The sequence below is a fragment of the Nannobrachium achirus genome (assembly GCF_963921795.1).
Source record: "Nannobrachium achirus genome assembly, chromosome: 18".
NCBI lineage: Eukaryota > Metazoa > Chordata > Actinopteri > Myctophiformes > Myctophidae > Nannobrachium > Nannobrachium achirus.
Genome location: NC_137825.1, coordinates 46571193 through 46643281, shown reverse-complemented (window position 1 = coordinate 46643281; position 72089 = coordinate 46571193). Strand labels below are relative to the sequence as shown.

Genomic DNA, 72089 nt, shown 5'->3' with positions numbered 1-72089 from the left:
TATTAACCTAACACAGCCTAGCTGGCAATAATATGCGACGACACATCACATTGTTAAAGACGCATTATCACGCATCGCGACCATTTCTCGTCTAATGCAAGCAGTTGGAGCCTTACATCGTGGATTTTAATGTGTTGCTGTTGTCCTCTCCAATTGAACAGCCAAAGGTAGAAGATCTTTAAATTATTAATCCAGTGGGAGCAATGGTTTCCAAGAGGTTTTAGCAACTTTTTTCAAGCAGCGAGCGGCAGTGTGTGGAGAGGAGAGGAGAGAGGAGGGGAGGGGAGGGGAGGGGAGGGGAGGGGAGGGGGAGCAGCATGGAGAGCAGACTGCGTAGGAGGAAAAGAAAACCTTTGATCTACAAGCCCACAGCACGTTGCATCCGCGACGCTTTGTGGGCTTGCAAATTAGCGGAGGGGTGTGTCTTGTGAGCCTGTGTATGTGTTTGACCCACGCACACACACAAACACACATCACACAATCAGTCCGATACAACTGTGCGGAGATTTCTCAGAAATGTGCCGCGGTCCGGACATGGACCGCGGTCCGCCTATTGAGGACCCCTGCTGTAACCAAATGAGATCATGATTAGACTCACCTGCTGCCTGCCACAGGGGTTGAAAGAGAACGCACACACTTGTCTACATAAGTCATAAATGCTTAATTCTTATCCAGTTTGAAGTTTTATCTTCTTGTGTTTAATCCCAGTCTGTCTGACAGTGTCTGTTTTGTGTCAAATGGCTACAAAGTACTCGGACTTTGCGCTTCCTACAGTACAACTGGGAGGCTTTCAAAATAACAGAAGGGATCCCATGAGTATTCAATAATAGCCTAATTCACACAGGGCCCAGCAGGCTGCAGGACCGACAGTGTTTATAGCATATCGTACATGAGCAACAAATTATGTGAATTGTTGAGGGGAAAATAATAATAAAATATATATATATATATATTTTTTTTAAATATAATTTTCGCAGGGCCCTGCAGACGGCGGGCCCTGGCGCTTAAGCTCCAGGTAGTTCCATTGTTAGTCCGGGCGTGGCAATGTAGGAGTTGAGGCATTACATTTAGTTATGAAAATAGCAGATCTACAAGATCATGGATGGATAGATAATCTATTAATTTTTATGCTGCAGATGGATGGATGGATGGATAACAGACAGACAGACAGTCAGACAGACAGACAGACAGACAGACAGACAGACAGACAGACAGTCAGTCAGTCAGTCAGTCAGTCATTATCTTAACCAGTGGTGTGATATGGATTTTTTAAGTGGTGGCCCTCTAAATTCATGACGTCACATGCACGTCATGTCACGTGCAATGTGTGCACGCATGCCTGCCGCTCGGTGCTAATACTGTATAACACAACATTTTTAATCTAATTATATTTCTTATTATTTAGTTACATTGTTAATTTGTTGTTTTTATTAACACTTATGTTGCAATGATTTTTTCTCTTCAATGTCTCGCGTTGCCATGGTTACCATAGACTTCCATGTAATCAGGGTTGTTAGGGTTACTTTTAAAAAGGAATCCCCTACAGTTACAAGTTACTTGCAAAGAAAATGTAGTCAGTAACGTAATCTGATTATCACAATTTAAAAAGTAACTACTAGTTACTTTCAGTTACTTTTGGATTACTGTTTAGCAAAACTCTCTAATTAAATAAAACAAGTTTTACCATTGATAACTAGACAAGAATATTGAGCCAATGAAATTAGGAAAAGGACAACAGAATCTTACTTAACCCTTGGATGCATGACCAACCAATACCTACACTCTTCCATGAGTGGGGTCAAAAATGACCCCAATTAAAATCAATGTGTTTTTGCAATAAACTACTTTGCTCTCACACATAACTCTGCCATACTTTTGCCTAGCAACGTGATTTCAACTTTAAAACGCTCACACAACTTGGGCCTTTTTTCCGCCAATAGGGACGAGCTGTAATTGTTGAAGCCCCACCCCCTCTGTCCACTAAACGCGTGCAGCAGCTGTCACACTTTGCTGTCACACTTTGCTCTCACAGCTAACTCTGGCATACTTTTGCGTAGCAACGTGATTTCAACTTTAAAACGCTCACACAACTTGGCACTTTTTCCGGCCAATAGGGAAGAGCTGTAATTGTTGAAGCCCCGCCCCCCTGTCTTCCTATTGGCTGCGCTTTAAACATCCATAACTCCAGTTTGCAGCATGGTACCATCTCAAAACTTGGTGTCTGGACTTAGACCACCATAGAGATAAGCTGCAATTGTTGAAGCCCCGCCCCCTCTTTCCTCCTATTGGCTGGGCTTTAAACATCCATAACTCCAGTTTGCAGCATGGTACCGTCTCGAAAATTGGTGTCTGGACTAATTTTAGACTAGCGTTTAGACCTATATTAGACGTCTAATAGCCCGAAAACTGCTCAGTGGGTGATGAGACACTGAACCCCTAAATGTCCCTGATGAGACTATGAAGCCCTAAATGTTGCTGATGAGAGTCATACTGCACCATGGCATGGTTGTCTCCATCATTCACCACAAATGGGCGAAACATGTAAGACCCACGCACGCACGCACGCACGCACGCACGCACGCGCGCGCACACACACACACACATTCATAATATATTTTTTGGTCAACAAGCAGTTAGTCACTGAAGGTCAACGCAGTGGTTTGCATTTGAGGCAGAGGTAGTGACCATGACAGTCACCCCGCTACAGGGGACGGCATCCCAACACTCCAGGAAGTTCAGGAGCCCAGAGACAACGTGCAGACACTCCCTATGCTGGTGTCATAGGTGGGACCTCTGGAGGCATTTGTAAAACAAATGATTACAACACGTGCCTAGCAGAGAAATGGGAAACTGTTAGATAACCACCACATGCTTCGAAGACACGAAAAGAAGAAGACCAGAGATACTTAATTCGTTTTTATAGCTCTGAGCTCACATGCATCAATATCATCTTTCCTTCCGGCTTGCATCAACATTGCTATCGTCTTGTAAGTCACATTTTGGGGCCTCCCATCTAGCGTCTTAATATTCTCACCCTCTTTGTTCATAGAGCCACTATTTTCTTCCCTTCTTACATTTCAAGTGCGTATTATTTAATTGTTGCAAGACAATAACCTACCTGACCTGGCAGAGACCTGTTCTCGGAAGAGCACATGCTTCTAGTTTCATTCAGCCCAGAGACAACGTGCGGACACTCCTCTGTTGACATTTTGTAAAACAAATGAGTAAACAACACGTGCTTAGCGGAGAAATGGGAAACTGTTATATAACCACATGCTTTGTAGGAGATCAAAGATACTTAATTACATCCTTCTTCACGTTTCCATGGCTCTCGGCTAATAAAATCATTGTCATCTTTCCTTCCAGCTTGCATCAGCATTGGTATCGTCTTGGAAGTCACATTTTGGGCCACTATCGTTTTTCCATCTAGCGTGTTAGTTATAATATTCTCTCCCCTCCCGCTTTTATGCGGTGGCAAAACATATTCTGGGAACTCAGATTAGGCACCATGGTGCACAATGAGACATTGAAGTCTCTTTGTTCATACAGCCACAGGCCACTATCGTTTTTCCTTCTTACGTTTCAAGAGCGTATTATGTCATTGTTGCAGGACGTTTTTGGTTGTTGTTTCATCTATCACTCTCAGTCACAACGAGGTACAAGCAGAATAGTACATCTGCTTTGCATAGTTGCATCTATATGGATTATGAACATACTTCATGGTACTTCAAGTGTAGCAGTACTGTAGTATCTAACATTTCAAATGACCATAACTAGGTGACCGTTGCTCTGATCAGCGCAATATAGGACTGGATTATTTTTTTTTAAGATTTGTTTTTGGGCTTTTATGCCTTTATTCGATAGGACAGTAGACTGACAGGAAATGGGGGAGAGAGATGAGGAGTGACATGCGGCAAGGGTTGTCCGGATTGCTAATCGAACCGGCGACACCTCCAGGCAACCATGCCTATGTGGCAATGCCTAAGTGGTATGCGCCTGAACCAGTAGGCCAGCGGACAGGATTTAAAGGCTGAATAGTATGTTTACTGGTTCATCCAAGGGCTCATATGTGCCACATACCCATTGTTCCCTATTGAGCTTGGCACATTTCCTGGGGCAAGCTGCCCCCGGAGTTGTGAGCTTGTAGATCGGCTATTTTCAGAATGTTTGACTCTTTCATATGACAATTAGGCTAATTTGTTATAAAAAACGGTCTTAAAGGTCCTTAAATTGTAATTGAGTGCAGAGGAACACTAGTGTGTAGTGAGAAAAATACATGCACCTTCGGATGTTGAATCAACTACAACTTATTGTTGCAATACACATATCTACACTAGAATCATACAACAGAATACTGTTACCATATTCCCTTGCCAGTCAAGGTGTGTACAGTATATGCCGGGTGGGATGCATTCCACAATGTGTGTATGGGTCGGGGCCACCTGATGCATTACACAATGCCAGGAGTGGACAGGCCTATAAACCTTTTTCCAGAGCGTTGCCATGTAGCTGCGGTGTCACAGCGAGCTGTAATTGTTGAAGCCCCGCCCCCTCTTACAAGTCTGTTGTTTCCGCCTGTCCTGACGGTTGCTTCTCGCCCTTAGTGCGTCTTACTGGTAATAGTAGTAATGGTAGTAGTAATATAGTAATAGTAGTAATAATAGTAATAATAGTTGCGACCGTAGGTCGCAAGTTTAGTATGTGAACGGTCACAGCTTGTCCGTATGTATGTGTGTATCTCTGTCACGCCTGACACTGTGGTTCTATGGGTTTGTTGCTCTGACATCGTGCTCTGATGTCACTGTGATGTCAGGGGAACCATTCTAACAAAATCGGTTTGCCGCTCTGACATCACGCTCTGGCTTCACTGTGATGTCACACTAACAGAGATCCCTGTCTGTAGAACCTTGTCTGTAGAACCAGCCACACAGATATGGGCTGTCTTGGCCATATATGGATTCTGTTAGTGTGGTATGTGGCCAATGTGGTCTCCATATATACCGGTATGGCTATTCCCATATGAAGACCTGTTAGATATGGGCTTAATATTAATGACAGGGAACTCCATGTATGGGCATAAAACAGAGTGTGTTGTCAGAGCGGCAAACCCATTCAGTTAGAGTGGTTCCCAGGGACGTGCTGGCCATTGGGAAAAGTGGGACAACTACCGAACGGCCGGTTCATTCCCGGCCGGTCCAGGCCGACCATCATGGAAAAAATAAAAAATAAAATGCCGGCCTTCGTTACATTTTGGGGGCTGGGCGGCCAACAAAGTAAATCGTCACTGTCGGGCAGAAACCTCGTATCTCCAAGTTTCAAATGTATACATTTTTTCGCAAAGCAAAGCCCTGCTTCATCATACAAGGCTGTTGCACAAAAGTAGTGAAAACAGCAGATCTACAAGCACACAACGCCTCGCGGTGCGAGGCGTTGTGTGCTTGTAGATCGGCTGTTTTCACTAGTTTAAATCACTTTTAAAATGGTTTTGGACATACAAGGTTTCCACCCGACAATGACGAAATATAACTCATGTAATTGGCCCACTGGCTTGTCACTTCTTTGAGTAGCAGCAGCGCCATAGAGAGAGATCTCTCTCTATAGCGCGCAATGAGGGCCTCTCCAACTCTTTTTCCCGGGCTGAATCAGGGGCCCAGCACGTCCCTGGTGGTTCCCCTGACATCACAGTGACATCAGAGCATGATGTCAGAGCAACAAACCCATAGAACCACAGTCTCAGGCGTGACAGAGATACATACATACATACGGACACGCTGTGACCGTTCACATATATACTTGTGACCTACGGTCGCAACTATTATTCCTACTATTCCTACTATTCCTACTATTACTACTACTAATACTACTAATACTACCACTATTACTACTATTACTACTATTACTAATATTACTATTACTACTATTACTACTACTATAACTAATATTACTATTACTACTATTACCAGTAAGACACCCTAAGGGCAAGAAGTGACTGTCAGGGCAGGCGAAAACAACAGACTTGTAAGAGAGGGCGGGGCTTCAACAATTGCAGCTCATCCCTATGGTGGTCTAAGTCCAGACATAAAGATTTTAGACGGTACCATGCTGCGATTGGAGTTATGGCTGTTTAAAGCCCAGCCAATAGGAAGACAGGGGGGCGGGGCTTCAACAATTACAGCTCGTCCCTATTGGCCGGAAAAACTGCTAAGTCGTGTGAGCGTTTTAAAGTTGAAATCACGTTGCTACGCAAAAGTATGCCAGTGTTACGTGTGAGAACAAAGTGTGACAGCAAAGTGTGACAGCTGCTGCATGCGTTTAGTAGACAGAGGGGGCGGGGCTTCAACAATTACAGCTCGTCCCTATTGGCGGAAAAAAGGCTCACGTCGTGTGAACGTTTTAAAGTTTAAATCATGTTGCTAGGCAAAAGTATGGCAGAGTTATGTGTGAGAGCAAAGTAGTTTATTGCAAAAATGCATTGATTTTAATTGGGGTCATTTTTGACCCCACTCATGGAAGAGTGGGGTAGTGATAAAAAAACTGAATTTTCTCAAAATTAATGAAAGAATAAATAAAAATGCAAATGGCCTCATGTCACAAACATGTTTTATGAGGAATACCTGGAATATGAAAATATTAACACTTTTACTTTTAAAGATATTGAAGAATAACAACCCCTGGGGTCATTTTTGACCCCACTCATGCATCTAAGGGTTAAAAAAATCGGCCTGAAGGTGGCGCTATATGGGACAGATCCATGTTGAAGACATGAGTGTAGAGATACCGTGTACCGATTTGCGTGGTTTTAGGGCACAAATTGTAGGATCTGTGTCCGTAAATGTGTTTTGCAAGAACCGGAGATCCATGTTGATGAGATTTGTGTAGACATCTCTATGTCTGTGGCAGAGCAACGCGGTGAGCAGCCGATTTGGGGGTGTCATTTGGTCGTTTTATAACTTTTTGGCGGGGGTCCCTGGGGGTCCCTGGAGCTGCGGGGGTCCCTGGAAGGGTGGAGGTTGTGGATTGGCAGACACGGATTGTGTGTGGAAAATAAAGAGCCTAAATGCAACAATAGTAGGCTTGTCATTCATGATGGAAAATACATTTTGGGGAGAAGTGGAACTTAAAAGTCATTTTAGCACGAGGGGGAAATGATTACTTGATAACTGTCTGGGCTACAGATACTTCATTCAGTTGACACGCAGCACAAGCCAGATTGTGCCGATTGCCTATGTCAAATCCCGTTCAAATCAGGGTAAACGAGCCTCGTTAACCTATGTTACACAGCCTAGGATTGCTGGCAAATATGCGCAGTGTTGAAGACAAATGATCACGCATTCATCGCGACCATTTCTCTGGATCTAATGCAAGCAGTTGGAGCCTAAATTTGTGGATTTTAATGTGTTGCTGTTGTCCTCTCCAATTGAACAGCCAAAGTTAGTTGTAGATCTCTATTTATGTATTGATGATCAGTTATTAATCCAGTGGCAGCGATGTTTCCAAGAGGTTTAACAACTTTTTTTCTGCTAGCGTCTCCCCCTCTGGAAGAGGAAGCGGCTCTGATTTGGTTCCCTCCGTTTGTTTCCCCAATCACTTTTAAAATGCTCGAGTAGCCTAGTGTAGTCTTTGCAGTCGCTACGAGTTGGACTAAAAAAAGATGCATATACCGAACACATTTTTCAAAAGCAAAACTACTCCGCATCAAGGAGTTTATTAGGTAGGCCCTAAAAGTATGTCCTTGAGCGCAGGGGAACTATTTTGGGTTAAAACTGTTTCCGGTGGATAGTTCCGGCCAAATTGTAGTCCTTTGAGTACTACAACATGACGTTTTGTGGTTTCTGCTCCAGACCTGTTACAAGCCCGAAAAGTGAAGTGATCCCAGACTACGGCTGCAGTGAATTGGCCGGTTATGCTGCGCATGCGTTAATTGCGTTAAATATTTTAACACAATTAATCCCAAAAATGTATTACCGCCGTTAACGTGATAATTTTGACAGCTATAATATATATACATATATATATTATATATTAGGCCTGGGACAAAATATCGATATTTCGATATACCGCGGTATTATCTCCCGCGATAATTATCGATATGTTGCCGGCAAATATCGAGTTTTCATAACACCAGGGATTTCCCATTTAACCTACTGTATGGTGTAGTACTATGGTGCAATACCGTCAGCCGCCACCACTGTTTGTAGTGGGGGCGCTAGCGAGATAAAGGACCGGCCGGTCGGCCGGATTATGCAACAGTGAGGAAGAGAAGAACGTTATGCTGTGGTTCTCTCACTCTGAGTTTGACGGTCAGAGAGAGAGGGAGAGATGAGGAATGGAGAGCTGTCTTCAGTTTACAACAAGGTGAAGTTAATTTGAGCAACACATACAGCTCTGTCTGTGTTTAGTGGACACACACATAGGCTACTGTACACATGCAGCCACCATTACAATATACAAACACACAATTAATTACACACACACACACACACCCACGTTAATATGAATGGAAGTCACACACACACACACACAGACACACACACACACACACACACACACACACACACACACACACACACACACACACACACACACACACACACACACAACCATGTTCCCCCTTTGCCTCGATCTCCCTCATGTTTTTGTATTTATTCATACATCCTCACCACTGATATGGATTTAATTTAATTTAATTGTATTATTATCAAAGCAATAAGAACATGAAACAAATTGGTTAAACTTATACTTGCAAAGCACTGTCACTATCTATACTATAATTTTGCGAATGTCTGTCTGAGTGAGTGTCTGTCTGTCTGTCTGTATGAAACAGCGTTTCTCCTCGGTGGCTGGAGCAATTGATCTGAAATCGCATCACCATCAGCATATGAACACACCTGACATAACTGTGAAGCCCGTTTGTCACTTTCACAAATCGTATGCTGTATAATAGCATTTTTATGGTGTATCTATATCTATTTAGCCTACAGTACCTTTTGTGACCACACATGTTAAGGGAGGGGCGCTGTTGTTCAGGCCATGCACAATCACACACAAACCCACACACACACACACACACACACACGGGGGGGGGGGGGGGGGGAATGTGTGTGTGTGCAGGCGGGCAGGCGGGCGGGCTGGCGGGGGGGGGGGGGGGGGGGGATTCTGGCCCTGTTACAGATGTTGTCCAAAATCATGCAGATCGGTACACAGTATCTCTGTAGCCGTTAAATGGAACGGGTATTTCTTACATTGATGCCTCATATACTGTGTGCACAGTGCACATCCCATAATCCACACACTGCACATCATTTCGGAGCTCATATCTTTGAACGGGTAAGGGCTAGTTAAGAAATAATTTTCCTCCATGTAATTGGCACAATATAGCCTGTTTTAGAGGCTATATCACAGTTTTGTGGGGCCGTTTTTCGCGATGTTTCCGCCAGAGCAGGCTGACACAGAAATAACAACGGACGGACGGACGGACGGACGGACGGACGCACGGACGGACGGACGGACGGACGGACGGACGGACGGACGCACTGCACACACACACTGCACACACACACACACACACACACACACACGGACGGTAGGGCTGTGAAAATTTGCCAAAAATAGCATTCGAATATTCGCCCGAAAATCCACCGTTGATTCGAATAAATTAGAATATTCGAAAATATCGAATAATTCGAAGCATTCGCAATTCGAAGCTGTTTATTCTAATCTTTTTATTTTTATTTTTTTATTTTTTAAGAAACCTTTTTCTTTAATTATTTATTTCATTTGCATTGTTATATTGCTGTTGGTGTACTGACATATTAACTTGTTTATTATTGTGATATTTATATTATATATTGTGTTATCTGCTTATTGTAAGTCGCTTTGGATTAAAAGCATCTGCTAAATGCCTAAACCGTAAACTGTAGACAGTCGCGGTCGTGCAGCCAGGTCCGCGTTGGTCAGGGACGTGCAAAGAATGCTAAGAGAGGCAGGGGCTGACATTTCTAAAAGGGCATTTTGGTGGACAATTCTCTCTTAAAAGGGCAGGGGCTCAAGCCCCGTTTGATGTCTGTGTGCCTGGCAGCATCGCATCGTCGTTGCGAAGCGTCACAGCAGCAGCCTGTGATGGAGTTGGAACAGCCAACTCCATCACAGGCATGAAACGAGCAATTATAATCACACCAATGGAGTATGTTTTGGTTTGAACCAAATTAGGTAGTCTACAAGAGTGTGACAGAGTTTTACCGTTACCGTGGCTGCGTGCGGGGAGAATGACTCGTGAGAGAAGAAATCCATGCTTTGTGTTTTTCGGTGGAGAAGTCTCGTTGTCCGGCTTCCCGTCACTACCAAATGAGTCTACCGAATCTCGCGAGAAGTGCGGTAGATTTGTTTTAATTAAATATAAATTAATTCGAAGCTCAATGTTTTACTTTCGAATATTCTTTTATTGTTAACATTCGAACGAATATTCGAATAAAGAATATTCTTTCACACCCCTAACGGACGGACGGACGGACGGACGGACAGGGGCGAAAACATACTCTACCCCGTGCCTTTTTTTGTTTATTACTCAGCAAATTTAAAGTCTCAGTAAAGTGATTCAGTGCATGGTCAGGTTCCGAGATTGTTGATGTGCATAAGTGGGCATGGCCAGGCCCACAGTGGGAGGGGCCCAGGAATTAGGTGAATAATCCATGTAGTGTTTGATAGGCAGCATCAGCCTCTCTCACATTCCAGTCAAACCTGCTGCTCACATCTCCTGTGTATTTATACCAGCTCAATTTCATTCATATTTTAACTTAACTTGAGTCGCCTTCCCTGACACACTGCAACACACAGCTAAGCCAGTAGAAGTGTAGCTCACTTAACGAAGTCCAATAATCTCAGACAAAAATAAAAATAAATAAAATGAATAAGCTACAGCATTTTCTTCAACTGTATTCTGGTAAGTCTTTCTCCTATTTTCATTCGAAATCAATCTTATAATAGGCTATAAAGGAGCATGTATTGCATTGTACGCACATCACCTGTTACTGTAATGCCAGGAATATTTTTGTTTCCAACTCATCAGAGCAGATCAGATCAGATCAGGAAGACATTTTGTTTAATCATATAATATTACATTCACGTAATTGAAGTAGTCTATTAGTCATAGATGCTGCTGGACTGCAGTGGGACAGGGCCGGGAATTTAGAAGAAAAAGGTCCTTCTCCACCGTCCTCTTCAAATTTTGATTGAGGAGGAAGGTGAAAAACTAGCAAGAGGAAGTCAAATGTGAAATACAAGAGGGTCGATCAGCAGGGCTGTCTGGATCACAATGTTTATTAAACCATAAATACAGTATGTCTAGGTACAATGCTTGAATAGGAATGCAACCTAACATTTTCTTTTTTCTCCTGCTGTAGTTTTATTTTATCTTATTTAAAGGAGCTATAGTCAACCTTTTCTTGTAAAACGGCTGCTAAAATAAAAATAATGTTTCAAAAATATTTTATAAAAAAATAAGCTTCATATATGTGTTTCTATTCAAAAATTAACACAAAAAGCGTAAAATAATGATAAAATAATCATTTTGGCCATTGTCAGACCGACACTTTGTTTACATTCTAGTGTTCTAGTCTATAGACTAGGATGTAAACAAAGTGTCGGCCCTACAATGAAAAGGTTGACTATAGCTCCTTTAAAGCAGCCAATAATCTTTTACCCCCTTTCTCTCCCCAATTTAGTCGTTATGTCAACGGATTCCTCCCCATACATGTTTCTGTGTTACTGCACTGAGGTGCCTCCCCAGCTCGCAGAAATAAATGCAGTGACAACTCACCCTCCCTACCCGGCTTCCCACCCTCGAACATATAGGCCAACTGTGTCATAGACACCGGACAAAGCCGGTTGCATCACGCTAGATTCAAACCCACAGCCTCCGCGGTTGTGGGCAGGAACTTTACCACTGTGCCACCCAAACGCCCAACCCTGCTGTAGCTTTTAACCCTGAACCAGAAAACAAACTACTATTACCCTCCATTGCAAGCATTTGTTTTGCACGAAAAACATTCCTTGGGCTAGAAACGGAAACTACAAAACTATGGATTAGTGATGAGTCATCACTTTTCTGGGGCCAGCTCCATTTTGTGGTGTCCGCTTTTAACCTGACGAATGTTTTTTGTGCAAAACAAATGCTTGCAATGGATTCAGGATCATGAAAAACCCCTAGTTAGACCCCTCACATGCTACTTAAAGAAGATTTTTTGGGGGTCTTTTATTTCCTGTATAGTAAGTGAATGGACTCAAACATGAACCCACTGAATTTACCTTGATCCACTAAATATATAATTCACAATTTTTAATATGTTATTTGGATGACCCTAAGGATCATAAAAACCTTGAACCATTACTATTGCAATTTATTTTGGGTCAAACCTTAGATTGACTAGCCTACCCTCTTTTGTAGTACCTCCACTAGCAGTGGCCAACATGGCAGCCGGCAAAGTGTCAATGAAGGAGCCAGTGTGTCTGATAAACAGCGACCGCGATGGCAAACCGTGCATTGACCCCAGTGCCCTGAGGACCTTAGAGCAGATTGACCAACATGTGGTTGTGGTGGCAGTAGTGGGTCTGTACCGTACTGGGAAGTCCTACCTCATGAACAAACTGGCTGGAACAAGCAAAGGTGAGCATGATTGATTGGTTGATTACATTATTAATGGTAGTGTAAGTGATAATAACACAATGGGTTAAATAATAACACAATGGGTCTATGATCTGGGAGTACTAGTTACTTTAGAGTGTTAAGGACTTCCGCCCTATCCCCTGTGAGGAGAAAAAAGCTGTTTCAGTTTTCCCCGTAGGTGACAGCCTTCCTCCAATCAGAATAAAGTGGGGGCCTTCCTCCAATCATGATCGAGTGACTCGATACTATCAGAACATAGATCCATTTTATTATTATTTATATAGAATTAAATGAATTCACTTAGCCTACATTTAATTGTTTGATTCAACAGTTTTGGGGAAGGAATATATGCATGTTCACTTTACAGACCCATGTTTACATGTCTAGCTCAGGTGATTATTAATATTGATGACATCAGGGATCTCCATGCATGTAAGGGCATGAAAGTGATTCTGTTACTGTGGTTCCCCTGACTTCACAGTGAAGTCAGAGTGTGATGTCAGAGCAGAAAACGACCTTTTTCAAAACATTATACAAACATTATAAATGTTTTAAGAAAACTAGGCCTACATTAATGACATGATGATGTGTCCCGTGCTGGGACACATATTTGAACAGCCAGGTCATCTGACAGAAACGGACAAAATACGATGTTTTATTTCACTTCTATGTAACACCTGTGGGTTACATAAACCCTTGTTTACTAAAGAACTTAAAGGTCCTGTAGTGGTACAATGTTACCTATCTCTACCCTCATCAGATTGATGATAAGATGCCTTTCTGTCTCTCTGTCTTTCTGTCTGTCAGTGGTGAGTTTCACATCAGGGGGTGAACAGGATATTTTGCATTGCTCTGCCTCATGCATGCATGACAGTGTCATGTGATGAATTCAAATCAAACGATCAAGCGATATTTTATTACTTCCAAACGTCAGGGGATGGGTCTATTTGGCAAAAGTTTGGGAGATAAAATGGTCCTTTCGTGCTGATCAGTCAAAAAGCACCAACTTTTGCCCAGATGTAGCTGGAGGCATGCTCTAATGATTTAGCCAGGGGCACTGGCGTAAATAACGGGACGGAGACAGCGGGGCAGAGTCAGCCCGACGTGCTGTCGGTAAAATCTCCTAATAATGTATACAGACGGAGCCGCTGTTCTGTCCAGTGTCTGCCGCTTCCATTTCCTGTAATAGGCTGCTACCATTTCAAAATAAAACGTGTTGAATGATCACATTACAAATATCCAATACAACTACTCTTGTTTTCAAATACCCACTGGTATGACAGGAAGCTCTAAGGCCCCTTGGTGCTGCTGACGGAACAGGCTGAAGAGACGTTCTTCTGACTAAAACACTCGGACATTATTAAGTGTGCCTGCCATGCAATGGCAAAACACTTATTGTAATCCACCATACTTACATATGGTAGTTAGTTAATGATATTGCAAATTTTGGCACGTAATAACTGCCGCACAATTTACACCACCCCCACAATATATACATCAAAGCGTGCGGCTTGGCCGGGAATAGGTAGCTATTACTTTTCTTTCCGATCCGCGTTACCATGGCGACGTATTTTGCAAAAACACAACGCCCAAAAATCCCATTGACTTAGAAAGAAAAGAAAAGAAACCATTTTTGTGTATGTTTATATCAAGAGTCCCTAAATAGCCCATTCTTAATTGCTGGATTTCCTGTGAACAGAAACGTGCCGCGTGATGACATAGACAGGTCATCTTGAATATAAATGAACCTTGATTACATTCACCTGTTTGATTCCCATTGCTGCACATTCCTCCAAAAACAACTGATTTTATTCACAGAGCTACTCCATTTTGAATCTCATTCAAGATGACATCCAAACTATGTATTACTCATTGTAAACTTAATGAGCACAATAAAATATGTCTGTGAACATTGGCCCCCCTGTCTTCCTATTGGCTGAGCTTTAAACAGCCATAACTCCAGTTTGCATAATGGCACGCTCTATACACTCGGTGTCTGGACTTCAACGGCCAATAGGGACTTATTACTTAAGCCAAGTCCCTCTTAAGCCCCGCCCCTGTCTTCCTATTGGCTGAGCTTTAAACAGCTATAACTGCAGTTTGAAGCATGGTATAATCTCGAAACTTGGTGTGTGTAATTAGACGGGCAATAGGGATGAGCTGTAATTGCTAAGCCACGCCCCTCTGTCTTCCTATTGGCTGGGCTTTAAACATCCATAACTCCAGTTCCCAACATGTTACTGGTCTCAAACTTGGTGGGTGGTCCCACAGACTTAACCGCTAATGCTAACGGCTACTTCCGCTAATGCTAATGCTGAAAATGCTAATGCCACGTTAAAATGTTAATGTTGCTAAATATTAATGCTAATGTTGCAACATATTAATGCAAATCCTACAAATGCTAATATTACATTTATTTTGGGAGGTCCCCAGATGATTAGCTTAAAGGAGTAGTTCACCCCCAAAATGACTTTTTTTTCTATTGATTACTCATGCCATGGAGAGTAGAGTTCAATAATATTTTTAGTTTTTTGTCACATTCCTAAGACATAAATGTGATAACAATAAATGTACCCCCATTCATTTCGGATGGTGACCCGTTTCGAAACGGGTCACCATCCGGAATCAATGGGGGTAAATTTACTCAAATCAAATTTTTGTCTTAGGAATGTGACAAAAACCAAAAAAATGTATTGAACTCTAGTCTCCATGGCATGAGTAATCAATAGAACAAAAGTAATTTTGGAGGTGAACTACTCCTTTAATGTGCAACATTGTTTTCTCACTCAGCAGTAAATAAAGATAGATAGATAGATAGATAGATAGATAGATAGATAGATAGATAGATAGCTTTATTATCCCGGATAAAATCAGTTGTCCAGACGCAGCAAAGCAGTATAAGGTTATTTACAAAGTTACAATATGAAAAAGATAACAGAAAAACTAGAAATGAACATTTCTAAGAAAGTGTGCCTGCAGCTCTCTAAGTGTGTGCAACCTTGTGTAACGGTTGGTGTTAGCATTAGCATTAGATTTTTTTACATTAGCATTTTTAGTATTAGCTTCAACATTAGCATTTTTGGCATTAAGATTTTTAGCATTTTTATTAACATTAGCTTTAGCACTTTTAGCATTATCATTGGCATTTTTAGCATTAGCTAGCATTAGCATTTTAGCATTAGCTAGCATTAGCATTTGTAAAATTAGCATATTAGCATTAGTATTTGTTAGCATTAGCATTTGTTAGCATTAGCATTATCAATACCATTTTTAAAATTAGCTTCTTTAGCATTAGCATTTGTTAAAATTCTTTTCTTTTTTAGTATTAGCATTTTTACTATTAGCATTTTTACTATTAGCATTTTAGCTTTAGCATTAGCGGAAGTAGCCGTTAGCATTAGCAGTTAGCCGTTGGGGCCGTGGGACCACCCACCATGTTTGAGACCAGTAACGTGTTGGGAAGAGGAGTTATAGCCAAATAATGTTTCGGCCAATCTGAAGTGGGGGCGGGGCTAAGTTAATCCAATTAAGTTGAATGACTCTGAAACAACCACAACACCACCACCAAGTTTGTACGACAAACGGTTGATGAGTAATAGCCAAATAAAGTTTCGGCCAATCAGAAGAGGGGGTAGGGCAAGGTTAAACTAATTAAGCTGAAGGACTCTAAAACAAGTCAAATGGCACCACCCACAAGTCTGTACGACAAGTGTTTGACGAGATAAAGCCAAATAAAGTTTCGGACAATCAGAAGAGGGGGCTGGGCTAAGTTAAACCAAATTAAGGTGAAGAACTCTGAAACAAGTCAAATGACACCACCCAAAAGTATGTACAACAAACTGTTGATGAATTAGAGCCAAATAGAGGAACAATCAAGTTTCGACCAATCAGAAGAGGGGGCGGGGCTACGTCAAACCAATTAAAGACAGGGTAGCAGAATAACATCTACTTTGTCCCAATTTAATTGTTAGGTAGTTGTGAAAATATTTGCCAATGCAACCATATAGTTGTCTTGCCTGTTTTCAGAGTTGTATTCAGACGGAGATTCCAATGTCCTACTTTTTCAAAACTCCTCCTCCACGAGCTCGGGAATGGCCGAGCAAAATCATGACGTATGGGCTCAGAGCAACATCACGTGATCCCATTGAAAAGAATGGGAAACGTGCCTTGGGAATTACAGTATTTTACACTCTTTCAAATAAAGTGAACTCATAACTTTCTTAATTGACATGCACAACAACGTGAATGCTATACACTTGCAATTTTTTATGAAGAATCAATAAGCCGTTTTTTCCGTATCCATTATATAGTGAAGCATGCACCTATTTACTAGCCTGGGGGCGTGTCTCTTCGCTACCCGGTTCTCTAGCGAGGCACTGAGAAACACCAAGCCGAGATGGGCGCTCGTTTCGGCCAAATGCTGGAGTTGCCTCGGTGCTTGACTGTGGATGTTTTTTTTTTCTCTCCTCCCGTTTTTCCCCCTGCCTCTCCATTCATGTGTTCTCTACATCTGGACCAAACAATGACACGACATTGGATTAACTCACCCAAAAGAAGGTAGACAAATGTATTCCACTGGAATTAGTTATAAGGTCCTTCACAAACGCGAGTGACGGGACCGTGGGCCGTGCGAGCTCGCAATGGTGGAAAAGATACTCATATTTTACTTAAGTAAAAGTACTCTCATATCATTCTCGCATGGACAGTCGCCTAGGACGCGACACGCAGTGGCCAATCTACAAGCTCACAATTGTGAGCTTGCAGATCGGCTAGTTTCAAACAGCCAAGGTATAAAATAGGTAGTTAATGTATGTTTTACAATATTATAATGTGTTTCTGTAGTAACTAAAGCTTTCAAATTATTTTAATGGTGTAACTACAGTATTTGCCTCAGAGATAGATGTAGTGTAGTAGAAGTGAAAGTATTGGAACTATCCAAGTACAAATACCTCAACATTGTACTTGAGTAAATATACTTATAGTTACTTTACACATCATGCGGTGATGCAGAGTCTTGCGGACATGTCCGGGCGTGCGGCGAGCCGCGAACACGAACAGTCACGCAATCAATCAGTCTGCAATGTGTCTCTGCTACTACTGAAGTAGGCTAAAGTACACACAATCAGAACATTAAACAATTATTTCACTAATCGTTCACTCTCTCAGTGCTGACTGGAGAGAGTCCTGCAGAAACAGGCAGAGGGGAGGGGGGTGACTGTCTGTCTGTCTGCCTGTCTGTCTGCCTGTCTCACTGACTGAAACGAGCCGAGGCACTGTAGTAGCTGTGACGGAACGTCACGTCACGGAAGAGGCGTGGTCCCGAAGTCGAAGGAAGTACAGGGTGTGATTATAACTTCAAATGTGCCTATGTCTTTTGTGTATTTATTTATTTTAAATTTATTTGGACATCCTTGGGGATCTTTGAGAGATATGCGTCATTATTTAGATAAAGAAAGATTCCTGCTCCCCCTCCTTTAAGGACAAGGACTCTGAAACAAGTCAAATGGGGCGGGGCTTAAAGCTATACTGTGTAAGTTGCTCAACTGGTGGTCTGTAGCAGTATAGCAAACCGCGGTCGCGTTTGCTTTTTTCGTCCGTTTTTCGCTCGCGGACCGGGCCGTCAGACCACCGTGTCCGCCTTGCCTCGCCGAGACGCTTTCAATGAGGTCTCCCGTGTCCTTCTACGAGCAGCGGTTGGAGAGTTACATGCTAGACTCCTCCAGTGTAAACACTGCAGTGTACTTCCTGAAGGCGTGTTTCCTAAACCCACCAGAGAGCCCGGCAGTGTATGTTCTGCGCTGTGATTGGCCGGCAGTGTATAACCCTCGCTGTGATTGGCCGGTAGTGTGATGACGCAATTTTTTCCGCGAAAACCGGTCCCGGGCAGGGATCATAGAAAACATATAAAGAGAAGGCTTTAGAAGCTGAAAATAACGGAGTGGGGGTTCTAAAACTTTAGTGATTTAACAGCTAGGACCATTTTAAGATTTGTTTTATAAAAAAAGTTACATGGTACAACTTTAAGTAATAAGTCCCTATTGGCCGTTTAAGTTCAGACACCGAGATTTGAGAGGTTACCATTCTGCAAACTGGAGTAAAGTCTGTTTAAAGCTCAGCCAATAGGAAGACAGAGGGGGCGGGCTTCAGCAATTACAGTTCGTCCCTATTGGCCAGAAAGATTCCAACGTTGTGTGAGCGTTTTAAATTCGAAATCATGTTGCTAGGCAAAAGTATGCCACATTACTCTGGCATACTTTTGCCTAGCAACGTGATTTTTTGGGACTTTTCCCAGGCAATAGGGAGGAGCTGTAATTGATTAAGCCCCGCCCCCTCTGTATTCCTATTGGCTGGGCTTTAAACACCCATAACACCACTTCACAGCATGGTACCATCTTGAAACTTGGCATCTAGACTTATACGGCCAATGGGGACCTATTACTTAAGCCCTGCCTCCTTTAAGCCCCACCCCTATCTTCCTATTGGCTGAGCTTTAAACAGGTATAACTCCAGTTTGGTAGGGTCTTGACTTGGCGTGAGTAGTACTGCCTTCCTATTGGATGGGCTTTAAACATCCATAACTCCACTTCCCAACACGTTACTGGTCTCAAACTCGGTGGGTGGTCCCACAGTACCGACGGCTAACTACTAATGTTAACCGCTACTTCCGCTAATGCTTAGCTAAAAATGCTAATGCTAACACATGCTAATGCTAAAAATGCTAATGCTAACCAATGCTAATGCTAAAACATGCTAATGCTAAAAATGCTAATGCTAAAAATGCTAAAATAGCTAATGCTAAAAATGCTAAAATAGCTAATGCTAAAAATGCTAATGCTAGCTAATGGCTGGCGAGGGGTCCCCGAGGCCGGGGAAGGCGGCGCAGAGGTCCGTACGGGTCCCCAGAGTTCTGGGGACCACGGAGCTCGGGGCTGGGTGGCAGGCTTGCGGCCTGCCACCCAGCCCCGACGGGCCCTGGAGGTCGTTAAGGAGCCAGGGGCGTCTCTGGACTCCTTGCCTGGACTCCCCCCTCCCTTCTTTGAAATTCTCTCCCGAACGATCTTCCAACTTTTCCCAGACCCAATGGTAGTGAACCGGCACGCGCCGGAGACAATGCGGTGAAGCAGGGGTCCACAGACCCCTCCCCGGCCGAGCCTCGGCCCGTGGAGTGGAGCAGTATGTAGATTGGCTACATTTGCCTATTATTCCATTCGTTTTTCCCGGCAGTGCCGGGGTCCATGGGGTCTGCATTCGGAACCCCGGCATGTTGGAATGGCGGGGTGGAACCCGTATATGTACACGGTCTTCATTAATAAAAACAGTACCCTGACATTCAGCATTTACCTGTGAAAACAAAATGGTACAGTAACGGTACAATATGTAGCAATATGTAGCTTATTTGCCGTAGTCTATAGCTTGGCCTGATTATCGCTGCTTGCAGCTATATTTAGTGGCCAAGGCCACGAAGTGGCAAATGGCCACTCATTGATATTGGACTTTCTCATTATGATTATTATTATTCTTCCGCCACTTTTTCTCTAGCGGCTAGACCGTGCAGTCGCTTTTTACGAAACTCGGCAGTATGGCAGAGGACTATGCCAAACGGCTAAAACGCGAAGCTCGCAACAATCGGCCAAAGGGTGGCGCTGTAGGAAGCTTTTGAAAAATGCCAACTTTGAACAGATAAAGCTCATGCTCTGTTTCAGATCCAGCCATGAAACCTGTATACACTTATGCGTCTCCTCATGCCGAACAACTTTTACGCTCTGACTTTTGACCTCTGACCTTTACTTCTCCCACAATTTTGAATTATATGAAAAACAGTCAAAATCTATCTCCTCCTGGGATTTTCGCATCACGTGCGCGAAACTTTTTTTACATGAACTTTGGACCAATACGGTCAGATCTGTCTCGGCGGATTTTTTTAAAAGTGAAACATTATTTTTTAATAATTCACTGTATATTGCAGTTTCATGCAAATTATTCTTCTGCCTCTAAATCATACATGCAAAGTGACACGTTCATGGCATTTGGCAAATATGTAGTAGTCCAAATATCACTGAAAGCAATCTTACTCCAATTGGCCAAAGGGGGGTGCTATACGAAGCGTTTGAAAACTCAAACTTTAAAGGGGCATAAGTCATGCCTCATTTCGTTTGAAGACATGCAACTTGCTTACACGCGTGCCTTGACTCAAGCAGAAGACATCTGTGTCTTTGTTAAGTAAGCTCCGCCCTTTGATTTTCCTTCATTTTGAGCAGTTTGTAAAACGCTTAAACCTGCTTTTATTCCGGAATTTTCGCATCACGTGCATGGAACTTTTTTTACATTAACTTTGGACCAATATTTAAAGATCTGTCAGATCGGACTTTTTAAAAACTTGAAACATGCTTTTTTAATAATTCAATCAATATTGCAAGTTTTATGAAAATTATTCTTCTGCCTCTAAAACATACATGCAAAGTAAAATTTTCATGATGAACTACTGTAGAGGGTTAGTCCAAACATCACTGAAACCAATCTTACCCCAATTGGCCAAAGGGGGGCGCTATATCATTTTGAAAGAAGGCGTCAAGTACATTACATGAAACCTTTTTTATTTTATTTTTTATGACAGGTCCATTATGTGTGACTGCCGTAGTGTAGTGGTCAGTGCCTGTGCCTGATATATGGACGGTTGTGAGTTCAAACCCCACGTCGGGTTGAGTTGATGTTAACATCCTGGATGCCCATGGCATGTAGTCCATGTGCCATACGAGTTGTCAGTATCAAAAAGGTGGCAAAGGTTACCATGCATTTTTGAAAAGCTCTATATCTGTAGATTATATTTTGGTATGATAACCCTTTCTTAGACACAGCTAAATTGGTGTTATCAGCCGCTAGAGTTGGTGTCCCATTAACTTTACATTACAGGAAAAAAAGCTAAAAATTAATCTGCTTTAAGTAGCATAAGAGGGGTCAAACTAGGGGGTTTTCATGATGCTGAATCCATTGCAAGCATCTGTTTTGCACAAAAAAACATTCCTTGGGCTAAAGACTGTCCCACAAGACTATAGTTTAGTGATGAAAAGTGATGAGTCATCACCTTTCACACTTTTGTGGGGGTTGTTTTAGCCCCAGGAATGTTTTTCGTGCAAAACAGATGCTTGCAATGGATTCAGCATCATGAAAACCCCCTAGTTTGACCCCTCTTATGCTACTTAAAGCAGATTAATTTTTAGCTTTTTTTCTGGTAATGTAAAGTTAATGGGACACCAACTCTAGCGGCTGATAACACCAATTTAGCTGTGTCTAAGAAAGGGTTATCATACCAAAATATAATCTACAGATATAGAGCTTTTCAAAAATGCATGGTAACCTTTGCCACCTTTTTGATACCGACAACTTGTATGGCCCATGGACTAATGTGCGTATGTCAAACTCTTTAATGTTGACACGTCTGATCTAACTCCAGATCACGTTCATGTTTAAAATGAGCCCTTCTCTACCGGCCGTTATTTTTCTGTTCTGAGTGAAAGAAAATATGATCACTCGAAAATGTCAGAAATACTCAGATTACATTTACTCAGGTTGATTTCACCCCAAGCCTCCAAAATATAAAAAATAAATCAATAAAATCAAGGCACTCAGCCTACATAGAACTTTTTTTTTTTTTAAACAAACATGGTTAACAGATCCTGTGGATGCCTAGTGTAGTGGTCAGGGCATATGCCTTTCATGCAGAAGGACGTTGGATCGAATCCCACCTGGGGTTTATATAAGCATAAAACCATGACATTTGGTAGACTTTACAGTTTGGTTCCTTGAACAATGTCTATATGGAGCCTTCCTAAAAATGTCCCCCAAACCCCCTTGATGCGTATTTTAATATCCGCCATTACTAAATAGTACAGCGCCTAACAGCAGTATTTTGGGAGAATCGTTCACTCGGTGATACAAGCGTGAAAATTGGTACACATCATCTTTGGAGGCCACTCTTCGAATTAAGAAACCAAGCCACTTGAAAATAAAAGATGGCGGCCCCTGAAATCCAAGATGTCTGTCTGAAAACATGTCTTTTCCTTTATAACTCTAAATGCATTGATTTTAAGACCCATAAACATATCAAAGTTGAATACATTACGGATATTTTGTATCTATCTGTATCTATTACAGTTCTTGAGATACAACATATAGGTACTTTTACAGACTCAGGTGTACCTATATGCTTTATCTCAAGAACTGAAATAGATACAGACATTTACTTGGTACCAAAATATCCGCAATGCCCAACTTTATATTCAACTTTAATACATATATGGGTCTTAAAATCAATGCATTTGGAGAAAAAACATGTTTTTGGACGGACATCTTGGATTTCTGGGGCCGCCATCTTTGATTTTCAAGTGGCTCGGTTTCTTAAATCAAAGAGTGGCCTCCAAAGATGATGTGTACCAATGTTCACGCTTGTATCACCAAGTGAACGATTGCTCTTATTATCTCCTGTACTATACCTTCCACTTCCAACTCCGCTGACATCCCAGAAAAGCTGCTACTGTATATGAAAGAATATATTCTCCCAATGGTGCTCAAAGTGTGGTCCAGGGACCCCCAGGGGTCCTTGAGGGGTTTCAAGGGGGGGTCCCCAGCAAAATCAGTGCAACCACTCTAAAGCACCTTGGCCTAAACGCCGGGCGATATTACGCCTAGCAGCCATTGTTGTAGTCCTCCTGCGCGCCAGCCGGCAAGCGGGAAAAAAGCTGACCAAAATCCAGCTCTCGCCGCCTGCGAGCGCATGCACGAACGAGCACGCGCACGAGAATTTCACAGGACCGCGCCCGCTCGCCTCGCCGCCCCTAAACCTCTCCGTGCAGCCAAAATAACCGCCCGCCTCTCATTGAAAATGAATTACTAGGACGCGGCAACCGCGCTCCGTATGAAAGGCCCTTAACTCTATTTTATACTTTGGATGTTTTAAAATAGCCGATCTACAAGCTCACAACACACATATTTCTGAAAAAGCGTGGAAGTATTTTTTTAATCTTTAGGTGTGCATTGTAATAGGATAGACTCCATCTCCCAGAGGTCTATAGTGCATTGTAACAGGATAGACTCCATCTCCCAGAGGTCTATAGTGCATTGTAACAGGATAGACTCCATCTCCCAGAGGTCTATAGTGCATTGTAACAGGATAGACTCCATCTCCCAGAGGTCTATAGTGCATTGTAACAGGATATACTCCATCTCCCAGAGGTCTATAGTGCATTGTAACAGGATAGACTCCATCTCCCAGAGGTCTATAGTGCATTGTAACAGGATAGACTCCATCTCCCAGAGGTCTATAGTGCATTGTAACAGGACAGACTCCATCTCCCAGAGGTCTATAGTGCATTGAAATAGAGGGATAGACTCCATCTCCCAGAGGTCTATAGTGCATTGTAACAGGACAGACTCCATCTCCCAGAGGTCTATAGTGCATTGTAACAGGATAGACTCCATCTCCCAGAGGTCTATAGTGCATTGTAACAGGATAGACTCCATCTCCCAGAGGTCTATAGTGCATTGTAATAGGATAGACTCCATCTCCCAGAGGTCTATAGTGCATTGTAACAGGATAGACTCCATCTCCCAGAGGTCTAGTGCACGACAATAGGTGTACAGGGGTATTCTTTCTCGTTTCGTTTCTTTTCCTCACAGCTTCATTCGATGTAGTTATAAAAGACAAATCCTCTCTCACACTTATGCCAGTGTGCCAGTGATTGGTAACGTGGCATTGATTCGACCTCCCGTTGGTCCGACCACCTCCTGCCGACGTTGGTGAATGCTAAGCTAGTGAAATGCTAACCTGCCGACACTGGTGAATGCTAACTTGGTGAATGCTAACCTGGTCAAACCAACGGACGGGTTGAACCAATGCTCAGTCCTCCAGTGATCACCCTCCCCTGTGCCTAAGGTTGCCTCCCCTCATTCTAATCTAACTAGTAAGACGCCTCAGGGTGACATCGCGCCAATTCTTGGCCATCTGGCCAGTGATGTATATCGGACCAGTTACCCATAAATGGAGATCCTTGTACTGTATATAGTGCATCTCTTTTATGCCCATACATGGAGATCCCTATCTGAACCAGCCACACAGATATGGGCCATGCCTTGGCCATCTGGACAGTTACTGTATATCGATGATCATCAGGGATCTTCATATATGGGCATAAAAGGGATTCTACCATATATGGACTTTTACATAGTCACCTGTCACCTGTGATATCACCTGTGATGTCACAGTGATGTGTCAAGGGAACCAACCCATAGACAAAAAATGTGACATTTCTCATGGTAAACTAATAATAAGGTACAAAGCCCAGCGTGTTATGACGGTAAACCTCCACAGAAGAAGGCAAGGTGCCCTGGGGAGCTCTGAAGAGAGCAGGAGGATGAAATGACCTGAACAGGGAAGCAGCTCAACTTGTGGTTCCCTTTCAGCTCATTTCTACCTTCCACTTCCACCTCTGCTGACATCCTAGAAAAGCTGTTACGGTACATGAAAGAATATATTCTCAATGGTGCTCAGAGTGGGGTCCGGGGACCCCCAGGGGTCCTTGAGGGGGTTCAAGGGGGGGCGGGGGGGAATCAGTGTAACCACTCTAAAGGTCATTTAAAAAATAGCAGATTTACTACCGAGTAGAGTGCCGCGATATGAGCTTGTAGGTCTACTATCTTCGAATAGCAAAGTATATAAAACAATGGTTAAAGTGGTTCAAATCTAAAGTGACAAACATGCTTTCCAGCTCTTAAAGGAGTAGTTCACCCCCAAAATGACTTTTTATCTATTGATTCCGAATGGGGACCCAAATGCATTTGGGTCCCCATTCGGAGTCAATGGGGGTACATTTATTGTAATCAAATTATTGACTTAGGAATTCGACAAATACATTTATTTTTTAACTCAAGTCTCCATGGCATGAATAATGTGATCACCCTCCCCTGTGCCAATGTTGGCACGGTGCCTAAGGTACAAAGCCTAGCATGTTATGATGATAAAAATCCACAGGAGGATGATATGACCTGAAAAGAGAACCAGCTCAACTTGTGGTTCCCTTTCCAGCTCCAAATGCATTGATTTTATCTATTACAGTTTTTGAGATACAATATATAGGTACTTTTAACAGTTTGGCTGCTCTTGGTAGCCAAACACGTTCACAGACGAGATAAGGTTTCCATGGTAACCCGCATCTCAGACGCTTGCTACGGGTGCTGGTGAAAGAAAAAACTGCATACGTCATGACGCAACGCAGCCAGAAGCAACCGAGAGCGGCCATTATCCATTGACTCCTATTCTATACTGAAACATAAAAACGGCTTTATCTCGAAATAAGGTGCAAATAACGCCGAGGAGGCCGAGATCAGCTTGTCTTCACGGCGACACTATGCCGTGATGGTCGGCCCCGGTTAGGATTTTAGTTTTCGCGACCGTTTGTAAACAAACAGATCTCCTTCCTGGATCGTCAGTGTACACCCACGTGCACACGTACGGAGCTTCCGGGGCTCTTCAAAATAAAGCGCAAGTGAATGGTGGCGTCCTGAGTGTTAAAGACTCAGGTGTACCTATATGCTTTATCTCAAGAACTGAAATAGATACAGGCATTTACTTGGTACCAAAATATCCACAATGCCCAACTTTATATTCAACTTTAATACATTTATGGGTCTTAAAATCAATGCATTTGGAGTTATAAAGGAAAAAACACGTTTTCGGACGGACATCTTGGATTTCGGGGGCCGCCATCTTTGATTTTCAAGTGGCTCGGTTTCTTAATTCGAAGAGTGGCCTCCAAAGATGATGTGTACCAATTTCCACGCTTGTATCACCAAGTGAACGATTGCTCTTATTATCTCCTGTACTAAAATAATGTATTTTGCATCATAACTCCTGAAACAAGCATTATAATACAAACTGTCATGTCTACACCTATGTTGTGATTTCCAAGGATTGCAATAATATCATGTACCAGCTCAGTGGCCTAGTGGTTTGAGTGTCTGCCCTGAGACTGGGAGATCCGGGTTCAAACCCGGGTCGCGTCATAACAAAGATTCCAAAAAAATGGGACCCAGTGCCTCCCTGCTTGAAACTCAGCATCAAGGGTTGGATTGGGGGTAACTCCCTGCGACATACTAGCGTCATGTCCAGGGGGTGTACTTGTACATCAAGCTGCCTTATGCTACAGAAACAGGAGATAAGCTCCTGCCCTATGAGATTCATGGCTCAGCAAGGCTTACTATGTATATCATCAAACTGTCCAGGTGCATAGTATCACAGTTTTTTATGTCTGTTGCATATAGGCCTACAGTCTTTTGCATACATGTTGTGTAGAGGCCAATTTGTGCTTTTACCTCTAACCACCGATTAGTGTAAATCTTTGTATGCACACTTCCCAGAGGCCAAGGAAGAACCTGTGCCCTGCATTTTTCACATCTGCCATTTATAGCGCCACCAGAAGGCCGACTTACAGTATGTAAAACACATTCTTCGATATTACTCCTTCAGATTTTATCCGAAAATCACACAAATCAGTACACAGTATCTCTACAGTGATGTAATCATGACGGATTTGTCCGATATCATATTCTATCTAATTGGCTAACATTGAATTCCAAGGTTTGCAGGATTGCTCCTTTTTGAACAAAATGTCTCAAACGCAGCCTGCTATGTGTGTGAGATTTTGCACACACATTCCCACTAGGCCAAGGAACAGATGCCACCCTTCTCACATTGGCCTGTTATAGCGCCACCAGCGGGTCAATTTTTGCAAAACACATTTTTGGAACAATATGGTTCAAATCCCGCATGCAGCGTCCGATTGCCGTGAAAGGCCCAAGAACACGTGGCATCCTTTTCACTTTGGCCTATTATAGAGTCACCACTAGGCCAAAAAAAACCTACCTGACCTGCCGGAGTCCTGTTCGGAAGAACACTGCTTCTAGTTTATCTTTGATATTCTTCTTTGCTTTCCCTTGATGCCTTTTTGCTTTCCTGCTTTTTATGCCTTGGACACTTTATCGCTGCTTGCAGCTATATTTTGGTTTGTTATCGTCCCATATTCTATCCTTCAGGGTTCCCCCTGGGGTCTACCATCCAGCCCAAGACCAAGGGCATCTGGATGTGGTGTGTACCTCACCCCACGAAGGATGACCACACTCTGGTGCTGCTGGATACAGAGGGACTGGGAGACGTAGAGAAGGTAAGATGTCCTTTCGTTTCATTTTCAAACCACATTAAAGTATTATTCAAACAATTCAGTAATTGCAGGACTCAGTGGTTACTTTTGGATACTGATTCGTGCTGTTAATTGTATCATCATTGTAATAATTACCCGACACATTGCATTTGTAAATAGACCTCTATCTTTTTAAATCGAGCCTTGCCCTTTTGTATTGTTAAACCGCGTTTCAGTAAAGAATTTAAATGAGAGTTAAACAACATTTATTTGTCTCTCACTCATGAGTATGAAAGAGTAAATAGTAATCTATATTGATCATGTTTATCCTGTTTAAGCAGAAGTCTGTCTGAGTGTCTCGCCTATGCCGGTCATATGCGGTTCTCCACAGTGGCTGGAGCAATTGATCTGAATTTGCACACAGGCATTGACCGTTTTTCACTTTCCCAATATGTACCGTATATTACCAATTAGTAGCCCGGGCGTTTATTATGCAAAATCGATGTGGACCCTGGGCATTTAAAAGAGACCAGGCGGCTATTGGTAACAGGCTTTTATTTATTTTGGCACCGGCCAGCACTGCGCCATTAATTAAGTGTGCCTGCCATGCAATGGCAAAACACTTATTGTAATCCGCCATACTTAAGTAACGTTCTTGCAAATTTGGTGCGCTAATAACTGCCGCACAATTTACGCCACCGCCGCAATATATACATCAAAACGTGCGGCTCGGCCGGGAATGGTGTGCTATTACTTTTCTAAGAGAAAAGTTGTATCGTTTAATTGATATTAATTTATTAGTGAATTAATTTTACCCATTGACTTATAATGGGAATCGCAAAAACTCACATTCAATATTTTTTTTCTCGCAAACCATAGGGGCTACAGTTTCAAAACTTGGAGAGGAGATTTATAACTAGAAGAGAAAATTTCTAAGAAATTTTAAGTGTGCCTGCAGCTCGCTAAGTCTGTGCAACCTTGTGTAGCGGTTGGTGTTAGCATTAGCGTTATTTCATTTGACGCAACCCGCGTGTCTGTATGACAAACGGTTCACGAGATCAAGGGTCACTTCCTGTTTGGTGAGGGGCACTTCCTGTTTGGCGAAATAGGCCCCAATTAAGGTCATGGACGATTAATGAATTAAAGCTGCAAGCAGCGATGACCAGGCCCTCGCAGCTCTACCCACGTCACAAGGCCAGCAGCCAATCAGAAACCAAACAGGAAGTCAGCCATTTCGACTAATTAGTGGCGTTTTGGAGCATTTTTGGCCGTTATCACGGGTCGCACTTTAACGACAGTTTTTTGAGAAAAAATTGTTTTGTGAGAAAAAAAAATTGAGAAAAAAACTTTTGAGAAAAAGAAATTTTGAAAAAAAAATTGTGAGAAAAAAAAATCTTGAGAAAAAAAAATGTGAGAAAAAAAATGTTGAGAAAAAAATAATTTTGAGAAAAAAAAAATTGAGAAAAAAATTTTTTGAGAAAAAAAAAATTGAGAAAAAAATGTTGAGAAAAAACATTTTTTGAGAAAAAAAAATTTTTGAGAAAAAAAATTGAGAAAAAAAATTTGAGAAAAAAAAATTTGAGAAAAAAAAATTTTTGAGAAAAAAAAAATTTGAGAAAAAAAATTTGAGAAAAAAAAATTTGAGAAAAAAAAATTTGAGAAAAAAAATTTTTGAGAAAAAAAAAAATTGAGAAAAAAAAATTTGAGAAAAAAAAAATTGAGAAAAAAAAAATTGAGAAAAAAAAAATTGAGAAAAAAAGAAAAGGTATGACACCAGCCGCAAGTCTGTACGACAAACGGTTCATGAGTTATAGAGGCACTTCCTGTTTGGTGAAGGGCACTTCCTGTTAAAGAGGGGGCGAGGCTTAATCAATTACAGCTCATCCCTATTGGTCGGAAAAAGACCAAAGTTGTGTGAGCATTTTACATTTTAAATGACGTTGCTAGGCAAAAGTATGGCAGAGTTATGTGGCGCCAAAGTTTCTGGGTTTTTTTCGGAGTCCCCCATTCAAAGTCAATGGAGTTTTTGGGCGTTGTTTTTTGCGAATTACATCGCAATCGGAAAGCGGATCGGAAAGAAAAGTAATAGCACACCATTCCCGGCCGAGCCGCACATTTTGATGTATATATTGCGGGGGTGGCGTAAATCGTGCGGCAGTTATTACGTGCCGAAGTTTCCCCCATTCTAAGTCAATGGGTTTTTTTGGCGTCGTTTTTTGCGAATTACGTCGCAATGGTAACGCGGATCGGAAAGAAAAGTAATAGCACACCATTCCCGGCCGAGCCGCACGTTTTGATGTATATATTGCGGCGGTGGCGTAAATTGTGCGGCAGTTATTACGTGCAGAAATTCATGGCGAAAGACTTAATGACTTAAGTATGGCGGATTACAATAAGTGTTTTGCTATTGCATAGCAGGCACACTTAATAAAAAATTATTTTGTCAGTTGGCCTCATGGTGGCGCTATAACAGTCCACTTTACCTTTCGGCCTGTAACTCTTGAACCGTGGGTCGGAAAATTAAAATTCCTTTTTCCCTGGATTCCTTGGGTCATGACGCATCTCCTCATATAGGCCACGCCCATTTGCGTCAGGATAGATTTTCCGCCATTTTGAATTTTCTTCAAAACACACTTTTTTCTCCTTTTCCTACATATTTTCTCCAAATGTCACAAAAATCGATACACACGATCTATGGACTCATGCGATAAACATATTCAAACGATATTTTGATAGTCCATACCGTTCTTCCGTAACAGGGTTCCAAAGTTAGCGGGAGGAGCCCGTTTTGTAAGAAGTAGCCATAAATCACAAACGAAACATCCAGTCAACACCAAATTTTAACCACAAGTGGGGGGCGCTATACTGAACATATACCCAAAAGCATTTCCACTTCGACCCATAGGGGGCACCACAAACGCGCAAAACGTAACCGTTTCATGCCAAAACGTGTTTTTCAGGGGGAACGACCCTCTCAAAACGAAACACAAACGATCTCGGGAGCGACGGGACAACGTAATCGCCTTGCGGAACTTGTGGGAGGAGCCTATTTCTTAAAAACAAGAAACCATATTGCTAATGCTAACACATGCTAATGCTAACAAATACTAATGCTAACTAAGATGCTAATGTTAACACATACAAGGTTGCACACACTTAGCGAGCTGCAGGCACACTTTTCTAGTTGGTTACTTTTCTTAAACTATAAGGCTAACAATTTGGCAAGGTTTATATTTTACCGGCCAATTAATTCATTTATCGGCCATATTATAATGAATGACACATGCGTGTTAGCAGATGTAGCAGAGGGACGCTGGACTCTGAAGCATATGCTACCAAGTGACCAGCTCACCACTCAGCACTCCTCAATGTTACTTTAAACCATAATGTATGGCATTCTCAGCCAACTCCAACTTATGATTAAGCCTCCATGGTCTCACCTCAAAATAGTGGATTAAATCTTCAAATGACCGGATCACACCGAGGCAGCAGGCATGTAGCCTACTCGAGCTAACAATTGATTAAAATCTAAAGTCTAAAAGTATTCACACAAACTTTGCGCCTTAGCAACTGTTCAGAGTAGCCTATCAAGTGATTCTTAACAGAGGGAGCAGCAGACTGCCTGCCTGGTACCGGTGCGTGCACTGTGTGAGCGCGGCACATTGCAACGTGCTGTGAGCTTGTAGATTTGCTGTTTTCGGCACACTACATTAAGTTAAAATAAATAGCAAATAATTTCCCAGGCTCTTACATAAACCAAATCAAGATAAAATAAATTTCAAATAATGGCCCAGGCGCATAAACGAACCTGGCGGTTATTTGAGACGTCGGGGTCGGACCGCGACAGTTTGCCACCGGGCTACTTATTTTCGGACGAGGCTTGCTTAACGAGTATTAATTGTCTACAGCTGGAAAGAAAACAAGACGTCACTTCTTAACTCATTTAGTGCCACCCTAGTCACCACTAGAGGGCGCCCAGTGGCCATAGAAAATCCCATAGAGATATGCTGGTATATGCAGAAGCCCTGCAGCCATGACTTGCCTGAACACTTTCCTTTGTGCATGTACAGGAAGAGGATGAAGTTAGCTTGAAGTTAGCTATTGGCTACCAAGCATTTTAGAAGCCTTATTTTCGTCAACTTAGCCATGATTAAACCTTGCACACCTCATGCATGGGAAAAAAACAGAGAAGAATGAGCTCTAAAAAATCCAATGCAATCCTGGATTGCATTGGAGTGGATTTGTGCAGTTTGTTCACAGCTTTCAAACAAAAAAAATCCGATTGGAAATCCGTTCAGGCATTCTTGAGATAATCGCCATTATGTTTTACATGTTATGTAAACAAACATGGCTGCCCTGTATGTTAGATGGGGTTGTATGGGGGTGGAACATGCAAAATCGCGATTGAAATCATGTTCACTAGATTGGATGGGGTCCAAAAAAAAATTAAAAAAAAAAAGAATTTCAATTTTTTTTTTTTTTTTTTTTTAATATCCCGAACTAGTTCGGGATAGGCACTCTGGTATGCGATAATATATCCCGAACTAATTCGGGATAGGCACTCAATGAGTTAAGCTGCTAGCCTTACACCTAACAACTATGAAAAAATGTCTCAGTCATAATAAAATCGAGGCGAGTCGCGGCGTGCTCCCGTGATTCAGTCGTTACTCAATCGTTAAATGTGAGGTAGTGGCCCGACTCGATTTTTACCCCAACTTGAGACCCCGATTCTGTTACGAGAATATTAAACTGGTTTGATATTTGTGCAAATCGGGTCTGAATAAGTAAAATGACGTAACAACCAAAACAGAACGCTTTGAGCCAAAACAAAAGCCATTCATTCTCCAAGACGCTGAGCTGCCAGCCTGGTCGACTCGCCACTAGTAGTTGTTGGTGCGGCTACGGCAGCCCTTTATTTCACTGCGTATCATAATAGTAGACCTACATTATTCCAAAAATAAGTTGATAATAAGTTGATAGGATCAATCTGCGCCGGCTATGGAGAGGAGAGGAGACTCGAGAGATAGGGCTGAGGGAGGAGGGTGGGTGGTGCTCGGTGTGTGTGTATGCAGACGCAGTGATGGAAAAAGTACTCACAAGTTACTTAAGTAAAAGTATCAATACTGCAGTACTGTGATGCAACGCGTTGTGAGCCTGTAGATGTTTTATCATAATTATAATGTATACCTGCAAAGAAACTAGTAACACAAGTTTTCAAAGTAGTGTAGTGAAAGTACAATATTTTCCTCTGTAGTGGAGTAGAAGTAAAAGTACTGAAAACGGGAAATACTCAAGTAAAGTACAATTACCTCAATTGTACTTAAAGGAGTGGTGACGCGCCCCGAAATTTAACATTGTGCTGCAGTAGGTCACGTGGTCTTTCTCCAAACAGTCTGAAAAGGAGGCGGGGCCGTATCAGTTAGTAGTGAATGTATACTTCGTCCGTCGTGCGGTGCCGCACAATGTATACTTCGTCCGTCGTGCGGTGCCGCGGAAAATCCAACTTTTTTGTTTCTGAGTGTATATGCACATGTAATACCTCCATTTGGACTAATGTGGGTGCGGGGAATTCATTTCTGATATTGTTTTGACCATTTTGGGTGATTTGGACCTTGAAAGGTCATGGTCAAGGTCATTTTGTAATTCCGAAGACCATGGCCACAACTTGGCCATTGTTAGGAGTAAAAACAGGTGCTGTCTAAAACAACTAATTCTGACATGTATAATTCATTTCTGGTATTGTTTTGACCATAATAAGGATCATCTTGTCTTTGAAATATCAATGTCAATGCCATTTTTCAAAAACGATTTTTAGTTTTGTGTACTTTTGGTTACTTTGGGGCAATTAGTAGGACCCATTAGGCCCATGTATTGTCAAAAAGTTAACAGTGAATTACTTCTTTATTACCTGTGAATATATGAAGACATTAATGGTCCATCAACAATGAGTAGCCTATATGAATGAATATACAGATAGTCTATTCAAAGAACTGATTTGCAATGTGTGTCATTCTATTGCATAATTCAGGATTGCACAGGATATAAAGACCTGATTACAATTATATAACATCCTCTATAATCATTAAGTGTAGGTGATAGTTATTTCTATCGATGGTTTTATATAAAGCTCAAAGCTTTGAGGATTAATGTTAGGACATTTTCACTTTGGACTGGAGCCACTGGCGAGCTTGTAGATTGGCTATTGTCAAATAGCCAATGTTTAAATATTTACAGATTTAAATAGGGATACAATACAGTCATGGGTCATGGAACTGGACTTTCCAAGGAATGTGGAGACGTTTTAATTTTTAAAATAAAAATACAATAAAAAGAAGTATACCCTACTCGGGGTATTAATAAGCATATATATATATATATATATATATATGTGTGTGTGTGTGTGTGTGCGTGTGCGTGTGCGTGTGTGTGTGTGTTTGTGTTGGACCAATAAAAATAAATATTTGCCATACCACCACAGTGGCTACCGGACTACACAGTTCTAGATGAACAATGAAAGGGTGGTAACGTATGAACTATGTGATCACAGTACACTAACTAACACATCCAAACATTTCCTTCTGGCTTCAGGGTGATACAGAGAATGACAACTGGATCTTTGCCTTGGCAGTTCTGCTCAGCAGCACTCTGGTGTATAACAGCATGGGGACCATCGATAACAGAGCCCTGGAGAACCTTCAGTATCCTTCATGTCATTTTCTCATTGTTCCCTCCTTTACTGTAAATGTAATGTGTTCATCAGTTGTGTTGGGACATATTTTGCAAATGCTTATAATTTGTCTCCAATCCTTGCAAAAGTGTAAAGAATAACCTTTATAAAAAAATATTAACCACCCTTGTGATGTCTTTCGGTATTGGGGTGGCTGGGTAGGAGCACCACCTATAATAAGATGCTTTAGTCTCAAATAGTGTTTCAGAGACACATTTTTCACTCCAAAGGCTGTGACACACCAATCTGACCCGGGAGTCAACATCAAGAGAAAACAACACTGGATAAGTTGAGGCTTGAACTGGGGACCATCTTATTCACAGAAAGACACTGTAAAACCCCTGACGAAATTGAATTTGAGACACACACGGCTAGACTGAATGCCATGGTGAAATGAGTAGAATAAGCATTGGGTCTAGTGCGGGTCTAATTAATTCTAATATTCCAGTTTTCCTCTATCCCACTTATCCACGTCCGGTTTCGGATCAAGCCCGATTTTTGGGACCTGTGCTACCCTCTAGTATACCGGTATGTTAAAACAATTTTCCCCCATATAATATGTACATCTATGAACATCCATGATCATTGCAACGAGCAGCTGAAAATGTCCACAAATGGTGTTGTCATGGAATATAGATTAGTTGACATTGTTGTTTGGTTAATTTAAACAGCATGTTTCAGATTTGTGTATTTCAGGTGCTAGTATAACAAAATTCAGGTTCTGAGGAAAATCACAGCTCGAAAAGGTGAATCAACTATTGAATAATGATTTTAAAGGAGATATCCCTTGTTTTGTTATCCATAACACCACCACTTAGCTATGTGACAGAACTGACAAACCATTTAAAAATCAAGTCCAAAACGGAAAAGCGTGATGACCATATAGATGTACGTTCCCTTCCCTCCTTTGTGTGGACTGTGCGCGATTTTTGCCTCAAGTTGGAGCTGGAAGGAAAACCAATAACAGCAGATGAGTACCTGGAGAATGCTCTCAAGGAGAAAAAAGGTTTCATTAACTGCGGACAAATTATTTGAATGTAGATGGTGTTTCAGTCATTTCATGTATAGTACGGAGGATTGAGACCAGATTTTGGGTGAATCGTTCACTTTTTCATACAAGCGTGAAAATTGGTACACTTGTACAGTTTGGGGCCCTGAACATTTTCAGATATGGAGCCATCGCAAAAACGCCCCCTGGTGGCCATGGCGGCCATTTTACTTTCCACCATTACCCGTTAATGTATTTTACATCATAACTCCTAAACCAAACACGATAATACAGAATAGGTGATGTCTACACCTATGTTTTGATGGTCAAGGATTCCATTGATATCATGTACAACATCACAACCTGTTCAGGTGAATAGTTAATGGTCAATTCCGTGATGTTGTGAGGTAGTCTGATGGTTTTGTCAGAACATTTTTGACTTTTTCATAAAAGTATGAAACTTGGTACACTTGTACAGTTTGGGACCCTGAACATTGTCAGATATGGAGCCATTGCGAAAACACCCCCTGGTGGCCATGGCAGCCATTTTAATAGCCACCATTACCAGATAATGTATTTTGCATCTTATCTCTTGAACCATACATGATAATACAGAATATGTGATGTCTACACCTATGTTTTGATGGTCAGGATACCATTGATAATGTGTACAACATCATAAAATGTCCAGCTGAATAGTTAATGGTCAATTCAGTGATTTGCATCTGTTGCATACATGTTGAGTAGTTTTAGAAATGTAAACCCATGCCCCTGATAATACCGTGAGAGCAGAGCAATATTCAATATGACAAAAACAAATTAGCTTTAAATAATGTATCATAGGCAAAGGTTTATTTCAAAGATTTTATTTCAGAAATAGTTTGTTTTGTTGTTAGAACATATTGGTTTCATTGTCTTCAAATTGATTTCTGAAGCACATATATTTCATGTTTTTTGCTAGTGTTGATTGCATGTTTCATGCATGGTTTTTGTTTGACTGGTTGATTGATAGTTGTTGTTGTTGTTGACAATCTGGTTAAGCATTGTCAAAGAAAAGGGAAAAACAGAGCCCTTGCTGTTTTGTAATTCTGTTCTTGAGAGATTACGTTGTTGATGACAATGGATTTCTTCTTCCATCTTCACAGCCTCCTCCACATTGACACAATGCTGTGCACTACTTTTGCATTTTTTGCCTGGCAGCCTTTCTTGCAGCCACAACTCAAGAGCTCAAGGAGGGATGGGCTTGCCTGTGGAAGAATTGACCACAATGGTCTCCAATCAAGTGGGTTCGTCCAACCCCAGTCTGTTGGAGATGGCATAGCTGGTGCCACCTCAAATGCTTGTCCCCAACAGTGTTCTCCTTGGTACACTGCACCTGTGAGGTGCTGCACCAGTGCATCCTTAGTTGGGGGTATAGGCTACATCCCTCTTCCTTTTTTGTGAATAACTCACTCTAGATGAGTAATTGATGTTGAGTTGGTTGCTGTTACGATCGTAGGAGAGAATTGTGAAGCATTCCACAATGGAAATGCCATGTCAAAGGCATTCAAGGTTTATTTCCCGTGGTTGCAAATGCAGATACTCTGTCACAGCCAGTGATGGCATGGAACACAGGAATATTTGTATTTGTCAGGAGTGGACCACTGGACCCAGAGTTTTGGCAATGTCATGTCTGAAGTTTTTCACAGTCCCAAATGCCACCCAGTAAGCTTGTCTTGAGTTATTCACTACAAAATGAAGAGGAATGGAGCAAATACCCCCAAATTAGGATGCATTGGTGCAGCACCTCAACAGAGCAGTGTACCAAGAAGGACACTGTTGGGGACAAGCATTTGAGGTGGCTTCAGATATGCCATCTCCAACAGACTGGGGTTGGACAAACCCACTTGATTGGAGACCATTGTGGACAATTCTTCATAGGCAAGCCTATCCCTCCTTCAGCTGTTAAGTTGTGGCTGCAAGAAAGGCTGCCTGGGCATTGCAAATGCAAAAAAAAGCCCTCCTAATAGTGCACAGCATTGTGTCAATGATGTGGAGGAGGCTGGTAAGGAGACAGTGAAGATTGAAGAATACATTCATCGTCATCATCCATCAATCAATCAATCAATCAATCAATCAATCAGTCAGTCAGTCAGTCAGTCAGTCAGTCAGTCAGTCAGTCAGTCAGTCAGTCAGTCAGTCAGTCAGTCAGTCAAACAAACAAAAACCATGCATGAAACATGAAATCAATACTAGTGTAAGGGGATTTATCTGTGTTATAGTTTTTTTCTGTAATAATAGGAATGTTTTGGGGCTTATCTCAATGTATCTGATAATAAATATTTCAGTTTGGGGATATAGTCAGACTCTTTAACACTTATGTTGCAATGATTTTTTCCGGCCAATGTCCCGCGTTGCCATGGTTACCATAGACTTCCATGTAATTGTGCAAGTGTGTAAAAAGTGCACGCCCATGCCTAGATGATGCACCACGTGTGTAGATGCTGTTCACAGCTTTCAAACAAAAAAATCCGCTTGGAAATCCGTGCAGGCATTCATGATTTATCAGCCATTATGTTTTCTTCAGATGTAAACAAACATGGCTGCCATGTTTGAAAGAATGGGTTGGTATGGGGGTTAAACATGCAATTTCGCGATCGCGATCATGCCTAATACTTTTCTGGAGGTCCAAAAAAAAAATTTGAAATAAAATTTTTTGAAAAAAAAAAAAAAAAAAAAAAATCAAAAACGGCCCAAACTCGGGAAACTCGGGGTTGGCACAGCACTAGTACCAATACAAACTCGGGAAACTCGGGGTTGACACCATATGTGTTAAGAGGGGACACCAGTTCTAGAGTATGAGTTGACTTGTTGACTGTGATGGAGGGAAAAGTTCTAAACAAAGAGAGTTGAATGAAATTCCTTTCTCCATGTCTCATTTCTACCACGTCTGAACCTACAAGTTAAGCAAGTATCCTTCAGTATTACACAAAAACATGAAATATATGTGCTTAAGAAATACATTTGAACAAGAAAATGAAACCAAATGTATGCAACAAATGCAAGATGTTGTGATTTCCTTCTCACATCACCGAATTGACCATTAACTATTCAGCTGGACAGTTTGTAATGTCGTACAAATTATCAATGGAATCCTTGACCATCAAAGCATAGTTGTAGACATCACACATTCTGTATTATCAAGTATGGTTCAGAAGATAAGACGCAAAATACAATTTCTGGTAATGGCGGATATTAAAATGGCCGCCATGGCCACCAGGGGGTGTTTTTTGTGATGGCTCCATATCTGACAATGTTCAGGGTCCCAAACTGTACAAGTGTACCAAGTTTCATACTTTTATGAAAACGTGAAAAATGTTCATACAAAACCGGCGGACTACCTCAAAACATCACCGAATTGACCATTAACTATTCACCTGAAGAGTTAATGATGATGTACATGATATCAATGGAATCCTTGACCATCAAAACATAGGTGTAGACATCACCTATTCTGTATAATCATGTTTTGTTCAGGAGTTATGATGTAAAATACATTAATTGGTAATGGTGGAAGTAAAATGGCTGCCCTGGCCACCAGGGGGCGTTTTTGCGATGGCTCCATATCTGACAATGTTCAGGGCCCCAAACTGTACAAGTATACCAAGTTTCATACTTTTATGAAAAGGTGAAAAGAATTTGGACAAACATTCGGACAAAACCATTGGACTTACACACAACATCACCAAATTGGCCATTAACTATTCTTCTGAACAGTTTATGATGTTGTACATGGTATTATTGTAATCATTGACCATCAAAACATAGGTGTAGACATCATCTATTCTGTATTATCACGCTTGGTTCAGGAATTATGATGCTAAATACATTAATTGGCAATGGCGGAAAGTAAAATGGCTGCCATGGCCACCAGGGGGCGTTTTTGCGATGGCTCCATATCTGAAAATGTTCCGGGCCCCAAACTGTACAAGTGTACCAAATTTCACGCTTGTATGAAAAAGTGAACGATTTTCGTCTCAATCCTACGGACTAGTAGCACAGTTCACTAAAAGTAAAAGGTATTGTGTTTCATTGTTTTAAAGGTACAGAGAATAAAAAGAACAGCCAGCTCAGTTCCTGCCTTCGTAAATACTTCCCGTGCCGTTCGTGCTTTGTATTTGAGAGACCGGGAAACAGTAAGACACTGAAACGAATGGAGGAACTGACCGATGGTGACCTGGACCCAGAATTTGTTCAAATGGCCAAAGAGTTCACCAGACACATCTACACTAAATCTGAAACCAAGACCCTCGGAGATGGCATGAAGGTCACTGGCAGATGTAAGTGGAATTCATAGTTCCAGGGCCTTTTTGTGTTATGTTTTTAGTGTAGGTTTCCTGTGTTTTTTACTATTTTAAAACTTTGTTAAAGGAGAATTCCAGTCTAAATAGGTGTTTTACCTTCTTTTGTTGTTATTTTGTTTCCAAAAAAAAAAGAAAAAAAAAAACTCGTCCAGGTGTTGTTTTTTATCAAAAATGCATTATTGTCCATTTTGGTTCGAAATCTCATCTTGTGAGACTTCCGAATCATATTAATAGGAATTGGAAGTCCAAATCGTATTAATAGGAATCGGAAGTCTTGTGAGAAGAGATTTTGAGTGTTGGCAGCATAAAGGGGAATTTCGGTCAAAAACAACTTTCCTACCTTTAAAATGATGATTTTTTCACATATAGGATCAGTTATTATTCCGGTTATTTTTCTCGCTTCAAAGTCCATTTTTTCGCTTTGTATCAGTCTCTGGTGCTCTTGCTAGCTACGGGAGGTATTGTTTCCACGGGAGCATCCATGTTTGTTGACGAAACTGTGACCTTTCAACTCCGCCTAGTTGGTGCAATCCCGGCTCTTGCCACTAGGGCGCATACTAGACCAGCTCCCTTCTGCTGTTGTTTGCTTTGTGAAGAAAATCATTTGTAGTGTGTTGTCTGCCTCAACAAAGGGTATACAGAAATAACTCACACCTACAGTATGTACATATCAGCCTATTGTATCCTTTTCAAAAGAAGAGGACATAGCTGGAGCTTTTTGATGGAATGCAAATTAGGGTCGTTGTCAACCCCAAAACAACCCCAAAAGGTGTCTTGAATAATGTAACAAATGCTGCGGTAGAGATACATTATAATGCAAGTTAAAATACTAGACAAGCCAGTCAGATTAGGTTTACAAAAGGAGGATCTTCTAAATACATGTGTCTTCATATTTGCAAACTATAGCTGTAACTACTATGCATGTGTCGGCCAAAATGGACAATAATGTTTTATTTTTATTTTTATGCTACAACAACACCCGGAACAGTTTTTTGGAGACAAAATAACAACAAAACAAGGTAAAAAAGCTACTTAGACCAGAATTCTCCTTTAATACTTTACTCCAATCAAGCAATCAATCTTTTCGTCACCTTATTGAAATAATGGCCCAAGTACATTTTCAGAAAAAAATTATCCAAAACTAAACTATATAATAATCATTTCTCTTAAAGTATAAAGAATGTCTATTGACATAAACACATCAACACTGTCTGTCAGTTATGTAATATTATAAACATGACTAAGGCCAAACTATTTAATGAATGACTCCAGACTTAGGCAATTTATTTTGGCCCAAGTCACACTTAAAATAGGCCATTATAGGGCATCGCAGTTTAAGCCCCGCCCGTCCTCACTCTGGACCCGGAAGCGTTTTCCCCATTCATTTCATCCATAGACATTTCATAAAGTATATATTTTTGCATGCAAGGATTAATTAGAAAGCTGAAAAAGGGTAGGGTACAACTTTGTACCCTCGTCTTTTTTTTCCAGCTTATCCTCACAAGCCAGGGTGGCTTTGTCAGAGGCTTAAAAGACGTTTTAAAAATGTCTATCAATGAAATGAATGGGGAAAACGCTTCCGGGTCCAGAGTGAGGACGGGCGGGGCATAAAGTGCAGGCACCGTGCAATTTACCTTGTAAAACTGTTGACACATGACTCTAAAAGTCCCCCTAAGTATTTTCTTTTACATATATTTGAGTCATATTACTTTGAAAATACATAGTTACATTTCAGGTTTATAAAATAATAAGACTGCGGCCATGTTGGGAAATAACTTGGGAAAAAATTTTGCCGCGTGTGAATGATGAGACAGATCGCTCTTGTATCTGTGAAATGCTAGCTGGACACGCCCATTTCCTGATCATCACAGCCGCACATCATTGTAGAGTAGACACGAGCAGTGGTGGAAAAAGTACTAACATTTTGTACTCAAGTAAAAGTATCAAAAAATAAAAATAACTCAAAATTGTACTTAAGTACAGTACTTAAGTAAATGTACTTAGTTACTTTACAACCCTGCAATGACTGCCGGTGTCGGCTCACCTGCAGTCATTGCAAATCAACTCAATACACTACCCCACCAACACAAAGGAGGAGCTGTCTGCAGTCCATCAATCCAGTCCTTCTAGGCCTCAAAGTACCTCAAAATTGTACTTAAGTACAGTACTTGAGTAAATGTACTTAGTTACTTTACGCTGCACCCTCAATGCAGGGCAGCCGAGAGCGAGAGCTACTCGCTGCTCAATCTCATCCTCTCATAATGACCATAGTTTAATGTTTTATTTTAACTCTATTCTAACTCTTCTAATTGTGGGCTCGCCGTAGGCGAGACTATGTTATCCTCATTATTTATAGAGTGAGTTCCGCCGCATATTTCCGCCGCAGACAGTTGGCATTTTCTGCAGAGCCACTAACCAATGAGGTGGCTATGTTATCCTCCACTAGCCAATGAGGTGGCTATGTTATCCTCATTATTTATAGAGTGAGTTCCGCCGAATATTTCTGCCGCATATTTCCGCCGCAGACAGTAGAAAGGCAGAGCCACTAGCCAATGAGGTGGCATGATTGTATTTGAGTTCCGTCGCAGACAGTATAAAGGCAGGGCCCTTAGCCAATGAGGTGTAATTGAGGTGTGGAAAATCTGGGAGTGGTGTTAGCTGGGGTATTGGTTGAGCTTTACATGACAATTAACACGTCACTTTTGGGGGGAAATATATAATGAGTTCTGCTGTATATTTTTCAGGAGGACTGGATAATGTTGTCTACATAGAGAGAGTAGAAGATAGTTTGAAACAAGGAATAATACGCAGACAGTTTCCCATAAGGCTTGCATTTGCATGTACAATACACAAGGTTCAGGGCATGACAACCTCAACTGCAGTAATATCACTAAAGAATATCTTTGAACCTGTTATGGCTTACGTAGCTCACAGTAGAGTTAGCTCTCTCAGTGGATTACATATAATTGATATGAATGAGAATACAATCCACTCAAATCCTGAAGTCACTAACGCCCTTAATAAGATGACACAAGTTATCTTTGAAAACATAATGCCAATTGCTCAGAGGACACAAACTCTCAACGGTCATGACACTCTAACCATAATCCATCATAACACAGAAGGACTAGCTCCTCATATCGATAATATAAGATATCATCATGAGCTATGTTTAGCAGATGTATTATGTCTTACAGAAACTCATCTACAAGGATCATTTATTAGTGACCGCTTCCATTTAAAAGGTTACACAATGTTCAAACGTAACCGAAAATGTATTTAATTAAACATTTTTATTTCTATTTTATTTCTTTTTAAAACATTTTTTTTTACAAGCGAACAGTATCTCTAGATATTATTAACTTTCCCTCACAAATAGGTGCCCTGTCCCCTATTTATCTTATTTTGTCATGATTTGTCCCAGGAATGGGAAAGAAAACCTGCATAACAATTCACCAAGTCACATGGCTTGTTCCTCCCGCACATGAAGCCCTCATTCTGGGCATGATTGTAACAAGCCAGCTGTGAAGTCAAGACCTGCCCCTCGCGACTGCAGAAAGTGTGCAAGCTCTGTTTCACCATGAATACAGCGAAATCAGTCAGGTCGTTGGTCATGGTCGCTGACAAAGTTATGTATTTACTATATATAATATCGTAATTCCACAGCCTGATTCCCCACTGGTTCCCATTCATTTAATGGGGTTCACGTGACCAAGATTCCCAAAGTGACACGCTGTTTTGACTCATCACTTTCCGAGGTGGTTGGGTGGTGCCTCGGGAGTTGGGACCTCCTTCTTCAGACAGCTCCCAATATTAACACTTTCAGGGTATAGTTGCATTGGCAAATATTTTCACAACTATTTCACAGTTCTATGGACACAAAGTAGAGCCTGTTCTGTTACTTTTCCTCTAAAATGTGATGCCCTATACTAAAAGGTGCAAGCACATCATGATCCTTCAATTAGGATATAACAGAGGTGGCCAGTGTCATGAAGAGCTGATTTAAGAAAAAAAGAAATGTCCCCAAAAAATTACACAGGCCATTATTTTAAGAAGGTGACAATTTGAGGAATTGCACTTTGTAATCAGTGAGCGTCCTCTGCTCACTAAGTGTTTGTAGCTAGACTGCAAAAAAACATCAACATACTGCAAATAGACGATAAATTAAAAAAAATCTAACGTCATGTTCCATGTTAGTCATCACTCTCTGATTTATCAGTAGTTGAAGATGAACAGACCTTTCAGACGGGGCGGGGGGCAGTTGACACGCCCTATTAATTCATTTTCAGTGAGAGGCAGGCGATTATTTGGGACACGCAGAGAAGTTGAGGAGCTGAGAGGCAGGCAGGCGGGTAGGCGCGGTCCTGTGAAATTGTCACGCGCGTGCTCGTTTGTGCATACACTCACAGGCGCCAAGAGCTGGATTGTGGTTATCTTTGTGAAATACCGCCCGGCGTTTACTAGCAGAGCGATTGTGTTTGTGTCTCCACCGCGGTGTGATCCCCACTATTCCAAGTGAGAAAGCCTTCTGTAGGGTGTTTTACTGAACTGTTCTCCCTTCCACCAGGGCTTGGTAAACTGACAGCCGCATACGTGAATTCAATCCGTAATGGAGAGATTCCCTGTCTGGAAAATGCTGTGGCTGCTCTGACTGCGATTGAGAACGCCAAAGCTGTTGAGCAGGCCCTGGCCTGCTATGTACAGAAAATGAACTCAATACACTACCCCACCAACACAAAGGAGGAGCTTTCTACAGTCCATCAATCCAGCAAGAGAGATGCAGTGGCCCTTTTCATTAAACGTGCATTCAGAGATGAAGACCAGCAATATCAGAGGAAGCTTGTGGTATGGGCTGTAAATCATTATTTTTCACATCTTGTGACACAATCACCTATGCATATCTGTCTGTCTGTCTGTCTGTCTGTCTGTCTGTCTGTCTGTCTGTCTGTCTGTCTGTCTGTCTGTCTGTCTGTCACAGTGATTACTCAACACATTTATAAAATATTTCCTTTGAATTTCAATTTACTTAGTGTGACTTTTTTTCTTTGTTTCAATATATATATATATATATATATATATATATGTGTGTGTTTAGTATGTTTAGGCGCACAAAAACACAATTCATGTGTGAAAAGAAGATATAAAATAAGTCCTTGCATTTCCTTGCATTTCAATAGGGCTTCGCACTGCTCGGTCGCTAAAAATTATTCATCATCATCATCATCAACATCATCATCATTCTGTTATGTTTTTTTAGAGAGCACTTGAGGGGGAATACAACCAGATCTGTGAGAAAAATGTTCAGAAATCCAAGAAGGCTTGTGAACACATCATCAAACGCATCTTTAAACCCCTGGAGGACCACCTGAAAGGTGGTTACTACACAACCACTGGAGGATACAACAAGTTCGCCAAAGACATCAAGATGATGATTGATGAATACAACTATGAACAGGGCAGAGGAGTGATGGTAAGATGGACAGATGAGTCCCTGCCTACTTCAGATGGAGTGCTCTAAATAAATTGAGTCTACACTGAATACAATTTAACAATTAGTATGGGTTTGTGTGTGTGTGTGTGTGTGTGTGTGTGTGTGTGTGCGTGTGCGTGTGCGTGTGTGTGTGTGCGTGTGCGTGCGTGCGTGCGTGTGTGTGTGCGTGTGTGCGTGCGTGCGCGCGCGCTCGCGTGTGTGTGGGTGTGTCAAAGGCTGCAGAGGTGCTCAAGACATTCCTGGATGAGAAGGCAGCAGTTGGCCAGACCATATTAGCAGTGGATAAACGCCTCTCTGAGGCAGAGCGGAAACAAAAAGGTAAAATATGAATTAGTTCATATTAATTCGTTACATACCAAGATTTAAATACTGTAGATACTTTCACACAGAATTGTAGTGCTTTCTGTTTTACATGGTATATAAGGTATTTAAATGCCCAGGGCCCAAACAAGAGTAGTGATAATGCATGCAAGTTTGAAAGGGCAAGTTTAAAATTGACTAATGGTAGGGCGGATGGATGAACCTCTGACGTCACTCTGACTCGGATATATACCATACCATATACCATATAAGGAGTTCCCAATGCAGTGATGCCCAACTACGGAGTCACAAGTCAAGTCACATGTATTTATAGCACATTTACGACATCGCAGACTCGATGTGCTTCAAAGAAAATGAAAATAAAGACAAAAAATATATCTCCTTGAATGGGCCATTCTGTCTGTGACATCAGTTACTTTATTTGTACGGATCGATCCATGCTCATACATTCCGCATTAAAACAGACAGCGTAAAATGTACGAGCACCGCTCATAAACAAATTGCAAATGTCAGCAATGAAACAAAATGAACACAATTACATATAATTAAATGTAAAAATGTATAACAGACCTTAAATCAGCTGGTATAGAATGGGTGGTACCATAGTGGTTTGTCTAACCTCAATGTGTCATCATCAAATCAATCAAATCAACCTTTATTTATAAAGCACATTTACACAATCGAAATTGACTATACACTGTACAGTGAAACAACACTCAAAGTCACTCTTTTATCACAAAGCTTATTCTGATAATATATAACATGACCAATTATCTTTGTCTATTGAATACAGAGGCAAAAGAAAAAAGAGAGCATTTGGAGAGACAGGCACGAATCGCCGCGGCAGAACTCCATGCCTCGCAGCTGCGGGAGGCTGACCTGAAGAGAACCCAAGAGGAGAAAATCAGACAGCTCCTAGAGCAACTTAAAAGGCAGCAGATTGTAAGTGATATCAATAGGATTCCTGCTGGGGACGCTGTAGGCGTTGGGGGCATGTTCCCTCCTCTGTGTCATCAGTGCCCATACCCTAGGTGGGGTTGGCAAAAGGGCCATTCTGTGTGGAGTTTGCATGTTCTCCCTCACGAAAAAATGCAGTAATCCTGGTCTCTATACTGCCTCCCCCTGGCCAGCCAGGGCACCTGTCCAACCCGGGAAACTCCCCCCTGTCAGGTGAAAAGAAGCAACTTGGACTCCTCATCCATAGAAGGAAGCATGAGTTCAGTCCGTTGTCTCCCCAGGTTGACAGAGGGAGTGTAGCGCACAGAATTACTTTAGATAATTGACACCAGGAGGAAAATGGGTTACACAAAAGGGAGCGTAGCGTTATTAAGACGTTTGATAGTTCGACGTCACATTCGTCCGACGCTGGTGAATGCTAACCTGGTGAATGTCAACCTGATGAATGCTACTATGCCTAAACCTAACCCTAAAACCTAACCCTAAACTAACCCTTAGTCAGACTAATGGGACATCAAAATATCGAGATTTCACCTACAAAAGAGAAAAAAAAGTATGGTTTTCATATGGTGTCTTTTATTTATTTGGGTACAACAGGTTACATGTATCATATCATTGTTTTGGAATTTCAATATAATTGAATCCCCGTGTCCCTAGTTTTTTCCCTTTTATAACAAACACCACCTACACAAGACAAGAACTTACACAACATAAAACAAATGCAACAGAATATACATGAAATAAATATATATATATATACTAGTAAGACACCTCAGGGTGACATGCGACCTCGCCCTAAAGGGCGAGGTCGCGCCAATTCTTGACTATCTGGCCAACCACAGTGTTTCTCTGACGATTCTAGTTGTTATCATTCTGGGGGGAGTTTGTTCATGTTTTTGTGAGGGTATCAACCCTAGGAGACACGGGGAGAACATGCAAACTCCACACAGAAAGGCCCTATCGCCAACCCCACCGAGGGTGTGAGCGATGGGGCCTAAACATGGAAATGTGGAGAACACTATATATGGAGATAGTCCAGTCCATCATGTCATAATGGGACTACCGTCATAGACAGTAGCCATTGTTAGGCCGGAGTCAATGGCTGTGTCTATGACGGTAGTTCCATATGACATATTGGACTAGACTATCTCCATATATAGTGTTATCCACATCTCCATGTTAGGACTCATATATGGGCATAAAAAGTATGTCATGTGACATCACTTCCTGTACAGACAGTCAGCCATTGACTCCGGATTAACAATGGCTACTGTCTATGACGGTAGTCGCATATGACATATTGGACTAGACTATCTCCATATATAGTGTTATCCACATCTCCATGTTTAGACAGCCAATGACTCCGGCCTAACAATGGCTACTTTCTATGACGGTAGTCCCATATGACATGATGGACTGGACTATCTCCATATATAGTGTTATCCACATTTCGTGTAGCCGCCCTGTACAGGAAGTGATGTCACAACTCGCTGACATCACACTGACATCACAGAGGATACGGAAGGACGGTCACGAGGATACGGAAGGAAGGAAGGAAGGACACTCAAGCGACACGATTCTTCAGAGTATATGCGACCTTCTAGTAAGACACCTCAGGGTGACACCTCAGGGTGACATGCGAGCCAATTCTTGACTATCTGGCCAACCACAGTGTTTCTCTGACGATTCTAGTTGTTATCATTCTGGGGGGAGTTTGTTCATGTTTTTGTGAGGGTATCAACCCTAGGAGACACGGGGAGAACATGCAAACTCCACACAGAAAGGCCCTATCGCCAACCCCACCGAGGGTGTGAGCGATGGGGCCTAAACCTGGAAATGTGGAGAACACTATATATGGAGATAGTCCAGTCCATCATGTCATAATGGGACTACCGTCATAGACAGTAGCCATTGTTAGGCCGGAGTCAATGGCTGTGTCTATGACGGTAGTTCCATATGACATATTGGACTAGACTATCTCCATATATAGTGTTATCCACATCTCCATGTTAGGACTCATATATGGGCATAAAAAGTATGTCATGTGACATCACTTCCTGTACAGACAGTCAGCCATTGACTCCGGATTAACAATGGCTACTGTCTATGACGGTAGTCCCATATGACATATTGGACTAGACTATCTCCATATATAGTGTTATCCACATCTCCATGTTTAGACAGCCAATGACTCTGGCCTAACAATGGCTACTTTCTATGACGGTAGTCCCATATGACATGATGGACTGGACTATCTCCATATATAGTGTTATCCACATTTCGTGTAGCCGCCCTGTACAGGAAGTGATGTCACAACTCGCTGACATCACACTGACATCACAGAGGATACGGAAGGACGGTCACAAGGATACGGAAGGAAGGAAGGACACTCAAGCGACACGATTCTTCAGAGTATATGCGACCTTCGGTCGCAAATACAAATACTAAAATTACAAAGCAAAAAGGAGGTCACATAGAGAAAGGAAGGGGTCACATCAGCTACAACAGTCCACAGACATGCCTAGTTTTCCCTCTATTGGTGTGGCAGTGGATCACTGCCCCAGCCAACATACCGGTAGGTTGTCAGACATGTCATTTTAATCACTATCTGTCGGGAGAGGGGCAACCGTGTCAGATGGTAAGTGATCAAGTAGAGGTTTCCATATTTTGGTAAAGAAGTTCTCATTGCCTTTAGACCTAGCACTCAATTCTCTCCATAGGTAAGATATTATATATATCCCGGTACCACTGTGCCACTGTTGGTGGTTTATCCATAATCCAATTAAACAGAATGCATTTCCTGGCCAGAACTAACAATTTTTGGAGAACCATAACATTAGATGAGTTCAGGTTCAGGGATAAGGGCCGATCTGGAAAGCTAAGAAGAAATAAACCTGGTTTCATCTTGATATTACATTTAAAAATATTGTTTATCTCTTTGGAAATTGAGTACCAGAATTTGAAAATTGCGGGACAGTCCCAAAAGCAGTGCATACATGTACCAGTTTTATCTTTGCATTTAGAGCATACTGGAGATCTTGTGGGGTCAAACTTGTTTAAAATGTATGGTGTCCTGTGTTGTCTATGTAGAATTTTGTATTGAGTTTCCTTAAGTCTGTTACAGCAAAATGCTTTACTACAGGAAAGAATGCTCGCCTTCCAGTCGGCTATTTCATATTTAGTTTTCAGATCCTTCTCCCAGCTTGATATTACATTATCTATGTTATGCTTATTCCAGATATCCATGAACTGACAGAAATATGAGATTATGGGCTCTATTATGATCCAGGTCTTATGCCTTATGCCTTAACTTCTTTGCCTTTTTTTTTACTATCATAATAGAGCCCAACGCCTTTAGGCTGTGAAAACTGAATGAGACATTCATCTAGCAGACTTCTAACCAACCCACCAGGGGGGAACACCATTTCAGTTTGTATGAAGTGACGTATTTGAAAAAAAAGCATATAAATGATTGTAAAATGAGATTTCCCTCCAGGCCCTTACTGTATTAAAGATAAAAGATTTTTTAATGCTGGTAACGACTTTGTACTGTCAGTCAGTAGACTCAACAGGGTTGCAGGTGAACAGCACCACGCATCTATATGGTTACATGTTCCACTGATATAATCTTTTACCCATTCATGGATGGTCTGTGCATGACAGGCCAGGTTAAAGTTTAGAATGTTAGGGAGTGCTAATCCACCTCTCTCTTCAGGAAGCTGTAGTGTCTTAAACTTAAGTCTGGGTTTTTGACCATGCCAAATGAATTTGGAAAGATGACTTTCTAGGCTCTTAGCTACCTTTCTAGTTATCCACAGTGGAAGCATTTGTATAGGGTATAATAAACGTGGTAGGATGTTCATTTTTATAAGATTAACTCTACCTAGCCATGATATAGGAAGATGAAGCCATCTATCCAAGTCAGCTTTTACTTTTCGCAACACTGTGATAAAATTCAATTTAAACAGATCCTGTATATTTGGGGAGACCATTATCCCTAGATAGGTAAAACCTGCTGTAGACCACTTAAAAGGAAAAGTTGTAATATTGGGTGGATCAGTGGTGCCACCTACTGGCATTGCTACAGATTCAGATTAACCTTGTATCCTGATTCAGGACCAAAAGAGTCAATTACTGACAAAATGGCCGGGATAGAGGTCTCTGGGCTGGAAATAAATAATAAAATGTCATCTGCAAATAAAACGATTTTAAGCTTATGTTTTCCCACTTGAATACCGGATATGTCTATATTGCTTCTTATCGCCTCTGCTAAGGGTTCGATGGCGATCGCAAACAAGACTAGAGCGATGAAAGCGGATCTCCCTGCCTGGTTGATCTGGCCAGTTTAAAAGCTGGTGAACGTGTCCCATTAACCACCACACTAGCACTTGGAGAGTGGTAGAGAAGTCTTACCCTTTTATAAAGGTGTCACCTAATCCGAATTTATCAAGAGTCCCGAATAAATAAGGCCACTCTATCCTATCAAATGCCTTTTCGGCGTCAAGTGAGATGACGATCATAATGGTGTCTGTGATGTGTGGGCGATACCTCTTGCCTGGCGGTTCCATCTTCAGCATCCTTATCCCTGTTTAGAATGTGTATAATAATTTTGAAAGTGTATAATAATGTGTTATTTCAGGAGTGGCAGAAGAAAACGAAAAAAGCTGAAGAGGAACACGCACAGCGGTTGGAAGATCAGAGGCGGGCTGCTGTAAAGGAGAAGTTCAGTGGTGTGTTCTAAATTTTTATCCCCCAGGTTCCCATTGTTATTTTTTGTGTTGAACTCCCCATAAGGGAATCTTAGATCGCCTCAAGAACTGTGTTCCAAAATTAAACAAACATATGTTGTTTATCCATATTCATCCATATAAACAACATATGGATATGAAGCATCGACTAAAGGTGGAAATGTACACATTTACCCAAAGAGCAACATAATTAAATGCTAGAAATCGGTCAAATAAAACCCAATGACTGCATTTCCCATGAATGCAGCTGCAAGGGAACAGTGATTTCAAACCCGGAAATGTAGTGTTTCCGTCAGCTTTATTTTTCATTCATTTCTTATCCAGAAATAGCCTACCGTAAATTCTCTTATAGGAACCCGGGCTATTATTTGTCTCAAGAGTAGCGGGCACCAGGCTCTTGTTGGAAGCAGGACCGTATAAGAGACAAGGCTTTTATTCCTATTTCTCAAAAATATCAGAATGATTCAGATCAGATTTTTTTATTAGATACCGTATTTTTGGAAAAAAATATAAATATTATATATTATATATTAGGTTATTTATAAAGAAAAGCGTTTTTATTGGAAAATCATCATAGAAAGGCTCATACAGAGATAACATTCTGCTGTATTGTATTGCATTAACCAATTCATACTGAAAATCAGCTCCTCATAATGTGTATCAGAATAGAATACAGTCCACACAGCATACTGCTGGGGAATAAAAAAACACTACATTTCCCATTCATTGAGCTTCATTTACTGTTTGGATTAAACTTCCACGCTAAAGATCTCATGTGCGGCCGTCATCCACGCCGATGTTCGCGAGGACTACGCACACGCACGCGCCCCGGTAAGTTGCCAAAGTCATCCGTCTTTGCCAAACGGAACGTGAAATGAGCGGCGTCCAAATATCGCTGCGCAGTTTGTAGACAGTGTACGGTAAATCACCGTAACAGCTGGCTTGGGATGTGAGTGACAGTCAGACAGAGTGGAGAAAGGTACTCCTGAATGATACGTAACGTAAAAAAAAGAGGAAAAAGGAGGCTCTTATTGGAGCGTCGGCTCTTAATTACTTAATTCAATTGCGCACCCGGAAATTAAAGCAGGTCCGGTTCTTTATTAAATATAGGATATTATTAGAGCATTTACGGTAGGTAGGTAGGCAGTATAATGTAGGTAGACAGGCAAGAAGGAAGAATGGTAGGCCTTTATTGTCCCCATAGGAAATGCAGGTGCTGTGCAAGTATAGTGTAAACATACAAACAAGTACACTAGAGAGATACAAGTAAGATTAAAAACCCTGTAGCTATCTGTACTTGATCTGACTTGGTTATATCACTAGTAAATATGTACATACTGTACATCCATCGCCTACTCACTGTATGAATGGATACAGATATGTACAGTATACTATCTACCGGTATATTACATACCGGTATGAATGAATGATGCAGAGCCACCCACCTGACAGAAATGCCCAGATGATTTGTTTACTTTTGGAACACAGTTCTTATATGACATAATCTAAGATTCCCCCATTTTAAGTGTGCCTGCAGCTCGCTAAGTGTGTGCAACCTTGTGTGGCAGTTGGTGTTAGCATTTTTAGCATTAACATTAGCATAAGCATTGGAATTTTTTGCATTAGCTTTAAAATTAGCATTTTTAGCATTAGCATTTTTTTGCATTAGCATTTTAGCATTAACATTTTTAGCATTAGCATTTTAACTCTTTTACCGCTTTGGACGTTCCCGTTCGCCCCATTTTTCCCGGCGGCGCGTTGCCAATAGTACGTTCTTTGGCTCGTTCTTTTGTACCTTGTTTTGATGTCTGTAAACTGATGAGGGGTCGCGCGGGTGTGTACAGTATAAGCATCTCCTGTAATCCTGCTTTGAAATCTCCACCTCACGTAAACATCAATAATGTCCAAATTCACTTCTTGGTTGCTAGCTGTCGTTCTATTGCTCTGATGCGACTCTGCGCCCTGAATGTATGGAAGCTGCAGCGGCCCATTTCACATTAATTCTTGCATGAGGCTGCCCTCTGCTGCTAGTATGACCAAAGTACATATAATAAAATAATTTAAAATAATAAAAAAATAATAATAATAATAGTTATTTTTCTCTAATGTCGCAAAGGTAGGCTGCTTTGCTGGCACCAGATCCAATGAATAAATAATAACATCTGGCAGTAATACAGTTAATATTAGCATTAGCATTTTTAGCATTAACAATAGCATGTTTAGTATTAGCGTTAGCATTTTTAGCATTAGCTTAAGCAATTACAGCTCGCCCCTATTGGCCGGAAAAAGTCCAAAGTCGTGTGAGCATTTTAAAGTTTAAATCACGTTGCTAGGCAGAAGTATGTCAGAGTAATGTGACACCAAAGTTTCTGTTTTATTTATTTATTTTTTCAGTTCTCCCCTATTGAAAGTCAATGGTGTAGTTTTTTGTGAATTACGTCGCCATGGTAACGCAGATCGGAAAATAATAGTTATAGCACCCCATTCCCGGCCGAGCCGCGATTTACTTATTTGCTTATTTTCTTCTTTCTTTCCTTCTCCTCCTTCATTTCATTGTCATTGCGGGGTTGCGGGGGAAGAGAATAACAAGATGATTGACAACCTGAAGGAGAAGGGATACATCCGCTCTGAGCTGGTGGAGCAGGCATTTAGGAATGTCGACAGGGCTGACTATTGTGTGAACGACTTCAGGGGCAGCGCCTACATGATGCAACCCATGCAGTATGGTCACATCCACCTGTCAGCTCCCAACATCTACACTGAGGCGATGGAAGCTTTGGATCTCCGTCCTGGCCTCTCCTTCCTCAACCTGGGCAGCGGGACTGGCTACTTCAGCACCATGGTCGGCCTCATACTGGGTGAGTGTTTCACCCAGACCATCCTTCTATAGAATATAATATAATATAATAGAATATAATAGAATATAATAGAATAGAAGAGAAGAGAAGAGAAGAGATATTCGTTTTGGCTCCACCGTGGGGTCAGGATCAATCAGAGATTTATAATGGCTTATTGACACTCCGCCAATCCGTGACACCAGCGTTTTTTTTTGTTTTTTTTTTGTTAGATGTTCCCCATCAGGGAAGCTGATGCATACAATCTCCCGAACACAAACAATTTCTGCCTCTTTCTCTGATTCTTTCATTATTGGAAACTGTTGGTTGTTCCAAAATGCCATGAGGCTCTGCACAGCCCAGGGTCAAATGAGACACACACAAGTTTGAGCGCGAACTGTCAGACACTGTCAAAGTTATGCCAGGGACACATTTTGTATGACACACACACGCACGCGCACGCACGCACGCACGCACGCACGCACGCACGCACGCACACACACTAGACGCTAAGGCTGTCAACATTCCTCCGAAAATACATTTGAATATTGGTCTTAGAAATTGGCCAGAATATCGAATATATTCTTATATTATTTGACCCATAGGGGCGCCACAAATCCGCAAAATATAACCATTTCATTTCATGCCAAAACATGTTTTTTGGGAGGAGCTCAGGAGTGACGTAACAATGTAATTGGCTCACGAAATTTGCGGGAGGAGCCTTTATCTTAAAAACAAGAATCTTATCCATATACTGTATCACAAACACAGGATCCGATCAGCACGTGTCGCACGGCCGCCAACGGTATTCGTCCCAACGTCTTTCTCGGGTCCCTGCGTTTTCCTCGGGGCCAGTCGGGCAACCACACTCGCAATTCACAAATTGCAAATTTTCTTCTTACAGGGACGATACAAAAAACTATTTTTCAAGTTATAAAAACATATAACATATATATTTTATAATGGATATTTTGCTTACTCATTTCTGTTTTCAGAGCCCAGCTACAACAACTTTTATGCTTCAATTATGATCTAATTCATTGTTCTGGAGCAGGAACAGAGCGATTACTGAGATAGGCTCAGGGGTCTGTCTGGGGGTCCCAGGTGAGGAAAGACCCCAACCAAAAGTCAGAAAGGTTATTCTGGCTGCTTTAAAATTCGAATGAATGAACTCAGGATGTTTTAAAACCTACAAAAAAACATATTGACATATTGACACGTACTGTTCTGGGAGGTCCAAAAATAGATAACCCCCAGAGGGGGTGAGGTCCGGATAATTTTACACCCATCATTTACTCAGTCAATTCCTTGACCCAGAAAACATAGGATTGGCATGTTTAATTAGGTTTCTAGGTTGTCTAGAAGCCAAGATGGCACAAATTATGTATTTTATGTCGGCCATTTTGAACGTCTAAAATGGCGGCTTTGCACGTGCAAATGGCAAAAAAGATTTTGAATTCCCCATGCTCTGAAGATTCCAGAAATGTATAGTTTTATTCATTTCCAAAAAAATCCAACAAAATACATAGTGGACCTGACTAAGAGTTGTGTTTTTATAGTACAACGGTGTGTGACCGGATTTTTACAAATAATCTGAATATACATTTTTATATTCATAAGTTAAGTTAAAAATATAAGTTAAATATATAATAGATTCATCCACAGAATAATACCTTTACAATTTAGATGGCAGAGGAAGAGACTGAGGAGGAGGAGGGAGGTTGATATGCTGCAGGCGGTTGAGGCTGAGTGTGTACACCTCTTGCCTTCCGTGCCTACCTGTGCTATCACTGTTGATTGTTGACACTACGTTTTGCACCCTGTCCATCTGTGCAAGCGCACGTGTGTGTGTGTGTGTGTGTGTGTGTGTGTGTGTGTGTGTGTGTGTGTGTGTGTGTGTGTGTGTGTGTGTGTGTGTGTGTGTGTGTGTGTGTGTGTGTGTGTGTGTGTTTGTCATAGAGACCTCTGTCCCAAATCTTTCACATGGGTCTGTTATAACGCCAGCAGGAGATTGATTTGTGCAAAACAGATCTTGTCCAAAAATCACGCAAATCGGCAAGCGGTATCTAGACGGTTTTCCATACCAGTTTTTAGCCCGACACTACACTACACAACACTCACACAGGTCTTCATCGAGTCTTTACAACTATAGCGATTGATTGATTGATTGATTGATTGAAGACTTTATTAGAAGTTTGCATAGGAAAAGGTACAGTTCACTGGTACAGTTCACTGGTACCTACTAAAAGGAGATCCATGAAAAGACTAAGCTTATTTCCACTGGAAACCATTAAAGTATCTCATATAACATTGAATGACAGACGAATAGAACACAGTACTATGCAGTAGATATGTAAATAAAATAAAATTAAAGAAACAAAAAAGAAAACAGTAAGTTTAAACAAACAGAAACAGAAAGTATATACAAAGAAGGGGCAGGGGAGGGTAGGGCTGGGCTAGGATTGTTTTCTTTACCAGTTGCAAACAGCTGCTGCCTGTAAGTGGTTTTCCAGGGCAATTTTAAAGGATGCTAGGGATCCACACTCCTTTATGGCCTTCGGTAAGGCTTTCCACATTTTGGTGGTATAGCTAACGTCGGGATGGTCATGGTCAAATAATAACTTTATCGGTCAAACTACACAAAGAAGTAAGCTACAATGTAGAGGCTAGTTGTGCTAGCATGTATGCTAGCGCAGCTACAGTACATGTACTGTAGATTCGTTTCCCCATTCAACACATGCAGTTACAAATACAAACAGATCTCACTGAGATCTATATAAAATAACGGATGGCTGACGCATTGGCCGTTGATTATTGCGACTCGTGACGATAGATATAGCCTATGTCCACTGTTTGTGTTGGTTAATATGTTCTTGGTGCTTCTTGGAATCTCAACTGCAGGGCTGGGGAACACAATTCTGCCTAATCGACCTCTTTATAAACAGATATATAAAACATCCAGGCTTTGCTTTTATATTTGATTTGCAGCCGTGACCGCAAACTAAAATCTGTTGTGTTGAAAGACACAGCTCAGCCGTGAGACTCCGACCAATCAGTATCAGCAGCGTGTATACGTCACTGATTTGGCCTCACTTGGCCCAGCCCGGACCCACTCTAGAGTGGAGCCTTATTAGTATCCCGTTTTGTACCACTTTCACACCACTATACCCAGTTCCTTGTGGTGGAAAACCCGACACAAATGTGTGGTGTGGGGTGGAGTGGAGTGGGGCCGTGCATATGGAAAACCGTCTTCATTAAATGAAACGGTCTTTCAGATTTTTCATATTCCAATCTGATGGACTGCGATTGGCTTCCAAAATGTCTCAAAACATGAACACAGAGGGTGATTCCCGTGACATTTTGCAACCACATTTCCACGAGTCCGAAGTAGAAATGCCACTTTAACATTATGGCACTAAAACAGGCCAATTTGTGTTTTTACCTATAACTGTGCTTGGAGGAGCACTTTTTCTAGTTTTTCTCTTCTCTCTTATGCAGGTCCATTTGGTCTAAACTGTGGAGTTGAGCTGTATCCTGACATGGTTGATTTTGCAATAAACAAAGTGAACATCTTCGTCAATAATTGTGACACCTACACCTTGAACAGGTATCAGGTTATTTCATATATATATATAGACAGACGATATATATATATATATATATATATATATATATATATATTAGGGCTTTCACTTCAAGCATTTTTTACAGATCGACTAGTTGAAGCCACTGGTAGTCGACTAGTCGTTAACATATTATGTCATAATAAAGAGCGCTGTGGCACGGCTTTCACAGCAGCCAAGTTACCATGACAACGGATACTCACACACAAACCCCACGTGTGCAAGTCAGTGCAACAACAAGACCAGCATTTCACAATCGCCACATCCATTTGAGCTGCTACAGTAATAGAAAGCCATGCTTACTCACCAATAGCTGCTGTCTCTCGTAAACAAAGGACATATATCCATTTCCATGGTCGGCTAGCCAGGCTAGCTGGCTAGCTCGCTACACAACACAAACACTCCTCTGTCTTTTAATTACTTCTAATCAAACGAACGTGCGGAACGTCTGTCGGTCTGTTCGTTGTAGCAAGAACTGGCCTGTCCTCACTTGCTGCTATGATCGCGCTACGATGTTATACTGTTAAACAACTATATTCTGACTGTAGGACTAGTCTCACAACTCACTGCTGTGTGCAGACGCGACACGGAGCACTTTAGGTGAACTCTGGGTGAACTCCACTCCACTGTCTTTGGGAATATTAACCCCTCGGTGGGGAGATGCAGCAAGGTGTATGTGTGACTGGATAATAATATTCCGTTTGTAATGGTTGTTAGACATAAAACAACTATAATCGAATTGAAATGAGTTTGCTAGGTCTTCATAAAAAAAGAAAAAAAAAAGAAAATATTTTTTTTTAATTATTTTTTTTCGACTTTTCGACTAGTACCTACAAGATCGACTAGTGGTTATACTAGTCGACTAGTCAACTAGTCGACTAGTCGGTGAAAGCCCTAATATATATATATATATACACATACAGTACATACATACACACACGTGTGTGTGTGTGTGTGTGTGTGTGTGTGTGTGTGTGTGTGTGTGTGTGTGTGTGTGTGTGTGTGTGTGTGTGTGTGTGTGTGTGTGTGTTGGCCCTTTTTTAAATAAATAAATACTAGCATGAAAAACACTTATAACACATTATATATCTGCATGGCTCTTAAAATTAAATAACAATTTTATTGTGTAATTTTATAGGGAGCTAAGTAGCCAAACCATGTAACACCTGTCACTGCTATGCTTATTATGCATTTGATAATATTCTGTTAAAACGTGTGTGTGTGTGTGTGTGTGTGTGTGTGTGTGTGTGTGTGTGTGTGTGTGTGCGTGTGTGCGTGCGTGCGTGTGTGCGTGCGTGTGTTTGCTTGGGAATGTATAGGTTTAGCAGGCCTTACTTTACGTTGGGTAACTGTCTGAAGCTTGGGTGCCAGTGGTGCCAGTATGACAGGGTGTACGTAGGTGCCGGTGTGAAGAGGCAGTACAAGATGTACATGATAAACCTGCTTAAAGTAGGAGGAATCCTGGTTATGCCACTGGAGAACAAGGTATTTACAGGGCACATACTGTAACATTGTATTGTCACATCACAGGTTTACGTATAAGATGTAGCAGATTGGGTGATTTATTTTTTTATTTTTTTTGTAAAAGGTCCATCATTTGTATTCCATCCTGTCAATAGTAATTTATTCACTCTGAGGGCCCTATTTAGACAATCTATGGCACATGGTCTAAAATGCAGGGCACAAATGCATTGGGGGTGTCTGCCTCCAATTAGAGGGTAGCACAGGTCCAAAAAATGGGAGCCGAGCCTAAACCGATGATATTTGGACCAAACAGAATGGCCCCGAGAAGAAAAAAAAAGATTTACTAACCCCGGCCCGAAATGGCACAGAGAGTGATTGGATCCGATCCGAAACAGAGCCGAATTCGATTGGATCCGACCATAAAATGGTGCCGGGGAAAATGGACCCGATCTGGCCGTGTTTAGACCTTGAAGCCCCCAACTGTGACCAGTGCTATATTATGCTTATTTTTCACCATTATTTTGAGACTGGTCGTAGACAGAGTGCACCTCACCAGCCTCTCCGAGAGGCGAGAGCTAGAGCAGGGGGTTGCGTGCGTGCGTCATGCAGGACAGTGGATGCAATTCTCAGCTTAGTCCCCAGCTCAACAATCACCGTGATATCCACAACAAACACAAACCAGTCCAGTGTCACTGTCCAGTCAGTGTCCACGACTCCACACAGTCCATGGCACGCCTCTGGGCCACGCACACAGAAAGGTTCCACCTCCTACTGCTCAGCTGCTCCCTCTTTTGTTTGCATTTCACCTCGCTAAAAAACCTCAATGATGTTCAACTTTAGCAGCAGTGCAGCGCTTGGCTGCAGGACTCATTATGAGAAAACAGACGATAATATGGATTTGGGAGCGTAATTACAATGCATGTCTCATTAAAAATAATCTATATTTTAAAGTTGAAGTGATTTATACATACATATATATATATATATATATATATATATATATATATATATTAGGGCTGGGACTTTAACTGATTAATTGCGATTAATTAATTACAGAAAATTAACGCGATTAAAAGAATTAACGCATTTTAATCGCACTTAGTTTTTGCACCACAGAACCTTCAGTTTCGGGAATACCGATCATAGCGATGCTCCAAACGAAGAGACAACGCAAAGGGAGAAGTAGCCGATCAGAGCGCTTTGCTTGGCCCAGTGGATGCGAAATTTTGATTTAAAAAACTCACTCGTTGATTCATCATAAAACAAAATGTGTTTTACTTGAAATAAAATGCTTCTCGGGTCAAATATGCGATTAAATTGCGATTAATTGTGATTAATTAATTACAAAGCCTGTAATTAATTTGATAATTTGTTTTAATCGCATCCCAGCCCTAATATATATATATATATATATATATATATATATATATATATATATATATATATACAGTATTATTTTTAAGCTCGAGTCCCCTCAGGTCCTGGCGGGCAGTGCTTATAAATGAATAGGTGCCACCGCTCTATAATAGGCACCTCATGCACATACGCAAAAAAAAAAAAAAAGTGTTTTTATCAGGTTTCTACAGTTTATTTTTTACAAAAACTCTCCACACGCTGTGGACATTGTGGAGACAAATCAGAGCCGCGCCATCATGGCAGGTTTCTTGTTTACCAACTACAGCCTGTTCTGTTCCCACGTATCCCCAAAACCAACAGCACCCCTACTACACGCGGTAATGACGGGCACGGTGGCAAGCCATCGTGACTTACACAAATAGATGATTTACCGGTAGCTACATTACAATGTGTGCATTGTGTGCATGCTATATGATTTCTCATTAATGCATCATCCTTTCATTCACTTCATAACGTTGCTGACCTGCTGAGTCTAACACAGCCTAAGCATTATATTTTGGATTGAACATAATTATCAATACATAAATGTTTGGGCCATCTTGCACAAATACACATAATTTTAATTTATTTAAAGCTATACTGTGTAAGTTGCTCAACTAGTGGTCTGTAGCAGTATAGCAAACCGCGGTCGCGTCTGCTTTTTTCGGCCTTTTTTCGCCGCGGACCGGGCCTTCAGACCACCGGGTCCGCCTCGCCTCGCCGAGACGCATAGAGGTCTCTCGTGTCCATCTACGAGCAGCGGTTGGGGAGTTACATGCTAGACTTCTAGACCAGTGTAAACAAAGCTGAAGAAGCAAGCTATTTCCTGAAGATACTGCAGATACGCCTGTGATTGGCCGGTAGTGTACCATGTGTTTATGATCCGCGATATGATTGGCCAACGTATACACAACGTATGATGATGCAGATGACGTCATTTTGCCGCGAAATTTTCCCCCCCTCACGGCTCATAGAAAACATATAAAGAGAAGGCTTTAGAAGCTGAAATTAACGGAGTGGGGGTTCTAAAACTTTAGCGATTTAACAGTTAGGACAATTTTAAGATTTGTTTTATAAAAAAAGTTACATGGTATAGCTTTAATTTTCCACATTACTATTTGCACATTGGTGTGCGTAATAATGATTGCTCAATATCTGTTGCGTTTGAGAACACATTTCCTTCTCAAAAACAAACAAAGGGTATAGCCAGGAGTCAGAACATCATCTTTTTGGAGTTGACAAAGCATTTGCGAATATGTAGCCTCCTCGTAGATATATATTCCATTCAAGTATAACTTTTAACATGTCCAGTGTCCACCTTAACGTTGTGTTTCATCTGCAACTGTTGCAGTATGACAGTGTTCTCTATCGTATCGAGACCATCACTCCACCCTTACATATTTAATATGTAAGTAAGGGAATCAATGACCCAACCTCACTTGTGACGTGGATATTCTTTTAAGACGCACCAGGGTCACCTGACCCTGGCACGCACGGGTATATGTGTTGTTTTTTGTTGGATGTTTTCATCTTCAAATGCGTGTGCATTATTAATTAGTGGTTGGACAGCTAGCCAACTTTGCTCACAAGCTCCCTCTTTGAAAGTGTCTCGAACGTATTCTAACTAATAATACAGCTTGTTTTGACCGTTCATTCATGCACACAAGTAACACAACTTAAACCGCGCGGGACTGATAGGGTTTCAAAGCATCCGTGCCAACGTATAATGCTATGCCTATGCGACAAGTAACCAGCGGCAACTACTTCTACCTCTTCCGGTTTTACCTTCAGAATAAAGTGTCTCCCATTTACCTCCCAATCTTATATTTACAATTGGCTTAAGGCCGCAGCCCACTTTGGCACAGGGCACAGGACACAGGGCAGCCCACAGTCAACGGACACAGGACACAGGGCAGTCCACAGTCAACGGACTTTGAGACACGCCCACACTCGAGCATAGGCACAGGGCACAGGGCAGTCCACAGTCAACGGACTTCACAGAGAGAGACGCACACTTTGGGGGGGGGGAAATGCACAGAGAGAGACGCACACATCACCAATACGTTTTATTTCTTATTTTTTTCAAAACTTTTTTTTTTTTTTTTTAACTAGATGTGAGCGGGCCGAAGGCCCGCAAACCTCTAGTGAACCACATTTTACACTTACGGGGCTATCCATACCCTGGCCCTCATGCCACGGCGCGGCACGCCACTTAAAGGAGCATGAAACCCTGCCTCTTAATTCGTTTTATGGGATTTCAAAACATGAAAAGAAATCTGAAATGTAGGCGTGTCCGCACTTGTTGCATTTGCATTTCGGAAACAAATTTAAAACCAGCCATTGGAGGTGTAAAAAGTATAAAGATTCGGCAACTCCATGTTCTATAACCAGGAAAAATGTGCTGTCTGAGCTTTTATCCATGGTTTTTGAGCGGTGGTCACGCCGCTCCTATACGTGGCCGTGTGTGTAGAGGTACGTGTGTGTATGTGGGTGGGTGGGTGCGTCCGTATGTAGCCTCAAGCCTGTGGTGTAGTACCTTTTCTGACCACACATGTTAAGGGAGGGGCACTGTTTTCAGGCCAGGCCAGACCAGGCACACACACGCACACACACACACACACACACACACACACACACACACACACACACACACACACAGGGGGGGGGGGGGGTTAAACCACCGCTCAGTTCACACGGGTGTGATTTTTTAACGTTTTCCAGCCGTGCTGCGTGCTCTGTGTGTGGAGTGGATTATCCGTGGGGACAGCCGGAGGCTGATGCAATGGATGCTACACTGTCGGCTATTTAGTGACTGTGTAGTGTGTGTGTGCGTGCGTGTGACACGTGTTTGTGTGTGTGTGTGGTGACAGTGCGCGCACGCACACACACTAAACGCCATGTCCACATGCACGAAAAATAGCCGCTTTCGCGGCGCATTGTGAGCTTGTAGATCGGCTATTTTTTACATTTACGAGTACATTTTGAATCCTGGATGTTTACTTGTAACAGAGTGTTTCTACATCGCAGTATTAATATACTTCCAACATGTAACAAGTGTTACTTTCCACCACTGAGTTGAACAGCAACAGCCCTGCCCCACGGACCACGGTCGAGACAGCAGCCGCAGGCACAACAGTGTATTTTGTGAGCGGTCTGTTGACGGAGTCCCTGCTCTGCTCTCTGGCTGTAAGCAGCCTACAGTGAAACCACGCCCCCCATTGATACAAATCTATATAAAACAAACATTAATATTAACTAGATAAGCCACGTCACGCCGAACTAATGGTACACAGTGAGAAAATATTTAATGAGTGGCGCGAAATATTTATTTTCTACCCTGAAACTGGAAGAACACAGAAATAGCTACAGAGACAGCAGAAAGCTCTGAATCCACAAGCATATGGACAAAATGAACCATATCATTGCCCCCCATCACAAGTGACTCATTGATATAATATATATTTTTAGAAAAAGTGATTTTGTGTTTCATGGCCCTTTAACATTATGTAGACTGTAGACGCATCTGATGTACTGGAGCGCCTTCTACAAATAGGGGAGCGCACTTTACAGGTACCGAAGTGCAAGAGGCAGGTTCCGGAGCCGAGCTCCGTCAAGCTGCGGCATTAATTAAGCCCTGCTTGTGGGTGATGCATTTCATAACGCCCCGAACGAGACCCGCGGCAATTGGACCCTACCCGACCCTGCCCCAAGGGACAAGTCAATATTTTGGAACTGAACCGGCTCGGTTCTCTGTTTGGCTCTCTGGGATTTGGGTACTGGCAGACCTGTGCTACCCTCTACCTCCAATTTCATGAATTAAGTTTTATTTACTCGATGAATGTACTGGAAATATTGGAAGGGGTCTAATGCAAGAAGCAATGCTGATCACCCAAAAACATTGCTCCAATGAAACTGCCATTGTAAAGTTACACACGTTTCCTCCCCCCCTCTCTCGCACGCACACACGCACGCACATTCTTTCAGCCAATCAGGAGAGTACCCATTGTGTCTTGCATGATTCATGCTTTGGAAATTGCAGCAGTCAGCAATTCTGTTTTTCTTTGGTCTGTTCTCAGTTGGTGAGGATCGTCAAGTCTTGCAGTTTCAACTGGTCGTCTACAGACCTCCTTAATGTACGCTTCAAAGCCTTGGAAATCTGAACTGTCTTGACGTTTAGGACATCAAATCTGGAGTGCTCATTTAACTTTTAGAGTGTACTTTTCTCTAGGTACAGTACTTGTTATTTAGATGTAATTGACAAGTTTTTTTGGCTGCCTGTCTTCCCCAAATGTGTATTGGTAGGCCTATGCATATTGTATAATTGCATAATATGGATATACAGTATGTTGTATAAATGCACATGGCATAATTTTAAGATACAGGATCCTTTGGGGCATTAGTATATTGTGCATTATATTCTACTGTATGATTTAACTATTATTATTATGTATAGTGCATAACAGAGTGACTTGAAATGAGAGAGTGGTGCCACCGAGGGGTCAGAAAATGAACTGGTCACGTGACCCATGATTCAGCTCTAAAGTGACAAGCGGGCGATTTAAATAACATTGGTTTCAATAGAAGCGTCGCGAATATCGGCATTTTTTAGGTAAATACACAACATGAGAACTGTTTTAAAGTATTTTACAGTGACAACTCAAGTCTCTGTAATATTTACGTTATACTATTGCCAAAAAACGATGTGAAATAACATGGTTTAAGATTATTAAAGTTGGGCAGTTGGCCTTGTCGCCGACGCTAATCACTGCATCGTCATAATGTTGTTAACATGCACAATAGCACCTCCAAGTGGCAGGTTAAAGTAAGGCAATGAAAGCCATGTACTCTGTTATCGTGAGACATCAGTTAAATTAAATTGTTTGCAAATCAGAAAATAAGATATCAGGAAATAACCTGTGATATGTTTTCTTTCATTTGTCTGAATCGATTATTTTTATAAACGTCACAGTTGTTAGAAAATGATGTTTTGAGCAGCTGCTCTCATTCATTTAGCAGACTTCCGGTTCTGAGATTTGTCACTATAGAAGCTCCTCCCGAGCCGCCATTGGACTCGCCCCATGAAGTGAACGTAGGTGGCACAACTCTCCATTCTAAGGCTCTGGTGCATACATACCATTATTATTATTTTTTTCTTTTCTTTATCAAAATAGATGGATGTGTACAACTACACTAGTATGCTATGGGAATAAATAATGGTTGAACTGTTGTTCGTGCTTGCTGTGGATTATTTGCATTAAGCACTGTCATTTGATGGTTGGACTATCTTTGTAAACCTGTTTTTAATATTCAATGAAGAGGCGAGCTGTGTGTGTGTGTGTGTGTGTGTGTGTGTGCGTGCGTGCGTGCGTGCGTGAGTTGAACCACTTTAACCTCATTATATACTTCGGCTATTTGTAGCCGATCTACCAGCTCGCAACGCGTGGTCTTTGTGAAACTTTGAAATATCTTGAGTGACATGAGATAAGATAAACATGTATTGATCTCATGTATTGATTGAGAGTGAGAACTTTGGTAGTCCAGCCTGGCACATGTAATAATAATCAGTAAAACTCACATAGACAACAGTTCTTTTGAATATGAATTTATTGACAGGATGAATATGAGAGTTATGGGGGTTCTTTAAACTCTTTAAAGTAATGGTACCACTACCAGTGGTTGAAGTATCACAATTCAATATTTAAAGTGGGTTTTACTCAAGTAAAATATTATTGGCATGAAGATATACTTAAAAATAAATTAAATTAAAAATGTGTCAAAAAGAATCTGACTTAATTGGACTTAAAAGAAAAGGTGTCTGTACTCGAATCCCTGTCTGGAGAATAACTTGAGGAGCCAAATTGCAATATAGAACCTTAACTTTATTTCATATTATGCTATGTTAATATGTAAATATTGTCCCCTAAAATATGTGTCTTGAGAAGTAGCTGTTTCCATTATAGGAGTCAGGACAGATTGAAAATAATGTTTAACCAATTTAACCCCAGTGTCCCTATTGTGGGGTGAACAATCGCCAAAAATAGCAGATCTACAAGCTCACAACGTATCGGCTATTGTTGGCAAAGAGATTTGTTGTATAGTGATAAAGAACGCATCAAGTACATTGCAAATAATAAGTCTACTCGAGAGGGTCTAAGTGGTTGAACTGAAGTGATATTGATGAATTCCAAATATCATCAAAGTATTCTGAGGCACCCCTGGACCCTGCATGTCATAGATGACTGACCTGTCTAACAAACACTAGGACCTGTTTACATTGTGGTCCATTAAAGGAGCAGTTCACCCAATAAATGACTTATTTTCTATCCATTACACACCCCATGAAACCTGGAATTCATGAAGATTTATTTCTTCTTTATTCTCAATACTTTGATGTCCGCTGGAGTCTCCTACTGAGTCTACTACTGACCCATGACCCGGTCGTGTGTGTGTGTGTGTGTGTGTGTGTGTGTGTGTGTGTGTGTGTGTGTGTGTGTGTGTGTGTGTGTGTGTGTGTGTGTGTGTGTGTGTGTGTGTGTGTGTGTGTGTGTGTGTGTGTGTGTGTGTGTGTGTAGAGGTGGTGTGTGTTAGTGGTTTTCTGTGTATGTGTGCAGAGGAAGGGGTTTGATGGTCGGACTTGTTTCTCACGAACACTGTTGTTTTCTTGTCTGTGCCAGACCGAAGGCGTGTGCTGCGTGGCCTAGATAGTGCATGTGTCAGGCTGCCAGTCCACTGCATTGCTGTGTGCGTGCATTTGCCCTCGCTCCTATAGGTGCCACTCACACTTGAACGCTCCTCCCACACTTGTTTACATGTGGTTCCCAGCTCGGATGAAACCGATGCCAAGTAGCCTACCGTAGGAAAACTGCACGGAAAACTTAATTTAGCAAAAATGAGTTCATAAAGAACAGTAGAATTGGCGAGTAACTTTGCATGCATGTGTATTGTGTTGTGTAATGGACATGATTGATGTCAGCAAGGAAGGGAAACGTGCCATAGAACGTCATGATTAACTGACAGAAATACTCAATCTGGGAACTGCTGGAAGGCCTACCCTCTTGTTTTCCACATCCTGTTGGATACCCAATTGAGAACTACATAACAGTGCTATCCAGTATCCACAAGTCTCCTCTTCTCTTCCACTCCCCCTCTGTTTTTTTTGTTTGTTTTTTCCCCCATATATGCCAGTCCTTACCAGAGTGTGGATTAGATTTGCATTGCAACAATTAAACTCAGGAATAATTGCATTAAACAACAACCCAAGAAAAAGACAATCTAAACATCCAAAGTAAAATATGATAATACATCATTCATGATTTCATGGCATCCCTAGCTAAATGACTTAATAATACTATTATATAGGACATAACTGATTTATTTTACACCATTTGAAGTTAGATACCACCGGTGTAAACGCTTTCGAAGGGCCATGTTGTTTACCCACACAGCAGGCCTGGAAAAGAGTCCTCTCTGTACAGACAGACTTCTCTGCAGGATGGACGTTTGTACAACCTGACTCGTAGGCCTTAACAAAATCACACTCGTGTGAACTGAGCGGTGGAAGCTGTGTGTGTGTGTGTGTGTGTGTGTGTGTGTGTGTGTGTGTGTGTGTGTGTGTGTGTGTGTGTGTGTGTGTGTGTGTGTGTGTGTGTGTGTGTGTGTGTGTGTGTGTGTGTGTGTGTGTGTGTGCGCGTGCGTGCGTGTGTGTGTGTGAATGTGAGTGTGCCTGGCCTGAGGCTGAAGAACAGCGCCCCTCCCTTAACATGTGTGGTCAGAAAAGGTACTTCAGACTTGAGGCTACATACAGACAGACACGCAGACAGACAGACAGACAGACCCACACACACGGCCACGTATAGGAGCGTTGTGACCACCGCTCAAAAAGGAGGAGAGGAAGGCAGACGGCTGGTTTAAAAGTGTATAAAATAATAGGTTTATTTACAACATAAATGACCTCAGACATAAAGAATGGAATGGAGTGTGTTGAGTGGAACCAGTAGTGTCAGTGTGGTAAATGTAGTGTGGGGTGTTGAATGTAACAAAACAAAGGCTAAACTATTGTAGTGTAGGGTGTTGAATGGAAGGAGCGAGTGCATTCTCCGGCACCGTGGTGTCAGACACGGCATCGCCGGTAACTGCAGAGGCAGTGTCTCTGCAAAATCTCGATAGTCCGACGTCCCATTATAGTCCAACGGTATTGGGGTTAGGTTTAGGCATAGTTTTAGACAGACAGGCAGACAGACAGACAGACAGACAAAGAGACAGCCAGCCAGTGTACACAGACAGACAGACAGACATGCTAAATGAGCTCAAATGGGCTGTGGGTGAGACCTTTTTTTTTTTTTATCAAACCTCTTACTGTGTGAGCAATATCGAAACTATAAGCACAGGATGTGGGTGAGTGTGTATGTGCGCGCCATGGCCTAGATACACTATACTATAAAGGAAAGATATACCCCCAAAAATCTGATATTCTGAATCCATTGCAATTTGTTTTTCATGAAAAACATTCCTTCACAAAACTAGCCCAAGGAATGTTTTTTTTCATGCAAAATAATACTTGCGATGGATTCAGAATCATTAAAAACCCCAAGTTTGACCCCTCACATGCTACTTAAAGCATTTTTTGGGGGTATTTTTTCCCCCGTATAGTATAGTATAGTATAGTGTATTGTCTCTCTATTTTTATATGATCCATCATCCATGACATAAAGCAGTGGTTCTCAAACTTTTTTGTCTCAGGTCACCCATGTAAATAATGTCATGGAAATGTTCTTCCATGACACCCCTGAATTGCATTGTTACTTTATAGTAACAACATTTGTGTCATAATATGCTATACCCGTATATAGCCCGGTGGCAAATAGAAACCCAGTCCCAAATACGGGCCCGTGGTCTGACACCATTTTGCGTATTAAAAGCCTGGCTCAAATAAAGTCCATGTTCGTTTAAACGCCTGGGCCATTATTTGCAATGCATTTTGTTTATGGTGTATTGTGTTTTTTATGCACAGTTTTATAGAGGATGGTTATGTGTGGCATTGAGAGTGCTACAGTAGGCCTATATTGTTACTGTGTAGCCTACCATACAGTATTTTGTAACATTTTGCAAAAGAAAACAGGAACTGTAACCAGTGCTGTCCGGTGCCAAAATAAATAAAAGCGTGATACTAATAGCAGCCCAGTCTCTTTTAAGCGCCCGGGGTCCACATCGATTTTGTATAATAAACGCCCAGGCTACTAATTGGTAATATACGGGTATGTAAATATCTTCCCCTAAAATACAAATACATGAGGAATATCTGTTTCCATTATACAGATTGAAAATAACTTTATACTTGACGTCAAACCACTTGAACCCCATTATCCCTGAAAAAAGGTCTAGAGGGTCCAAGTGGTTAAACTGAAGTGATACTGATGAATTCCATGTTTTCTGAGTCACCCCTGGACCCTGTCATAGATGACTGACCTGTCTAACAAACACTAAGACCTGTTTTCATTGTGGTCCATTTTAGTAAAACAGAACTGATTTGCATTGTATACTTGATGAGTTCTTTTTCCATCTGTTCCATCTGTCCTTTTTCCAAAACCGTCAGCGCCTGTGAAAATTGGCAGATCCTGTCAGTAACACCTGACAGAGCCCCTATAGCTGATGACATCACATCGTTGTGACATCACATTGTGACATCACATTCCACCCATATATGGAGATCCCTGATGACATCAATATAAAGCCCATTGCATGGAATGCCCTTTTATGGACATAGTGTGTGAGTCACATGTGGTCTATACATAAGACATCTATGATGTCAGACGTCAGTCATAGGCCTATCCATATTTGCGGAAATATTTTGTCCCCATTTTCTCCAACTTAAACAACCAACGAATCACAATGAATTCCGTCCTGTGCAAATTCCGTCCTGCGCGACCTCACCCTTCGCTTTTCGCCCTTAGGCGTCTTACTGGTAGCATAATGCTGTGTTCTACTTAACTCGGGTGGATTTTCACACTTTTTTTCCCCTCTTCGCCTCAGTGAAAACAATGCACGGCGTAATCTCAACAACACACAGAGACACACACACAAACGTGTGTGTGTGTGTGTGTGTGTGTGTGTGTGTGTGTGTGTGTGTGTGTGTGTGTGTGTGTGTGTGTGTGTGTTCGTGTATAGGCCTATAGAGGTGGTGTGTGTTAGTGGTTTTTCTGTGTATGTGTGCTATGGTGGCAGTGGAAGGGGTTTGATGGTCGGACTTGTTTCTCACGAACACTCTTCTTTTCTTGTCTCTGCCAGACCGGAAGCGTGCGCTGCGTGGTCTAGACTATATGTTCTGCACCCTGTCTGTCTGTCTGTGATCAGCTAACCTGTGGCACCGTTGGCCCCATCCTCAGTGAAACTGTGCACGCACACTATTGTTTTTAATAACTCCTACATCAAGGAAATCAGTACACATGATTTCTATAGTCGTGATCAACACAGACAAATCTGTCAAAGTTTTTTATATTCCTATAAGATTAGTACACTAGGTTTAGTGAAAATTATAGAAAGTATACACCAGTTTATCTGCAGAACTGTTGTATGTTTAACCACATTACAATAAAAGGCACTGCTCACGTCACTCTGGGTGGGATTTTGTTGTTATTCTCACAGAGGAGGGCTGTGGACACCTCAGTGACATCTTCAGTAGGCATGGTTTGGTCACAAGACTAATAAGATCATCATCATTCTATAAATCAAAAGATCTGTCCGCAAACATAAGAAAAAGTGTCTGTACACAAATCCCTGTCTGGAGCATAACTCAAGGAGCCAATTGGCAATATAGAACCTTACATTTATGTCATATTATTTGTGAAGTGAAGTGATATTGATGAAATCCAAATATCATCAAATTATTTTGAGGCACCCCTGGACCCTGTCATAGATGACTGACCTGTCTTCTTGGGCTAAAAACGGCCCCACAGGTCCATTTTTAGCCCAAGGAATGTTTTTCGTTCAAAACAAATGCTTGCAATGGATTCAGAATCATGACAAACCCCTAGTTAGACCCCTCACATGCTACTTGGGGGGGGGGGGGGGTCTTTTTTTCCCCTGTATAGTAAGTGAATGGGTTGGTGCAATAAATCATTAAATATGAACCCCTTGGGACTATATTTCAGCTTGGTACCTGGCAGAATCTTAAAATATACCCTTTAAGTATTAAGAAATAACAGGTGGTCGAAAATAAAACCACCCTACAGCATCTTGCAATGGGCCTGATGTACAAGATACACTACACCACCATACCCATGTACCTGACAAAATACTTCCAAAACGTCAAGGATGTCCACAATCACAACACCAGAGGCAGCTCCACAAATC

The 72089-nt window shown here is 41.6% G+C and overlaps 1 protein-coding gene across 1 annotated transcript; it reads left to right on the top strand.

Annotated features, from left to right (window-relative positions):
• Positions 1 to 12465: 12465 nt before the first annotated feature.
• LOC308303813 (guanylate-binding protein 1-like) lies at positions 12466 to 51417 on the top strand (the record flags this gene model as incomplete). The annotated part of the gene is made up of 8 exons (XM_080748312.1): positions 12466 to 12661; positions 27746 to 27873; positions 34438 to 34547; positions 35395 to 35582; positions 39647 to 39883; positions 44475 to 44605; positions 45165 to 45377; positions 51316 to 51417. 8 exons carry the CDS (start codon positions 12466 to 12468, stop codon positions 51415 to 51417), a joined length of 1305 nt encoding a protein of 434 aa, XP_080604438.1.
• Between the last annotated feature and the right edge of the window lie 20672 nt (positions 51418 to 72089).